Here is a 72,089-nt window from a genome sequence, read left to right on the forward strand (position 1 = left end):
TTACAAACAGCTGGTCGAAATTGCAGAGTTTTAGAATGAGCCTCAGCGACCGCCCAAATGCACGGTAACGTTAGATGGTCAAGCGAGATAGAGAGTGACTGAAGAACATTAGAAGAAAGCTGTGAATCAGAGAAATAGTCTTCGCCGAATCACCACTAGAAATGTAACTATAGCAAGCATCTCAATATCACTAACGTTATCCACATTCATATTTAGACGAAACAAACGATATATCCAGCTCCAAGTCGAAAGTTAGAACGGAAGTACAAAGAGTCGTTGCTATGCAGATGATACTCTGTTTCATCTCGTCTCATTGGTGTGAACTGCCAGGTAGCGAGTAGTTGCAAGTTTCAAGTCGTCTTGTTGCAAATCTTTGGTCTGAACTGGGCTTAAAGGATGTTAGGCACTAACATTTTAAGAAGATTTTCACCAAACATTTTTAGAATATTTTTATAGAATGTTATCCTACCTTTTAAAAAAAAAAAATCCTGGGAACCAAAAGAAAACTTCCCACTAAAAACATTACGAGAACAGTGCATGATAACATTCTCAGAACATTCTTGGAACAAAAAAATTCTAGCTGGCCATTTAACTATTGTTAAATAACGATAAGTATTATTTTATTTGCACAGATCATTTAGAGTTAATAGTGAGACTCTTCATGAGACATCATCTTTATTCATCACCACCTTATTGATAAACCTAGACAGCCCTATTTATCAGCTGTCCATCTCACACATGTCTGACTGAACCAATATGGTTGTTATTTAGCTGGATACCCAGGCGGGATCATGGGCTCATGTTCACTTGTGTTTCATGTGTGGAACTGCAACCAGAAGTCTTTTTTAGGCTTAAAGTCCATTTTTTTCTGCACATAACTACAGTTATTGTTTACCGGGCTCTGAGCACTGTGCCAAACCACTGCTGACCCCACAAGAGCACTGATAAACAGGTTCAATGCATCCAACGTAGACGCTGATGGAGGACTAAAGGGCCTAACAGGGCTAACAACAAACCCTAGCCGGCCGGGAGCCAGTCTTCATAACTAGGGTTGGGTACCGAAACTCGGTGCCAATAGGGAACCGGTGCCGACGTAAACGGTAGTAACAAGACCGAATAAGAACGAAAATTTCGGTGCCTCATTTCGGTGCTTGACTTTACACTACACCTGACAGCATGTAACGTTAGCCTACCTTTAGCTAGCAGCTGGATTAAACACCGGTAAAATGTTGACAGCTAACGTTAAACAGTGTAAAGTGTGACTGTATTTCACTGTGGAGGACTTCAACAGCGGGATGTAACAGTCTGCTCTGCAGCGCAGCAGCTGCCGTTGTTGCAATTCATAGATATACAGTATGTTTATATGGTCGGAATGAAACAACACAGACGGTGCGTTCACTTGCAGCTGCCGTTGTCGGAATTAAACAACACAGACGGTGCATTCACTTAAAACAGGTAGCCTCGTGGTGCATTCACAGTAATTGTAAAATACCCTTTTCCCATCTGGGGTTCAACAGCAATTTACTGGTGAAATAACTTATTGTTATTGTTATAGTTATTACATTATTATTAAATCTTTAATTTTGACCATGTCCTTAGCAATAAACAAGTCACTGACTGTTGTTTACTACCCTTATTTTTTTTCTTATTTTTTTTTTTACTTTATTGAAAAGTACCGATTCAGGCACCGTTTAGGCACCGGAACCGTTTTAAAAGTATCGATTTAGCACCGGAACCGAAAAAAAACCAAACGATACCCAACCCTATTCATAACTATCTGAGCCAATGAGACAATACCTTCACAGTATTTATTCAAGAGAGTTATTTTTAGCATTGACTCCCGACAGCTGACACCTGATATGTGTTCTGATGTTGGCTGTCCAGTTATAATGTTGGTTATTAGAAAGTTGGTATGAAATTCTTTTTTAATGAAGGGACATTTTATAAGGGATTTTTCATTTAATTTGGATTTTCAAGGAAATACCATTAAAAAGATGGGAAAATACTAAAGTACATATATACATACACATTTTGGAATTTACATTTGGCATTTTTGGTATTTATTTATTTATTAGGCAGAAAAGCATTGGTGTGTTGAGTAAATGGATGCAGAGTTATAAAATACATAAAGCCAGGGAGGACATGCTGATATACAACTCAAACACTTCTATACAGATACTGCTGTCTAAAATTATATTTTAACCTAAAGCCTGTCTCCTATTCCCTGAAGCAGAAATTAACAGGCTAAAATATTTGATCTTATATCACATATTTTAATTGGCTGTTTGTCCATGCCTTCAGCTCCTCTTGCCCTGGATATTGTAATTCAGCAGCCATGCTTCTGCCAAACACCAAACGCAGAGATATCTCTCCATGCCCCGGGCTGGACAACACCAGCTCCCCCTCATTGGCTATGAAATCAAATGTGTGATAATTTAACCCCAAGGCCCATCAGCTCTGACAACCACACGCTGTTTAAAGTTCCACATCCAGCCATTTTTTTTATCATTGAGGATATTTCTTTCATTGTTTTATGTTGTAATTTATTTTGTTTTAACTCTTAGTGCTTTGGTTGGATTGATAATTGATGGCTCTAAATAAACCATTGTTGAAATTGCCTTGCTTCGATTATTTTCAGGTTAGACACATTTTGGATGTATTTAGTATATGACACAAAATCCTCGCTGCCCATGTCACACCATATTCTGATATTCTACAAGACAGCGGCTGCGTATGGACTAAAAAGTACTAAAGTAAAAGTACTCTATATGCAGAATAATATATATTATATGACTGAATGATAATTAGTGATGCATTCATGTGTTAATCACATTAATGTTGCAGCTGGTAAAGCTGGGGCTTAATCATGTTATACTGCTGGGTAGTTTAATCTATAATAATACAATATTATTTATAAGTGGATTATATTTAATTAAGTTTTAATAATCTAAATCTGCAAAGTAACTAGAGCTGACAAAGTGCAGTAAAGAGTACAATATTTGCCTCTGAGATGTAGAGGAGTGGAAGTATAAAGTATCAGAAAATAGAAATTCTAAGTAAAGTACTCTGCAACTATGCAGTCTGCATGGAGTGCTGTTCGGGTGTCGCTATGGGCGGGCCATAGGGGGCTGGGCCTGCATACTGTAGGCTAATAATAATTGTGCCCTCCCATGCTTTTCATATGCCCCCCTTAAGACTGAGGTCTGGCGACGGGTCTGTGTGTAGAGTGTCCCTCTGGAGCTCTCCAGTTTGTGGATGCTGGTGTACAAAGGTTGGTCTTGAGCACCTCCAACCTTTAAAGTACAAGTACCTCAGAAGCGTATAGTGCAGTACTTGAGTAAATGTACTTAGTTACATTCCACCCTGTGTCAGAATGTTTGCGGGCGGGAGTAGAACACACCCACAGATGAAGAAAGCGAGACCGGAGATGTTACATTTTAGCAAGCTCAAACATTTAATTTCATCGGTGATGGACCTTTCACAATGAACCCTTTTGTTCCAGGAAATAGCCTGGTCCCAAATAGCCAGCTGTTAGAACATTGATGTGTATAGTCTAGCATTGCTAGGGGACACAGCTATGTGATGTCCAACTTCTCAGGACCAGAGGAAGCACAGTATGAAGTTGTTCGAGAAGAAAGCTGCACGCAGCAACACCACAGGCTCAACAATCCGCCGTTCCCAACAGGCACGTTTCAACAGGCACATTTTCAATTTTAGTGTGTATACAATTGTGAAAGACTGCATAGTCACACAGAAGTGGTGGTTTGAACTTTGTGCCCACACTTCTTCATTTTCAGAAGACGTTGACCATGGTGCACCTATAATGGTTTGGGTTAGGGTTGGTATACATTAACTGCTGTACCTGGTCTTGGCATATGATAAACCTTCACACTCAAACTGTATTTCCAACCCGTTCTCACCCCCAACTGGTAAAATACTGACACTTGGTCAGTGTCTCTCAGCGTCAGATACCGATGCAAAAATCCCCCTTCAGCGTCTGTATGGAACGCACCGGGCAGAGCAGCAGCTCGACCGTGGCGCTGTAAGATGACGTAGTATTGTGAGAGAGACAACGGTAGAGAATAGTATGAAAGACCGAAAACCTGCGCAAGGAGGTTGGTGGATGGGTCAATCAACATAGGACGTTCACCCAGGAGACCGGGGTTCGTGTCCCGTTCTTGTCCCGCGTGTCACTGAAACGTACCTTTTGTAACACCACCAACAATCTTTTCCTAAACCTAACTGTCCCGTTCTTCTTGCCGCATGTCAGTTAAACGTAAGTCCCAAGCCAGAGCGTCAAAAAGTGAGGCCAAGAGTCCCGACCAAGCGCGTCTAAATATGACGCTAAAGGAGACTTTTTGCGTCGATAACAAGTGCCGAAGGCACCTGACCAAGCTTTGCTTTTTGACGCAATGGGAGTGAGAATGTATTAATATTTCATGTATCACTGGTACCCGAAGTGAACCCCCCACCATCACCACCACTGTCTACCTCCAGGCCATCAGTACTTTGATGCTGCTTTCATGCTGTGAATTCATCATTATCCCAACTTTTAAACTTGTATTAGTCTTACTATAACTGTGCTATTGGTGTCATATCTAATGACTGACTGATGATGCATTTCAGAGTTTGGGTCCTGACCCCTGATTTATGATGTAACAAGTCATGTCTTTCCAGAAACCAAACTTAGCAAGGTGGCATTGCATTTAATTCTTCAGCTATAAAGCAAGGCAAGCTTTTTTAATTCAACTTCCGTGACCGTCACAGTTTGGGCCGGGGCATGTCTGTGGCCAGAGCCTGTCCACTGCTCTGGGAGCTGAGGAAGGTGTGCTCCTGATTCAAGTAGGTGGTGATGAACTCTGGGAAATCTCTCTTCAGAACCACCTCCATGAACATGTCTGCTGCCGTGAGTAGCCTCTGTTTATCCCTGAAGAAGATAGAGAAACAGAAGACATCCAGTGAGACAAAGAACCACAGAAACCCACTCCCAACTGGAAAAGACGAAACGTTTCGGAAAGATTAATGTCATGTTAAGTCAGAGTTATGATTTACCAACATTTGTCTTTCTCACTATCAGAATTTTGACTTACTGTGTCGCACCGCTGCGGCGAAAAGAGAGCTGAGCCAGAAGGCAAAGCTCTCGATCTACCGGTCAGTTTTCCTTCCTACCCTCACCCTATGGTCATGAACCGAAAGAACGAGATCCAGGATACTCTAACCCGAAATGGGTTTCCTCAGGAGGGTGGCTGGTGTCTCCCTTAGAGATAGGGTGAGAAGCTCAGTCATCCGTGAGGAGCTCGGAGTAGGGCCGCTGCTCCTTTGCGTCGAATGGAGCCAGTTGAGTTGGTTCAGCATCTGGTAAGGATGCCCCCTGGGCGCCTCCCTAGGGAAAGGTTCTATGCACGTCCAGCTGGGAGGAGGCCTCGGGGAAGACCCAGGACTATGTGGAGTGATTATATTTCCACCTTGGCCTGAGAACGCCTCAGGATCCCCCAGTCAGAGCTGGCTAATGTGGCTCGGGAAAGGGAAGTTTGGGGTCCCCTGCTGGAGCTGCTGCCCCCGTGACCCGACCCCAGATAAACGGAAAAAGATGGATGGATGGATGTCATCATGCTAATGTTGACCTGTTTTTTTTTTTTTTTTTTAATCCCTAACATTTTAACAGTTCTTTTTTTTTTTTCTCAGTGTCAAAGTCAGCTTATGATACAACTGTGATGGTTACTTTGCAAACCGGTTGAAAGTGACACTAGTTGATATAGCGATAGCTAAAGAACAGCAGCAGTCTGACTAGTGTCTGCGCAGATAAAAATATGAAATACTTATGTCTCAAAAGAGAGCATGGGCCGTATAGTTTACAGAGCAGGGTTATAAACAATTTAAAGTTAATGGAGCCCATGATTACAATGGACATGCAGTATGTCCTCATCTTACCTCCCAGAGGGACAGAGAGCCCTGAGCTCCACCAGGAGCTGCTCGGTGAGCTCCGTCACCAGCCGCCGGCTCACCACCCGGCCGTCGTCCTCCAGCCGAGTCTGATGACAGATCCACTGCCACACCTGACACACACAAACACACACAAAAATGTTTTTTTTTACTTTATACGTCTATTGCATACACAAAAAACTATATAACACACTAAAAGATGGGGAAAAAAACAACAAAAAGCATAATAGGGGGTCTTTAAACATTTTCTGATTGTAAAATTATCTATTTATAGGATTTAGGAGGCCTTCACTCTGTGCTTTCTACTCTGTCTTTGGCTAAGGGGTGGGTCGTGTGATCCGAAACCCACCTGTGATCTAGAAATCTCGGCTGTGGCTGAATCTTCCACCTGGTCTCTGTAGAAAAAGTGGCCTTCGCCTGGGAAGCCGAGCATGCTAACTGTTAACAGTCCACACAGTAATGATGAGCAGAACCAGAATGTTTGCATGTACATACCTGAGAGCCAAGCATTAATAAAGAGGACACCAACTGCAATGTTGTACTTCAAACCATAAAGAGTGACTCCTCCCTGAGGAAAAACAAAATACACCTGATTATTAGAGGCTAATAGAGGATATGCGCTCGTTTACATAGCGCTATGAAGGTCAGTATTACATCATACATACTGTATTCATCTATCTGAGTTCATTCATATTTTTTCCTCGCCGCTGTGGCACCAAATGTTTGCTGTTGGGGGAATTGTAAATTATAGAGTGAGGTCTAGACCTACTCTATCTGTAATGTGTCCTATGATAACTTCTTTTAATATTTGACACTATATATAAAATTGAATTAAATGCAGTAAAAAGGAACACCTAAAGGGAGATTTTGGACTGTGCTCTTATAGTGATGTCCAAATGAAGCTTTCATGAATTGCATTGCATGTTCTTTATTTACTGAGCCCACTAGATGGTGCTCTCTGTTAAACAAAGGCTTGAAAAGCACACTGAATTGATATTGAATTGTTCTTGGGGTTACATATTATGTCTAGTTTAGATGGGTTATTATTTGGGTTGATTTAACTGACAAGTGAAACACGGATACCAGTTGTTGAAAGAAAAAAGAAAAAAATGTGTGTGTGTATGCATGTGTATATGTGCCTGTAAGTAGGAATATATGCACGTATGTGTACATAGATAAACAAGTGAAGAATTAAATTGTTTGTATATAACTAAAGTAGAAAGGTAGAAAAAGTGGGTAGGTCCAGAAAAGTTTCTTTTAAGTTCTTCTTACTCCTTTAGGAACATGGAAATCCTTATTTCAATCATTTACAATAATAATGAATATTGAATTTGCTGAGTATTTTGTTTTTGTTGGTTTTCTTGCTTGTACCGAAATGTACATGTTCAAAATTAACTTAAACTTAACCATTGTGTTGTCTTCCCGTCGACCATGCAACCTTTTGATTTTCTGGGTCAAAATAAAATTTTACGATTTTTTTGTCATTTTTTACAATGTTTTTTAGATTTTTGCTGCGATTCCTTCGACGTTTTTGTTGTTCTTTTTGACATTCTTCATTTAGGGAAGGGAAGGGAAGGGAAGGGACTGTGTCAAGTCCTCCCAATAATTTGTGCAGTTAGTAAAGCAGCACCCTATTCGTGTACGGGGCTCTAAGTTGTGTAGAGTGCAGCGACTGACCGAAGGCATGGACAGTAGGTCATCAGGAGTCACGGTGACGTCATGGCGAAGCTGGTTAAGCTGGTTATCGCCTTCAGTGTTGAGCCGGAAGAGCTGGAAGAGGTGAAGAATTACAAGTCATTATTCTCCTTCTCTGTGTTGGTAGAAAGTTCAGTGTGGCTCACGATCCAGTGCTTACTTTCTGCATGGGCTCGATCAAGCTCAGATCATACACCATGAAGCCGTCCACACCTGCCTGGATCTCCAGCAGCTTCAGTCTGACGGGTGGGAGAAGACAGCCATATTTCAGTTTCAAAATGCCGGCACTGTGAATATAGTCTACATCTGCAACTTTACACTTCCGGGATTGTTCAGCTGCTGCCGGAAATACCGCCGGATGTCCGTCACCTTCCTCTTTCTTTGTGTTGGCATTCTAAACTATGGTTAACTGCTCCTCAGATCTCTGCAGGGTGAATCCAGACAGCTAGCTAGACTATCTGTCCAATCTGAGTTTACGACAAAAACAACTTTTGAACGTACACATGTACCACCAAAACAAGTTCCTTCCCGAGGCTATTTTGCAGAGGCACCGTTGCTCCATCCGGCGCTTTGCACCGCCCAAGACAATTGCGATTGGTTTAAAGAAATGCCAATAAACCAGAGGAAGGTCTGGCAATGCGAGACTAGCCTGGATAACCAGAGAGACTGTCGATGAGCATGATGGCTATGCTTCTGCACTGCAATGCTTTGCTCACTCAGTCTCATGAACATGTGTGTGTGTCTGTGATGTTCCTACCTGCTGACAGCAGCCAGCACTCTCCTATGGGAGTCACTGAGTGGGTCCGGAGGCAGCAGCGGGGCAGCCATGCCTCCTGTGGCCAGCGCTCCCCTCCGATGACACGTCTGAACCAGCAGCTCCATGTAGCTGCGCAGGAAACGCTTCTCCATGTTGACATATTTACTGCGGTCGGGCAGCAGGAAGGCCTGGCGGTGGCCTGGAGCACAAATACATGACCTCTGGACTTCAATGAGACAAGGACTGCCTTTTTTTTTTTTTACCGTTTGTGTACAAATTGCTTTTTGTAAAAAGTTATTCATAATAATAAAAACACTCCATTATACATATTCTATGAACCCTAATTGTGACTGGCCCTGGACCTTCCGTGAAATATCAATCAATCAGACTTTATTTACTGTATATAGCACTTTTCATAAATGTAGCACAAAGTGCTTCATACAATTACCCCCCAAAACACACACACACACACAGATATACACACATAACACAATACCCCCCCGCCATCAACAAAAATGAATTAATTACAGGAACCAAGCTGAGGAAACGTCATCATAAGTGAGGAAACACCAGAGGAAAGACACTTAAAAGCCAAAAGATACTTAAATATATAAATACAATAAATAAAAGTTCTAAACAGTGGCTAATAAGTACATTAAGTACAATAAAAAATTATAAAACACACTACATATAAATAAAGAAATAGAGCATAACACAAGCAGAAAAATAATAAATAAGTTGTTTTGATTTTAAGTTTGCCTTTAAAAACACCAACACTCTCTGCAACCCTGACTCTAACCCTAACCCAATGACTGGCTCAGCGTCAAACATGGGGGTTTGGCTCACCAAACTTGTTGACAAAGGAGGCTGAGTAATCCCAGATGCCACAGTTGAGTCCTGCTGAATGCTCTCGCAGCTCGTAGAGAATCTCCTCCATCTCAAACGCTGCTAACACGTTTTCAATCAGCACTGTCGCCTTGATGCTACCCAGTGGAAGGCCCAGCTACACACACACACACACACACACACACACACACACACGCACGCACACACACACACACACACACACACACATACACACACACACACACAAACGCACACATGCACATACACACGCACGCACGCGCGCGCGCGCACACACACACATGCACACACACAGGCACACATGCACACGCACACATGCACACCCACGCACACACACAAACGCACACATGCACACGCATGCACACACACACATGCATACACACACAAATGCACACATGCACATGCATGCACACACACACACACACACACACACACGCATACACACACACACACACACACACACACACAGGCACACGTGCACACGCACGCACACATGAACACACGCAGGCACACGTGCACACACATGCACATTCACTAAGACACAACTACACACATAGGAGGCATTGTTTCTGTACTACTCACAATAATCAGGGCATTCATAAATGTTCAAAAATGCCAATTGGATTTCATGAAATAGCCATTTGAAATTGGAAAGTCAAATTGCTGCAGTAAACAAAGCTTAAGCAGAAGTGCTCGAAGTGAAACTTTAAGAAAAACTAAGAAAATCTCTTATAGAACAGGAACATCTTGGCTTCTCTGTCAGGGTGTAATGAGCCGGTGTAGCATACAGGGTGTCTGATGGGCTCGAAATAATTTGGTGTGCAAAAAATAAGCTTATGAACAGCAGGGGAGTGTGCTTGCTGAGTGTAAACTGTGACTAAGGCCGGCTGCACACTGGCTGCGTGGCGTGAGCGTGTCAGCTGCGTCTCAGGCGCGGCTCGAAAAACGCGCACACGCTAGAAATAGGACCGGCGCCTATTTTTCACACGACACGCAAGCGGTTGGAAGCGTTTCCATTCAAAATAGAATATGAAAAGATGTTTATATTTCATTTTGACAAGAATACGTTTAATAAATGACATTTTGATGTTTGAAAGTCTCTAGGTTTTGACATAAATGCAGATATAAATGTAATTTAAAAAGATTATAATAATATAATAATTATCGATTTTCAAATATTGCACCTGTCAATACAGAACGAAATATTCTGTAACCTATTTTGCCGTCAATACTGCCGACGTTGTCTTTGCTGTAATCAAATCAGTATATATTTATGTTTAACATGAAGTCTACTACTGCTTGAGTGCAGTTTATCAATGGGAAACATACATGTGTCCAGACAAGGCTAGCAGCAGCAGCAGCGTGGCATCAGACACGTTTCTGATGTGCAAAGACATAGAAAACGCCACGCAGCCGTCACGCAACTGACACGCAACAGAAACGCCACGCTCACGCCACGCAGGCAGTGTGTAGCCGGCCTAAGTTCAGGTATCAGGGATACAACATTTGATGTGAGAATCTGAGAATACAGCTGTAATTTCACAGAACAACATGGTGCACGTTATGATTGGATTGGGATTACATGTGTTTTTATCTTTTCACAGTTGCTCGGTTACATGCATGCATAAGGCCGGTGTTTGTGTGTATACTTGTGATGTCCAAATGAAGCCTTAATGACGCTTCATGAAGCCTTTACTTTATTTTCTGAGCCAACTAGATGGCAACAAATACATCAAAAAAAGCGACAAAAACATAGACAAACAGCAACAAAAACATTGAAAAAACTGACAAAAACGTCAAAAGGGACAAAACGTCAAACAAAGTGACAAAAACGGCAGAAAAAGCAACAAAAACATCATAAAATGTGACAAAAACATCATAAAATGTGACAAAAACATCAAGGGCCCTATTTTAACGACCTAAGCGTGAGGCGTGAGGTGCATGGCGCAGGTGTGTTTAGGGCGTGTCAAAATACACTTTTGCTATTTTGAATTCACCTGAACACACCTCCCTGTAAGACCAGCACACCCATGGGTGCAAAAATGGGCGCAGGTGCATTTGCTATTTAAACGCCGTGGGCGCTGGATGGGAAATTGACAACTGCGTCGGTCTTATACTAGCAAAGACACTTGCGTTGCCATATAGTCGGCTCAGAAAATAAAGAAAAGGCTTCACGAAACTATCACTAGTGTATACAGCCACATTCTGTATTACACCTATGTGTCCCCCTATTCCCTAGAGCCTTTGGGGTCCATTTGGATCTGTCCAACACTCCCAAACAGGGCTATGTGTTTGTTTCTATGAGTTACTGACATTCACTCAATGCCATTACAACAGTTACAGTAACTCTAGGTCTATATCCACGACGTTCCACTTCCGAGATTGCTCTGGTGCCGGCGGAAAATTCCACCGGATGTCACTCTTTTCGGCCGCAAGTCCGTTACCTTCCTCTTTCTTTGTGTTGGCGTTCTAAACTCCGGTGGATTTCTGAGGACTATGGTTAACTGCTCCTCAGATCTCTGCAGGGTAAATCCAGACAGCTAGCTAGACTATCGGTCCAATCTGAGTTTTCTGTTGCACGACTAAAAAAAACTTTTGAACCTACACACGTTCCACCAAAACAAGTTCCTTCCCGAGGCTATTTTGCAGAGGCACCGTGGCACCGTGGCACCGTGGCTCCGTGCGGAGCTTAGCGCCGCCCGAGACGATTGCGATTGGTTTAAAGAAATACCAATAAACCAGAGCACGGTTTTCTCCCATCCAGGAATGCTGTGTGGACTAGCCAGACCCTCCTGCGCACCGCCGTGGAAGAAGGTCTGGCTATGCAAGACTAGAGTAACTCATTTCATTTCCAGAGTCAAAACATTTTCAAAAATGTTCTCATGCCATGAAGTTGTATTGCGCTCTCAGTCCCCGCTGTGCAGCAGCCACTGCCTCAGAGCACCTCTCAATATGGGACTCATACTTCATGTAATTGCATTCATTTCATTTCCCTATCCCAAACTCTCTGATAATAAGGTGCTTATTGTTACAGTAAAAATGTTAACTTCAGCTGGCAGAACGCCCTGTTTACTACTTCTTCACGTTTTCTTCTCCTAGTAGTAAGATTTGATTCTCAAAATATTGTGACTTTTTCTTCTCCTCAAAATCTCCGATATTGTTTTTCTTCTGAACAGTGGCCCATTGAACGTACAACACATACAGATAACAATCAGCAAGGAACTGACTTGTTGTGTTTTCTCTGTCTGCCTGTCCTCACAGCTACAGAAGCAGTTTACCGGTCTACTGGCAGCCCTACTGTAGTTTCATCTGCTCACTTCAAACAAAAGATTTAGCTGAGAACTGTTTAAAATGAGAATGATCAGGTTCAAACATCATCAGAAAAAGATATGATTGATATGTGCATAAACAGTCACAGACGTGCACACCTTCTGTTGACACCAGACAAATATCTTGTTCCATAGTCTGGCCTCCATGAAGCTCTCCACCTGGAACACAAGAGAAACCTATTATCATCTGGGGGTGTGTGTGTGTGTGTGTGTGTGTGTGTTTGTGTGTGTGTGTGTGTGTGTGGTGTGTGTGTGTGTGTGTGTGTGTGTGCTCGCATGTGTGTGTATGTGTATATGCATACATGCACGCATGCGTGTGTGTGTGCGTGGTGTGTGTGTGTGTGTGTGCTCGCATGTGTGTGTATGTGTGTGCATGCGTGCGTGCGTGTGTGTGTGTGTGTGTGCGTGTGCTTGCATGTGTGTGTATGTGTGCGTGCGCATGCATGTCTGCGTGCGCGTGTGCGTGCGTGTGATTGTGTGCTCGTGTATGTGCGTGTGTGTTGGCATGTGTGTTGGCATGTGTGTATTTGTGTGTATGTGTGCGTGTGTGTGTGTGTGTGTGTGTACTTGTGTGTGCGTGCATGCATGTGTGTGTGTGTGTGTGTGTGTGTGTGTGTGTGCGTGCATGCGTGCGTGCTTGTGTGTGTGTGTGTTACTTTTGAGAGGTAGAAAAAGGGTCCACTCTGGTTTGCAGAAAGTGTCTGTCCACAGTGAAACATGAGGAGTCCAAAGTCAAAGAGAGGACCAGGAACCTCCCTCCCCTCTACCTGCCAAACACAAATAAAGTCTTTATTTATTTTCTTTTTGATAATTCATATACTAATGTAGCCAATAACACATCAAAACTAATGACAAAAAATACCCATAACGTGTTATCACAGCCCCAAGTTGATTTTGTGAAACTGCTATGTTTTGACTGACGCTATAGAAAAAATGTCAGCGGTTAGAACCATTATATATTTGCTATTTTTACTGAAAAAAAACAACTTCATCATAAGAAAACATATCAGTTCCCATAAATTATACAAACATTTCTTGGACCAGCAAACCAGTGTGAATATTCTGTTGGAAGTTCAGCTGAAAGCCAAGACTTTATATACTCTGAGATCAACAACTAATCTCCCACCAACATCTAACGCCAACCAAAACAGGCTTTTACATTTTGTTAATGATGTTTGTTATTAAATATTCTATTTACTCGGGTAATCATTACATTAAATGTTCTGTAAAAAATTTAGAGTCAGCCGTCTCCACACTGCCACAGATGAAACAATTGCTGAAGCCTTTTGCTTATTAAAGAGCTGTCAAATCGTAGCCTAACTCTCGCCAAAATGCAACCTAGGGCTGGAAACAACAAGAGCTACGGTGAGTTGTTCAAAACCTTTCTTTTTAGTAAACTCTGGGTACACAAACAATGTTGTCCATGCTTTCGTTAAGGTGTAGAGCCCCTGGTGCTACTTGGTGGCAAAGTTTCATGTTGTGTTGAGCCTTCTTAGTATTTTAAAAATAGGCTGCCTCTCAGTGAAGCTTCCCTGAATAACTAAAGGTTAAATAAATAAAAAAAAATATATAAATATTCTGAGAGCAGACGTTTTGTGAGACAGTTAGTTTTCCGACACAGTGTCTCCTTCGATACTACCACCAGGAGTCGCCAAAGTCACATTACCAAATCACATCCCAGCTCTACAGTTGTTCTTAGTGTAGCTTTATTTCAAGATGATCTTATGGGAAGTAGCCCATGCCAATCTCTAGGTATGGTGAAGGGTATGTGATGATGTGGGGCTATTTAAAATAAAAATCTGCCTGCCATGTATGGGAATTTAACATAGGGGTGCACTGACTTATGCCCCCTGTATTTTAAGGAAGAACATTTATTTATTTACGATACATTATTCATTCAAAAAGAAAAATGGTGTCCTTAAAGGTTGGATTTTTCCTATTTTTTTTCAATTAAGGCATTGAGATCAATTTCCAAAAGATGTTTTTTTATTCCTCTTTTTAGTCAACTTTAGCATGGGTGTATTCACTTATGCTGAGCACTGTAGATGATGTGTAGTAAGATAGAAAAAGAGTCAAGATTGGCAGAAGGATTGTCCCAAAGTTTGTTCACACAGATAGGAAAACAGCGTTGCCTTTTAGGAAATAATTCAAACGGATGAGAATGACTTTCTTCAGCGTTGTCACAGAATGGGATGTGGAATGTAACATTATTCACAACACCTACCATCATGTTGTGCTCCATCATGTTCCAGGCGCGAGGACGAAGCATCAGCACCGGAGCCTGAGATATGGGCGGAACATCTGCCAACACATTAGATTAGATAGACTTTCATGATCCCAAATTGGGAAATTTCAGTGCTACAGCCGCAAAATATCAGACACACGTACAGAATATACAAGAAATAATAAATAGGATAGAATATAAGAACAAAAATTTAAAAAAATACAAAGCAAAGAATGTACAAACGTATACAAGTTGGAAATAAAAATGTACAGCTACTTAACCCTCCTGTTGTCTTCCTGTCGACCATGAACTTGTTTTCCTTCCGGGTCAAAATAGATTTTTTTTGGGTGCTTTTTCTAATGCCTTTGATGCTTTCTTTTTAAACGTTTTTGTCACTTATTTCAACGCTTTTTTTTATTCTTGGTAAATAAACCTAAATGATATGACATTATCCCTATTTTTGGAGTTAAAACAAAGCAGAAATTATGAATTAATTTGACTAATAGTTAAGATCAGAGGATGTTGAGTGGATCACACAGACTGGTTTATGTCAAAGTTTAGTCTACACTGTTTTGAAACCATTTAAACATTTATTCTTTTTAATGCTATAAAATGGGTTCCATACAACGTGCATCCATGCATGCATGTTATTTTCGGTCAATTTAGTTGAAAGAAACCCATATTTCTGATGTTTTCAAGGGTCAAATACTGTAGTATTTATGAAGACCTAAGTAAAACCTACGTTTGTGCAAGTTGCTCTTTGTGCAGTATTGTGATGTACGGTATATGAATCTTATCTAACACTCAGTCATGAAGTGTTAAAAAGTTTTAATGGGACAGGACAGGACGGTGACCTGCCTGACATATATGTGCAGCCACACACATATTCCTGTAATGATCCAATATAAAGTAAAGTAAAGCACTTACTGGGGAACTGGTTGTAAACCGCCTTCAAAACGTTATGAATGCCTTTGATCTGGTTGTGATATGTCGGGCAGTTCCCGTCGTCAAAGTCAACCTGAAAGCAAAGAGAGGACACAATGGCTCTTTGAGGCTGTGCTAAATGCTAAGCTTGTTAGCTTGGTAACACGCTCACAGTTGATATTTAACATTACCAGTAATACATTCACCATCTTGGTCCAGGATGTTAGCATGCTAACATTCCCTGTTATTTCTTTACTTGTATGGACAATGTATGGGTTAGACCAGTTTCCTTGGCGCCCCCCCCTACTTATGTCTAAGAAAAGCTTGTTGAGGTAACTCTCGAGATAGAGCCTTACTTTCTTTTTTGATACAGAGCAGTTATCAGGACTTTTACATTTCATTCATAAAATAATGATGCCGTGGCGGCAGGAAAGACGAGGATGATAGCAGCTACCAGATGACCTGATGACAGCAAGGGTCCCAGGTTAAGGGGTCCCGGAGGTTTGGCCTACTAAGTAGCCTGCCTCCAATTTTAAGCGAGAACAAAAATATATAGTTTTTATACCGACTTTTGTATACATTATATATTCTAGTGTATTATCATAATTTGTTTAAAAAGTTTTTTTACCTCATCCTCAAACCAAATAAAGATTTGCGCACCCCCTGTGATCTTTGCCGACCCCCCTAAGGGGTACCCGGACCCCAGGTTGGGAACCACTGGGTTAGACTATTGTGTTGTGGCTGCTGTAATATGTTTCCTTTATCCTTTATTTTGTGCAGAGTAGAGTATGTTGTGTGTGGACATTGGGACCGGAAGCTGTGGATGAAATTACTTTTGTATTGGTGTCATGGAATTCCGTGTGGGATGGGCCACTTAGTGGCATGACAGGTAAATAAAACATCATTCATTCATTCATGGACACAAACTACAGCATTTTGTGTGTAAGTTCATACTCATGTTCATGAAGCTTGTTCTGCTGTCCCCAAGTGACGAAAACAGAATCATAAATAAAATCAAAATGAATGCAGCTTTTGTATTTTCTTCACGTTACAATGTTTTCCTCCTCAAAACACTTTGCAAAGGTGTTAAGCACCAAACAGTGACAGCTCAGCTTAAACTACGTATTTGAAGAAAGGCTCAGTCTTTGTCTCTAGCCTGCTTCTGGTAGCTATTACCCAAAATGTTTAAAATAATATTAATTTTAAATAAAAAAATATTGATAATCCCTGGATCCCGCAGTCATTTCAATTAGCTAAAGACCTTCATGGATGTCTGAGTATTTCTGGACTATCCCTCCCCTCATGTCCGGTTTGGATGAACCTCTTATACTGCTGGAGAGAAACCTATTCGCCACAAAGTGAGACAGTCCTTCATCAGCCTGCCACAGTGGTTCTTAGCAAATGTTATCCAAACGCATAACATTTTGTTGGGCACTATTTTCAGCAGCGGATTTACCCTCATTAGTGAGTATTTCTGGCTGCAGGATGGTGTGTGTGCAAGTTTTGAGTCAAAATCAAAACTGCAGTGTTATTGTTTTGTTATGTAGAGGTTTGTGATGTCACTCAGTATGTATATCTCAATATTATATTGATATGTTCAGATTCATCAAGATCATATGATAACAATCATGCTATGTAATTCTGACAACGCCACATGCTCACTGGAATCAAAGGACATCAGATTGAAGTTTCCCACTGCATTTGAGTGTTCTCTTGATGGAAATGATTAGTAATTATAATAAGGCATTACATGGGGTGCCTGGATAGCTCACATGGTAGAGCGTGCGCACGCAAAAGCATCTCATGCTCACAAGAAACCAATCTAAGGCTAGCAAAATGATGCTAACAAAGTACTGCTGACATTATTTGGCTAACTTAATATTTCACATTCACAGCATGAAATCAGTTACCAGTTGCCTTATCATCTTTAAGTGTGTTCGTGACACTATCAGGTACATTCCATTGCGTTTCCATGAAGATAAATATCTCCTCCTCTGCAGCCATTCTGACTGCTACTCAGATTGGTGTCTCGTTCACACCAGAAAGTATCTTGTGCACATCAGAAAAAATTAATTCCCATTTACACTAACCGACATCCGGTTTCATATTTGTCAGTCAACTTTTCAAAATAAATTCAGGCTACACTCAAAACATTTGGGGGTGAAGCCCTGGCAAAATGTTTGGTGCTGAAGGAGGCGGAGCTGCACTCCGGTGCACTCTGGCCCAATTTAACCTCTGCCCATGTCCCTTTAGGGGCTCCGTACCAAACAGTAGAGCAAACAGGTACAGTTGTTGTGTTGGTCTGGTGTGGTGTGAGTAACAGAGGCAGTACCTGTATGCCTTGTGCTGGTGACTGGAGAGCTTTAATAAAGCGCTGCGTATCGCAGGGAGCCAAGTCCCCAATGTCCACGTGTCTTCTCTGGAGCCTCGGGGGGACAGGGAGCACCCTCCAGGCCGGGTCTGTCCTGATATGGCTGGTATTTTCCAGAAAGCTCGGCAGGTCACCTGAAAGGTCCAAATGGGCCTTTCTGGACACTCGTAACCGCAGGACCTGAAGAGAGTGTCACAGATTTCTCATCCTGAGTTCAACACGTCCCCCATGCACTGAATAGAAAAAAAGAGCTTTTTCTGCTGTCTCACCTGATCCACCTCCTCATTAAATGTGGAGACCAGCTCGTGGAGGAAGAGGAGGGATTCTGCGGTGAAAAGTCTCTCATATTCTGCTTCTAGACCTGAGGGAGGGGGGGACAGCTCCATGCTGACTGGACCCTGTGGACGAGAAGAGTCTATGATGCGGGTTTATTAAGGTCAACATCCATACTGCAGAAAGGGGGTTCTTTGCAGCTGCTGCAGTGGTCCTGCTCCACGCCCGCTACGTCCTGCACTGCTACTACAATATTTTATAATAGTCAAAGTTCTATTATCTTTATTGTTACTATAATTGCCACTGTACATCATACGGACAGCTATAATTAATATGAATCATATTTCTCTATATCTGTATGAGTGTCTCTGGGTCCCAACCAGCCAACACATTCTCACACCCAACTCGTAAAATAAGGACGTTCGGTCAGGAGCCTTTCTCGTTCTTATTTGACGTTAAAAGTCTCCTTTAGCGTCTCATGTAAACGTGCTTGGTCGCCACTATTGCCGTCCCTTTTTCCTCCTTTTTGACGCGCTTGGTCGGGACGGGTGAACGGAATCGCGGAGGTTGGGTTTAGGAGAAAAACAACGGGGAAAGGACGCCTCAAAAGCCGGGAAACACACGCCGAAGATGGGGAAACAAAACGCCACACGCAGGGCGCGAACCCGAGTCTCCCCTTACGAAACCAAAATATATTGCAGTACATTGGAAAATATCATGTGATATATTGGGCACTATATTCCCATATATGTGATTTGATATTTATATTTTCCAATATATTGCCATATATGCATATATCATATATGTTTATATATTGATAGCCTACATATCAAAAAATATATTGCAATCAAGACCTTGCAATATATTTTTTTATATGTAGGCTATCAATATATAAATTTTGTCATGTTTCTTAATACTATAATATGTATTATATACAAACTTGATTTCAAGGAGTCGGTGGAGCGGGTGGGGGGGGTGGGATAAGGGAGAGCTCTAGCGAGTGTGAATGTATAAGTGCTGTATTGTATTGTATTGTCCTTGTCTTATTGTCCGTTGTCTCGAGGACCCCCTCGAAAACGAGATGCTTCATCTCAAGGGGTTATCCTCTTAAATAAACAATTTCAATTTCAATAGTTATGCCAAAAGTGTAGCTAGCTAGCCGCTATATTTTCCCATTGTATTGAATGGAACACATAGTTGGCTAGCTTCTTCTCCTAACAAGAACCCTCACATTCATAAAAATGTCTTAAATTCAAATCGGACTGTTAGCTTTTGTTAGCTTTGTAAGACCTTGGGGTAGCTGTGATATAAGTGTCGTGTTGAAATTCAAACTGTAATTAAAGCTGCGAGCAGCGATGGACGGGCCCTCGCGCCTCTGCGTGCGTCAGGGTTACCGGCAGACACTGCTCCTTGCGACCGTGCATTTGGGTGGCACTCAGACGCCGTAAATCCTCACTAATGAAAAGGGAACACCCCGCTGAGTTCAACGATACCTCACACAAGACTCTACGTCATACAGTTCATTAGCTATGAAAGGGGGTGTGGCCAAAATATAGGGGGCAGGCCAAACCTTTACAATAAAAATGTAAGTCTGCTGAGTTCATTGATACCTCACATAAGACTCTACCATAAACGGGTCATCATTTATAAAAAAGGGTGTGGCTAAGCACAAAGGGGCGGGCCAAACAATCACCAATGAAGAAGGAAGTCTCTGCTGAGTTTAATGATACCTCACACAAGGGTCTACCTTAGATGGGTCAATATTCATGAAAGGGGGCGTGGCTTAAACATTGGGGTCGGGCCAAACCATCACCAATGAAGAAGGAAGTCTGCTGAGTTCAATGATACTTCACACAAGGGTCTACGTCAAACAGGTCATTAGTTTTAAAAGGGGGCGTGACGTAAGCATAGGGGGCAGGCCAAACCATCATCAATGAAGAAGGAACTTTCTGCTGAATTCAATGACACCTCACACAAGACTCTACCTTAAACGGTTCAAATGTTATGAAAGGGGCGTGGCCTGATTAAGTGGGCATGGTTAAAATATAGGGTGCGGCTCAGTATCACATGTTGACCACACATTATAAGTTTTATGTAAATCGGATGATGTTTGTCATATAAGGCAGATTTCCTGATGCCAGCGGGGGGCGCTATGACCAAAAGTCAATGTTGGCCTGTAGGTGTCTTCAGGCCTGGACCCTTGTGATTCGGTGAGAAATTCGGGCAGATACGACAACGCATTACACTCAAGTTACAACAACTTCTTTTTCATCGCTAAACACTCAAAATGGCCGCCCCACCACGGCCACGCCCTATGACGAAGTTTTTCTTTTAACAACTTTTCATCTTTAAGGTGTTGAGATGATACAGACATACAAGTTTGAAGTTGATCGGATGAAATCTCTAGGAGGAGTTCGTTAAAGTGGCCAAAATCGTACTAATTTTGAACTTGGCAAAAAATGGCAGACTTCCTGTTGGGTTTAGGGTATGGCTCCAATTACGGTTTTTGTACATCTTGACATGTGACATATTTCTACCAAGTTTCGTGAGTCTACGCCAAATGCACTGCAGGGGCTCAATTTCTTTAACTTTGTAGGGGGCGCTAGCGAGCCATTTTTGCGCACGTATTCCCGAAACCCTTAAAATACATACATTTTCACCAGACTTGTTGTTGAATATGTTAAGCCCCCCAAAAAGCCAATTCATTTGCAGAAAAAAATAATAATTCCTTCAGTTTCAATAGGGCCTTCGCCGCTGTCGGCGCTCGGGCCCTAAATATATTATAGTTATGCCGGCAGCCGGCCGCGGAGCCCCGGTAGTGCAGTAATCCACAAAGCGTGACTTTGCCCTGGGTATGGAGCCCAGCAGGCTGCCGCTTTCTCGTCAGACTGTGTGGAGGTCCTAAAGTCCGACACATCTTTCCAAATTTGCAATTAGCCATCAATTTTCGTAACCGGCCCATATTTGAGCTTTATATAGTTGATTCTGTCGTCTCAAATGTGCATGTATGGGGATTCGCTCAACTAATCAGCGCGCGTCTCTAATGTGTGTGTATGGGGATTTGCTCAACCAATCAGTGCGCAGCTCATGAGCATACAATATTTGGAAGAAAAGCTCTTGAAAATAGGGCCAAAACACATGGATGCATAAGGGCCAATAAAATATCAACCAGGCCATTTTCAGTCCAACCAATGTTACATACCCCATTAGGAGACCATAAAGACCAGTGTGAAATACCCTATATAATCATTCTATCACCCCTTTAATGTATGTCCCTAAGTATTGTTTTTGTACTGTGGGTTTTGTCTCCTTGTCATTGAGTGATTTTCGGTCTTGTTTTGTATTATGTTCTGTTTCCTGTTTTATTGTGATAGTCCATTTTCTTTCTTGTCATATCTAGTTCTGCTTCCTGTGTTTTCCCGCCTGTGTGATTGTCTAATGTGCTCCACCTGATCCCCTGCCCTGGTGTCACCTGTCCTGTGTTTGCTCGTTACCTAGTTAATTTAGCCTCTGTGTTTCCCTTTGTGTCTTGTCAGATTGTTTTGTGTCCGTTGTCTTGCCTGCGTGAGTTTGTGTTCCTCGCCCTGCTAGTTTGTGTCCTGGTCCTGTCTATTGAGTTAGTTTCTATCCTGTCAGTTTGTTTCAGCCTTGTGCTTTTTTGTATTTTTCCCTGGGTTTTTACCAGCCTTAGTGCTGCCGTGTTTTTGTTAATAAATCCCCTTCCTCAAACCTTCTCCTGCCTACCTTCCTGGATTGGGTCCTTTATTCCCTGCCTCCACGTTTTACATTTACTTTTAAAAATCTTCTTCCTGAATAGGGTTGGGTACTGAAATCCGGTGCTAATACGACACAGGTGCCTTCACAACCTGTATCTACCGGACCGAATAGCAACGCAGATTTCGGCGCCTCCTTTCGGTGGTACTGATATGTCTGCTCTGCTCTCTGGTGCTCTGAAACAGACGTTAAGACACCGGGCAAAAATTATGTATGCCATATATTAAAAATATATTCTACCATATATTAAACACATATCTGTACATATATGTTTCCATATAAGTTTACATATATTTAGTATATATTCTACCATATATTGAACATGTATCTGTACATTTATTTTTCCATATAGGTTTACATATATTTAAAATATATTCTACCATATATTAAACACATATCTGTACATATGTTTCCATATAATTTTACATATATTTAGAATATATTCTACCATATATTAAACATATCTGTACATATATGTTTCCATATAATTTTACATATATTTAAAATGTATTCTTCCATATATTTAACATATATTCTACCATATATTAAACAAAGATGTGAAACTATATCTTTACATATATTACCAATACGTTTTCCCATATAAATGGGAATACATTATGGTGGATATTTATAAATATAAATATATAAATATATATTTTGGAATATATGAAAGTGGCAATAATTTGTATATTTTGCAATATATTGCAATATATAATATATTGTATAATATATGTATCATCAATATATTATTCCATGTTTTTTCAATATATAATATATTGTAAAATGTAATGGAAAATAATATATTGTAATATATTACAATATATTTCAAGTAATATATTGGTAAATATATTTTCCTTTCGTAAGGGTCCTGAGTGAAAGTCCGATGTTTTACCCATTCGCCACCCCAACCACCGTCCTTACGCAGCAATTTCCCATTACATACCACTCGCTAAATCTCATCCAACTGTGGCTCTCCCCAGTACGTTACACAAATACGCCGAAGGGTGCCTTTTTCGTCGCATCAGACGCTGAAGGACACTGCCCAAACGTACTTATTTTACGAGTTCGGAATGAGAACGGGTTGAACCGGCAGAGGCAGATGGCCGCCCACCAAGAGCCTGGGCCTTACCGAGGTTTCTGTCTGTTTAAGGATGTTTTTTCTTGCCACTGTCACACCAAATGCTTGCTCTTGGGGAAATAGTTGTGTCTCTGTAAATGACAGAGTGTGGTCTAGAACTACTCTATCTGTAAAGGCCCTGACACACCAACCCGATTATCAGCCGTCGGACAATCTGGCAAGTCGGACTCAATGACCAATCTGATTGGTAGAGTGCTAACCCAGAAATGACGAGCGGGATGAGCGTGACTACAGTCTCTCAAAATCTGACGAACATCTTTTAAACTGACTTTTGTCGATCTGAAATGAAGACAGATTCAGCAACTGCACGGCCTATTTCTCGCTTAAAATGTTTTCAGAAACACGTTGGTCTGGCTTTGAAATTCTGGAGAAACCAGACCCACGTGACGCGTTCGTCCAATCAGCTGCCGGTTTGATTTTTTTGGGCGACAATACAGATTAGCGCCGCCTGCTGTTATGGAGATGTATTACGTCTCGCGCATGCGCAGAACGTACGCTCATGTCGGCGTCGCTTCGGTGTGTTCCGAGGCACTTTTTTGACGAACTTGGGGAGGCAGTCAGTCCGAGTGCCTTTTAAAAGGCAGGACCCTTAAAAGTTCCAAAAGGTGTATCACTGAGACGTATGGACTTGTTGTGACTACAACTTTAACAGAAACGCCTGTGCTGGATACCAACACTCAAAGAATAAGCGGTACGAGATGGAGCAGTTGAAAAAGTGAAAAAGTTATGCAAATGTACTCTGATAGAGAGTGATGGTAATCAGGGCTGTTCCCTACCCCACTCTACGACATAAACCTGCATTTATGAATTGAATGGTCATTTTGAGGCAGCGCAACCGGCTGTAAACACAACATCGACATATTAAAGCTATTATGGAAAACAGCTTTCTTATTATGCATTCAAGTGAAAGGGAGCAACTGGATCATACGGAGTCCTGTTTGTGTCCACCTGATGAATGTTAGTTCTCTCCTTTTAGCTTGATTTTCAGTTTCATCCAACTGCTGGGGGAAATATCGTTCTCTTTAGCTGCTGAATGCTCCACTGTGTTCAACAGCTGCACACAGAAAAAGTACTGGTTTTTAAATGGTTCTTCAAAGGACTCAGAGTTACTGCAGGGGAGCCGCCAAATTATGGTATAATGTATAATAATTTACATAATGTTTTGTCAAAAATGTAAATGTCTTAACACAAATCCAACAAATTATTAGCAAATATAAATCAGCCTATTTGTAGAAAAAAAAACAGTGATGATAGGCGTACTAGCCTATAGGTAAGGTAGTCACTAAGGTAGACACCCACAGATGCCACATGTATGTTTAAACATTAAAACTTGATCATGCCAACAATTATTATTTTGATATCTTAGTATTCTATGTACTATGTATGTAAACAGAATATACACGTTATTGTAGGCCCAGTTTAATATGCAAATTTTATACAATATATGTAGTAGGGGGTCCCTGCTCCGTCTCTCTCAGTTAAGGGGTCCTTGGCTTGAAAAACGTTGAAGACCCCTGGTCTAGCCTAAAACATCAGAAAGCAGTGAGAAATGCCCATCAGTTTCCTAAATCCTGGTTGGTACTCTGCAGTGGTGAGGCACTTCTACTTCTACTCCGCTACATTTCAGAGAGAAATATTGTACTTTTTACTCCACTACATTAATCAGACAGCTATAGTTATTAGTTACTTTACACATTAAGATTTCTGCACACAAAACACATGTAGTTTATAAAATCTGATGTTTTATTATAAATTAAACTAGCCAACAACATAACAGCCGACAAGTCCAGCTGAAATGATTAGACCATTAAACACTCAACTGTTTGGATCCTTTACACTTTCTAAAATGGGAGGATTTTTCTGCATTAAGTACTTTTACTTTTAATACTTTAAGAAAATGTTCCTGATTAATATTCTTTTACTTAAGTAACATTTCCAATGCAGGACTTTTACTTGTAACAGAGTATTTTTACACTGTGGTATTAGTACTTTTACTTCAGTAAAGGATCTGAATACTTCTTCCACCACTTCAATGTTGATTCAAGCACCAAAACATGTTGTACACCATTTCATTTCATTATTTAAATTCCTAAGGCCTGTCAAAGCACCAACACGTCTGAAACAGAACTTACTATCTAACTATCACTACCCTTAAACTAAGTCTCATGAAACTGCTCTGAAGTTCAAAGTCCATCATGCCACACACACCCTAACGCCTCCTCACATAGTTGTTCCTTTCCATCACCCATAATGTGGCCGTCTCTACTGTCCTTAATGTCGATTTTTGCTGCACAATAAAGAAATACGCTGATACTCACAGGCATGCTGATGGCAGGGCTCTGTTCCCTCTGCAGTGGACTTTGGTTATGGTCTTCCTTTGCTCACTGTTTAAACAGGAAGGTGTTTGTGTGTATGCATAGTTTAAAGTCCTAAACTGTCTGCGTAGATTCTGTACATCGACATGTGAGGCTATTTAAACACTATGTGCCTTATAATAGCAGTCATGGTCAAAATAGTGATTTATTTGTCATTTTGTTTTATTGGAAATTACTAGATGTAATTTGAAATGACCTAAACTGAACTGACTAAAACTTGGATCCACCATTCCTCAATATGCTTTTTCCGTTCCACAACGGTCCAGTTCTAACCGTTGTTAGCCTGAGCAAACCCCCTGCTTTAATCTTATAGCAAAGGCAACCTAGAAACTAAATGTGCCTTCTCTAAGTGTTCTCAGCAATGTTCAAATGTATGTTGGCACTCCTTCCGTCTCTTTGGATATCCGAATAGCTGTCTCTGTAGCCTACTGTAAATGCTTTAAATCAGAAATGCACTGCCTAAAGATACGCTACGATTTTGTTTTGGCAGTTTCTTTGTTTGGCAGTTATCATTGCTCTAAGTAACAGGTGCAAGCCTTTTGCTGCTCCTGCAGTATCTTAGAGTGGAGGCTCCCAGCCTGTAAACCTAACCCTAAGTGGTCATAGGTTGTAAGATTTTTCCGTATCAAATTAGTCTATGTTTAGTGGCCGAAGTGATAGTTCCCAGAATTTTACAAGAAAATATAAAAATTTGAGAAATGTAAACGAAACAATAATAATTGTTTGTTGACAATGCCAATGAATGTAGTAAGGATCTAATTTTTACAGTCTATGGTAAGGATACACTGCTGTGTACATGTTTTCATCATAGACTGTTACAGTCTATGGTCTTCATCATGTTCACTAGAAACATTGCATGTAACCTTTATTTAGAAAATATTAACCGGATGTCGTACGTGTTTCCGTATCCGCTTTAGGCCACCACACCACAGCTACAGCGTTGCCGCCGGTGTGATTAACGGAATATACATTAATGAAAAGCCATGGAAGACAAGGCACAGATACAAGAGGCGATTAAAATCCAAGGTGAAGTCGTTCGGAAGTTAAAGTCAGAGAAGGCGAGCAAAGAGCAGGTCAGTACTCTCTTTAATGGTAATGTTAAGTTCTTCACATGCGGGCAACAGCATGTCCATTTGGCATTTAACAGAACGGGGTTGCTAGCTAGCCATACTGCATAGATAGCTAGCTAACGTACCAAACCCTGTTTAACTTTCCGTCAAAGTAGTGTGGCCTTTAGTACACAATGTTGTCCACAGCTGAATCACTGCTGTCTGATCTACTATGGGTCACTTATTTATTCGGCACACATTATGTCCGCTAACGCTTACGATTTAAAATGAAACTCCCATTATAAAATATAAACTTCTTCCTCTTCCATTTATAAGCCGAATGAATTGGGAGATGACAATGATTTAGAAAACACGACTCGTTGAATTGTACGGTGCATATGTACAGTGATAAGTGAGTGAACATTAAAATAGATCTAAATTGTGGTAACTTAGCTAGGTATAACAGCCTACTAGCTCTACGCACTGGGGCCGCTAGCTAGCCATTTGGCCTGCTACCACATCATGCATCAGGTACAAAAGACTGCATGTCACCAAAGATACGGCTGTAACAAACGGCTCAAAACCACATTTAGCGTTAGTACATTTTATCTGTTTTATTATTTTTTTATCGGTTTTAGACGACTCCGTCCCGATGCGTCTAAACATTAACTTTTAAATGTGTAAAGATATAACGTTAGCTGATGCAATAACTTGCCTTATTAAGACACGCAGATGCTATCAAACGTGAAACAGCCTGTGACAATTTAAAGTATGTAACGCTAGCCGACGTCTTCAGGTGCCAGGTTAATGTCTGTGGTCTGAAACACATAGCTATATGACAGGCTAATGTTGTCTCCATCGTTAGCCAGCACACAGATTATGACTTTGTGCCAGTCAGCTGTTCTGGACTACTGGATGATGGTCATTGTCCTCTTCCTCTGTCGTGCACCGTAGAGGATGTTGCAGCAGGTGGAGGGTTTTGAAGTCTTGTGTGAGACCTTTTTCACGGCAGACATGTTGACATGTCATAGTAAGAAAAGCGCAGACAGGTGTATTCAAAACCATTACTGATGGCTGCATTCCACTTAGGAGAGGCCCTGGTATTGTGCATGCTGACTCACTGAAATAGCTTACTGGGACACTTGATGGAATTGAGCCATCGTTAAGGTTATCAATTTCAGCTGTGCTTTTCCTACTATGACAAGTCAAAAATGTCTGCTGTGAAAAAGGTCCATTCAATGAGCGCTAGAGTGCCAGCTGTTTGTCAGTAAACATGTCTAGCTGAAGAGTCTATATATATGTATATATGTATGTATGCTTTGTCTCCTTCTTTATTTGTCTTGTTTGAATTCTCTGCTGTTATGTCAGGGACTGTTGAGACCCGCCTTTTACCACCATGACATCACCAGGGGCCGCGTCTATACAGTCACACATGGTGCAGTAGTTATTGGAAATGACAGTAGGTCTTTTTCACACGAGACCTCATCATAGTAGGAAAAGCACACAGGTGTTATTAATAAGATCAACGATGGCTCTGTTCTATTCAAGTGAGCGGTGACAGTGAGCCAGCATGCATAATAGCAGGGCGCTAAAGCAGCTCATTCAGTCGCTAGTGCTAAACCCACCAGACTCCATTTTAAAAAAGCAATACTTTTAGCGCGTATAGAACCAACATATTAGATATATAGAGTTGTTATGGTTGGAAAAGTGGCGAGACGACCCAAAACGGCTTTTCATAGTTTTATTTTGTTTCTGTCGACTTTGATTTAAGTGTATTTTACGATGCTAAAATTACTGTTTATTTACATGGAGTCTGGTGGCTTTAGCGAACGCAATTTCCCGGATGTTTTTGTTTAAAAAAAGGATCTTAGTCTTTAACAGAAAGGTCGACCTCCTTTTAGAAATCCTTTCCACAATGTTGTCAGACACTTAGAACATTAATCTGAGCCTGTCAGCGCCAAAACGAGCACTTTTGTGAAGGTAATACAAGCTGCACAATTGCCCTATTAACTTAAATTGTAGCTTGTTTCTCCGCTGCCGACTGCAGCGATCTCGCTTAATGCTGGACCAATGTCAACGACTGTTGTTCCCATTGGTCACTTAGACACAGAAACATAGGAAAATCAGGTTGAAATATTTTTTTAAATGTTTTAAAATGCTGGAAACACCAAATGCACTCGACACAGATGTGATACTTGGGTCTAGAGCAGGACTGTGCGTGATTGTGTGTGCTGCGTTGGGCTGGTGTCTTTGATTGACTTTGGTCTTATGTGATCTCATGTCCTGCCCTCCACCCTGTGATGATTGATACGTCATGCCCCCCCCTCCCCTAGTGACAGGGTTGCTTACCACTTTTCTCCTGTTCTTCCTGCCTGGCCCTGGATGACCCTTCATCATCTACCTCAACTGTCTCGTGGACATCTTTTGCTCAACTCACTTCCTGGTTCTGCTGCTACTCGCCGTTGTGATTGGCTGCCGTGGCTGGCCCCATACAACTCCACTGGACGTCTCTGTACCCGTGATGCACTCCTGAACTGTAATCGGTTGGATTTCTGGACGTACTGTTCTTCTTTTTTTTCTTTTTTGTCCGTGCTGTGGGACCAACATGCTGGCCGTGTTCTGTGTTCGTGCGTGCTCTGGTCTGGCGGGCTTTCGGACTGCAACACGGGTCCAATCTGTGCATTCTCTACCTGGGATCACTGCTGCGCAGGTAGGCCTCTGGGTGTGGGTGTGTGGCTGTGGCAAAAGCTCCTGTCACTACTAGGGATGCGACAATTATAGATTTTGTTGGTACGATTATAGTCTGAAAAATAATCACGGCTTCACGATTATTATGCGTTAATTAATTTCACTGCTAAAGTATGAAATCACAAACACTCTAGATTGGAATGTGTTATGTATTGCTGCCTTTTGAAACAGAAATAACACAGTAACAGTTTTGAAAACGATTACATGATCAATGTTAATCAACATCAACCTTTTATCATTTAAATTCATCTGAATAGATTAGAGACTAGAAGTGAAATCAGTCACACCACAAACAAAGGCCCATTCGGAGACCACAGTGCTGTCCTTGAAGTTGGCCCTTTTGGGGCTAGAAACGGCCCTACTAGCTGGTGTGTCTAAAAGTTGGAGGAGCTGCTAGACAAGATGCGCCTGTCACAGGGAGATGCGCAGCATGTTGCCAAGGAATAAATGCGATGGAGAGATCTCCTTTGCAGCCTTACCTCCCACAGGGGATGGAAGAGGAGGAAGTCAGTAACGTTTAGCGGTAACGTCAGTGACATGTTTGAGCAGTTGCAGAGTTTAGCCTCGTACAAACGTAACGCTATGGACCTTTTTCACAGCAGACATTTTGACTTGTCGTAGTAGGAAAAGCACAGCTGAAACTGATAACCTCAACGATGGCTCCATTCCATCAAGTGTCCCAGTAAGCTGTTTCAGTGAGTCAGCATGTACAGTACCAGGGCCTCTCCTAAGTGGTATGCAGCCATCAGTAATGGTTTTGAATACACCTGTGCTTGTCCTACAGTGACCTGTCAACATGTCTGCTGTGAAAAAGGTCTATTGCCAGCTCGCTCGCTGTAAATGCAGATGTCGGCTCCTGACTCCTTAACTGTAACGTGACCGTTAATATTAAACCAACTAACTTTAGCTAACTGGTGGCGTTAATAAGCTAACAAACACTTAACAACAGCGTTAATAATAAAGTCGCTAGCAAGCTCACCAACTTGGGTTGAATTCCCCCGCTGCAGCTGCAGCTGCCCTGAGGTCAGGGGCCGGCTCTGCTCGGTGTTTTCCTGGTGTTTGCTAACTTTTATGCAACGTTAAAACACTGCAGCATTAAGCTATCCCAGCACGGGGACGCCGTCGTACGTCGCTCTGACAGTCAATGCTCGCAGTGACCGGACCCGGCAAATTTGTATTTCCTGCTATGGCCACACCAAGAGCCGGCCTTCAATAGCTACTATTGGCCAGGCGTCCATGCTTACGCAAGGTAACGTAACCTGATTTGTTCAGGTCCTATCCCCTGACCAGGGTTAGGCTATCCTAACCCTTAACCACTCGAGGTCAAATGCCTAACCCCAACCAATCGAGCTGCTACTGAAGGGCGGGTCTTGGCGTGGCCATAGTAGGAACAAAATGTTTGCGCCCCGGCATCTGATGTGCGCAAACGCAAACTTTTAAGTTGTCGAGGTTTCATAAGAACTGCACACACTGCTACACATAACTTGCAGTCAGTTAACACTCAGTGTAGCGGAGCCTTAATCGTTACGATTAATTAACCGTGACGTTTTAAAGTGCGGTTAATAGTGAAATCAGGTAACCGCTGCATCCCTAGTCACTACATGTCATCTGTAGTTTTTCAAGTTTGACGTGTGTGGGTGTGTGTGTGTTGTGTGTTGCAGATTGATGAAGAGGTAGCCAAACTGCTGCAGCTCAAGGCTCGGATAGGAGGAGACGATGGCAAACATCAGTTTGTCCTCAAGACGGCAAAGGTAAGACCCTCGTGCTCCTGTATTCAAACACATGCATTTAATTTGGAATAGGAAATAAGAAATGATTTCTGCTGGGCTAACCTGGTGTGAAAATACGATCTGTATCTTGGATGCAATCCAATGCAGATAGAATCTGGCTCTCACTGTGATGATGACATCCATTCAGTTTGAACACATTCATAACAAAATACACGCTAACGTCACGCCTTCTGCTGTCCCAGCCTGCCTGTCCCACAGCTGTAGACGGCAGGGACGAGGTGGCCTTGTGGTTAAAGGAACACGCCACCGTTTATTGAAATAGGGTTATTCACCGTCTCCTCTATATTTTATATAGGTGAGCAAACGCATTTTTATCTCAGTGCGTGCATTGTCTTAGTCCGGCAGCGCCGCTGCTAGCTTAGTTTAGCATAGTGAATGGAATCCTATGTTGCCAATTAGCAAGTCGTGAGTAAAAGTGACCCAACAAAACCTAATTACTTCTTGTGGCCTGCGTATTCACAATGAGTACAAATAGCAATGCAGATTAAGACTAGGCAATTTCCTAGGCAGATATTGACTTGGATAGAGGAGACGGTGAATATCCCTATTTCAACAAAGGGTGGCATGTTCCTTTTTAAGGTGCACACCATACACTGTGTTTCTTTCAGCAGCACATCATCCGTGTAATTCAAATGTAATTAATGCAGAAACAAGCGGACTTCTAGATTCCAATCTCCCTCCCAAACGTGATATGCCTCATTGAATATTCATGCAAGCATGACATCTGGTTGATCACATAAAAAGAATCCTGTAAAATATATGTCACTAACCGTCTATCACAGCTGAACTTTCCCCACCAGTGTGTGCAGTGCCTATCAAAAGACATCATCTGCCGTGTTAAGAATGTCTGAAGACACGGACTCACTGCAGTAACTGTACTGCAATGTTTCAGACTTCTTTTCTTTCAGCTTACAACTCACATTTTCAAATTCATCATTGTTCAACAGTGGTACACGGTAAAACGGTACAGAAACAAACTCAGGAAATAATTCTGAAAATATGTGTGTGTGTATATATATATATATATATATATATATATATATATATATATATATATATAAAAAAAAAAAAAAATATATATATATATATATATATATATATATATATATATATTTTTATTTACATACACACACACAACACACACACACACACACACACACACACACACACACACACACACACACACACACACACACACACACACACACAGATTATAATAATAACGGTGGTCATCTGACAGTAAGACATGCTGGGTAGCTTAGCCTGCTAGTGCCAGCGTGGCAGGCCTGGTAGCTTTCCAGACTGTGACCCTTGCAGATCCTAGTGCCCCGCACCTGGAATGCAACACGTTTGTCGACAAGTTGACCAGCTCTGCCCATCCGATCACAAAGCGGCCAAATCAATCAAAATGTCCGTTAATACGGGTTGTTAACGATGTCATTATTCAGATAATGTATCCAGATACAGATCACATCACACAGTGTTGAGCTGTTCCTGTTGTATCTCCCTGTGGATCTTCTATGACCATAACTCGGGGACATCAGGATACTTCCAAAATACATTTTCCTTTTTCAGTTAACATGACCCATGAGAAACCGTAACTGACTGCAAGCGACAGATTTGTTTTGCAGAACACCACATTCTTAAAACTCATTTTTCACTAGTGCAAGAATCTGGCGATACGATACGTATCACGATACATGCGTCACGATTCAATATATTGCAATATATTTCGATACTGTGCGTAAGGCGATATATTGGGATTTTGGGAAGTATAATTTAAAAAAAACTAATATTTAAAAAAAGACATGATGTTCATAGAAGTCAAAGAAGTTTACTTTAGGTAAACAATTCAATACACAGAAAGTCAAACTGCCAGTTTGGGATTGTGGTTCACAGGTTCTTAGTGAGCTAATGTTTACATGCCAAAGTTCAGCCATAGCTACATTGTTAGCTTCTAGCATAAAGTCAGGCACTGCTACGCAGGTTTTTTTTATTGAAAGACAGCACTTTTTCTTGAAGAAAGACCCTTTGACCCCTCGGCCAAATTTGCGCACCCAAGTCTTCGATGAACCCAGAGAAAACGCTGTATTCCTCTGAAAGCTTTCACCCGACGGTCCGACTCTCTCTCTCTCTCTCTCTCTCTCTCTCTCCCTCTCCCGTTCCCAGGGAACGAGGGACTACAACCCCAAGCAGATGGCCATCAGAGAGCGAGTCTTCAACACCATCATCGGCTGCTTCAAACGCCACGGAGCAGAGACCATCGACACGCCCGTTTTCGAACTCAAGGTAGATTTGCACGCAACACAATTGAACACCTTCACCGCTGAGTGCTAGGGCTGCACGATAATGAGGAAAACGTGCAATATCGTTGTTGAATATTGCGATAACTAAATGGACACGTCTGTTTCGTAGCATCAGAGAGCAGAGCAGACATTTAGGTGGCACCGAAATCCGCGTTGCTATTCCGTCCGGTAGATACCGGGCACCCACGACCGTTACTGTCGAGCCCTGATTAAGGTGTTCTCAGTTCTGCATTTCTGCTGCCTCAGTGTCCTGCTAAAATTCAACAAATGGCTTGTTGAATTTAAAACAAATGAAAGGAAATCATTTCCGACATTCTTTTATTGAACATTGAATTGAATATTAAAGGTTTAAAGTGCAAGTTTTCTGCTGATATTTTCTTTCAACTAACACAAAAAAATATCGGAGTGTCTTTCGCGATACGTCGCAGCCTTTCGCGACGCGTTTATTTGCAGCAGTTGATACCGCGATGACGATAAAAAAAAAAAAAAAAAAAAAATGTGTATTGTGCAGCCCTACTCTGTGCATGTGTGCCGGGCGTCTCCCATTCACCGGTGTGTCCTCTGTGCGGTGTGCAGGAGACGCTGACGGGGAAATACGGAGAAGATTCCAAGCTCATCTACGACCTCAAAGACCAGGGAGGAGAGCTGCTGTCCCTCAGATACGACCTCACTGTATCCTTCCAACACACAGCAGGGCTTTTCCTGACTGGAAATGGGCCTTTGGGGGAACAGCTGGCATGATCGTTTTGCGGGCAGTGAAAGCAATGAGTCTGTTTCCTTATTTAACAGAAATCTGTTTGTCCACCACTGCCGGCCATTGAAAAAAAACAAACAAACATTTTTAACAATAATTTTTTCTTTGTCATTGAAGAAATACAGAATCACGTTTCGTCATACTTCTTCTCTCTTCTTTGTTTTGGAAAGGTTATCGTTTGTTCATTTGAGTCTGGTTTTCGTGGTGAAAAGAAATATTGTCGACGAATATTTTTCTCATCAAATTTTTTGTCTGTAAAAATCAAAGGACATTGAGCATCATTAAGCATCAGAAGCTGTGTGTGTGTGTGTGTGTGTGTGTGTGTGTGTGTGTGTGTGTGTGTGTGTGTGTGTGTGTGTGTGTGTGTGTGTGTGTGTGTGTGTGTGTGGGGGGGGGGTGTTTTCCTTGACCTGCCCTCTCTCAGGTGCCCTTTGCCCGCTACCTGGCCATGAACAAGATAACCAACATCAAGCGCTACCACATCGCTAAGGTGTACCGCCGCGACAACCCGGCCATGACCCGCGGACGCTACCGAGAGTTCTACCAATGTGTGAGACTTCCTCCGATACGTTTTCACTCCTGCCGGGCACACAGAGCCACGGTCCGGCTGAATGGTTAGATCTTTTGGAAACGGACCGGGTTTAATTTGTGTGTGTCTGTGTCTGTGTGTGTGTGTCTCTGTCTGTGTGTGTGTGTCTCGGTCTGTGTGTGTGTGTGTCTCGGTCTGTGTGTGTGTGTGTCTCGGTCTGTGTGTGTGTGCGTCTCGGTCTGTGTGTGTGTGCGTCTCGGTCTGTGTGTGTGTGTGTGTGTGTGTCTCCGGTCTGTGTGTGTGTCTCGGTCTGTGTGTGTGTCTCGGTCTGTGTGTGTGTGTGTGTGTGTGTGTCTCGGTCTGTGTGTGTGTGTTTCAGGATTTTGACATCGCAGGGCAGTACGACGGCATGATTCCAGATGCGGAGTGTCTGAAGATTGTCCACGAAATCCTCAGTGAGCTGGACCTCGGAGACTTCCGTATCAAGGTTTGTCACGTTTGTCCGGTGTGATTTCACCTCAGTAACCGAAAAGGGTGAAAAGTCCGCCTTTGATCAGTGGTGTGATCTCTGTGACCACGTCCTCCGTGTCCAGGTCAACGACAGACGCATCCTCGACGGGATGTTTGCCGTGTGCGGCGTCCCGGATGACAAGTTCCGCTCCATCTGTTCAACAGTGGATAAACTGGACAAGGTGAGTGTGCGTGTGCACTGAGCTGTTTTTTTTAATTTATTTATTTTTTATTCTGCAAACCTGATTCCCTGTTCGTTTACAGAAGGGTTAAACGTGACTCGTAGGCAGTGCTCTACAATGTCAACTGTTGTTCTGAAAGGAGCCCACAGACGCTCAGTCTGATGTAGTCTATATCGACGACATTTCCTTTTTTCGGGATTGTTCAGGTGCCGCCTGAAATTCTGCCCGCATGTCCCTCTTTTTGTTAACTGCTCCTCAGATCTCTGCAGGGTAAACCCAGACAGCTAGCTAGACTGTCTGTCCAATCAGAGTTTTCTGTTGCACGACTAAAACAACTTTTGAACGTACACACGTTCTACCAAAACAAGTTCCTTCCCGAGGCTATTTAGCAGAGGCTCCGCCCGGCGCTTAGCTCCGCCCAAGACGATTGTGATTGGTTTAAAGAAATGCCAATAAACTCGAGCATGTTTTTCTCCCATCCCGAAATGCTGTGTGGACTAGCCAGACCTTCCTCCGCGTCGCTGTGGAGGAAGGTCCGGCAATGCGAGACTAGTCTGATGTGAACGGAGTTCAGTCCTTGAATTCTGTTGAAAAAAAAATCATCCGAAAATTGTATCGTGAATCGTATGGAATCATGAGTTGAGTATACGTTACATCCCTAGTATCTATCTTTGAGTCGTGTCCTTGTGTGTCCCCCCCCCCCAGATGCCCTGGGAGGACGTGAAGAAGGAAATGGTGAATGAGAAGGGCTTATCGGAGGAGGCTGCCGACCGGATTGGAGAGTACGTCAGTTTGCAGGGTGAGACGTCCCCCAAACTCACACAAGCAGAGACATCTGTCCTCAGAAAGGCTGTCCAATCAGCTGGCAGCTGGTCCAAGCTCCTCCAAGGGGATCAGCTGCTGGTTTTGTTAGTCTTCTACATCAGGGGTCTTCAGTGTTTTTTAAGCCAAGGACCCTTTAACAGAGAGCAGGGACCCCCGACTACTACAGATATTGTATAAAATGAACTTGCATATTAAACTGGGCCTACAATAACGTGTGGCCTAAAGCCTTTATACATACCTTAATGTTACACCTACATGTGGAACAGTATAATATTAATATTTACAGTCTATGGGATGAACTGTATCTGTGGATGGCTACCTACCGGCCAGTAAGCCTGTCATCAGTGTTTATTTTTGTTTTTTTCACAAATAGGTTTATTTTATATTTGCTAATAATATGTTGTATTCATGTTAAGACAATTTCATTTTTGAAAAAAAATCAATAACAATAATTTGGTGGCCCCACCGCAGTAACTCTAAGGCCCCCTTAAGGGTCCCAGACCACCTGTTGAAGATCTCTGGTCTGGCTTGGTTTAGGGGAAAAACAGTTTGAAATTGTGAACGCCATACTTCTAGAGCTGCAGATTTTAAGGTTATTCTTTGGGCATGTCAGGCCTTTTATGAGGCAGGACCGCTGAAGATATGAAAAGGGGGGGGGGGGCGAGCGAGGCGGAATGACACGCAGCTTCGGCCACAGGTTGGACTCGAACCCGCGGCCGAAGCTGCAATCGCAATATCAGTCATAATAATGGCAATTCGATATTTTCCTCCATATTGTACATTGGTGCAGGGGGAGGGGAGAAGACACATAATCAGGGGTCAAGCTAATGTTCCCGGTGCGGGCGGGACCCAACGCGCCATCCTGCGGGAGCGGGCGGTAATGGTCAGAAATCCACGGGGAGCGAGCAGGAGCGGGATCAATAAAAACGGTCCCGCGCAGGGCTCTCCTCCGCCGCCTGTGTCCGCTCCCGTGGCTCAGTGTGCGCTGCTTGTGAAACCGCTGTTGGCGTTGCAGGTGGCATGGACTTGGCCGAGCGCCTCCTGCAGGACCAGCGGATGTCTCAGAGTAAGCAGGCGTGCGCCGGCCTGTCGGACATCAAGCTGCTCTTCAGCTACCTGCAGCTCTTCCAGGTCACGGACAAGGTACTGCCGTTTTTACTTCAATCAGCAGAATATTAGTTATTCTTCACTTTATTCTTTCTTTCTCTTTGTTTGTTCACACCTTGTCCCTCCCCGAGGTGGTGTTTGATCTGAGTCTGGCCCGCGGCCTGGACTACTACACAGGAATCATTTACGAGGCGGTGCTGACTCAGGCCGGGGTGGCCCCGGCGCCCGCCGAGGCCCAGAACGGGGCGCCTGCAGAGGAGAGCGTCAGCGTGGGCAGCGTGGCGGGCGGCGGGCGCTACGACGGCCTGGTGGGCATGTTTGATCCCAAAGGCAGGAAGGTGCCGTGTGTCGGGGTCAGCATCGGCATCGAGAGGATCTTCTCCATCATGGAGCACAAGGCTGAGGTGGGTGGGTGGGGGTGGGTGGGGGTGTGGGGTTGGGTACCGAAACCTGGTTCCACGATGGAACCGGTAGTGTTCGGACCGGAATAGAACGCAAATTTCGGTTCTGACTGAAATATTTTCCCTCTGTTGCTCCGGACAGCGGCAGACTCGTTTTTAGGAATTGTTTTAGGAATCAGAATCGTTTTAAAAGTACCGGTTCGGAATCGTAAAAATCCAAACAGTACCCGTGTGTGTGTGTGTGTGTGTGTGTGTGTGTGTGTGTGTGTGTGTGTGTGTGTGTGTGTGTGTGTGTGTGTTATTTAGAAATTATGGTCTGGTTCAGGTCGGGCTCGGTCACATCAGCGCAATAAGGCATTGTTGTAAAATGGTGCTGCGGCTCCTTTTTAAGAGAGCTCAGTGTGTGTGGAAAGTGGGCAGAAGACAGGGGTGTAAGAAAAAATCGATATACTTGAATATCGCGATATTTTATTTTGCAATACTGTATCGATTTCCAAAAAGGAAATATCGAACGTTCAAAAATGTGTTTAAACCCCCTCCTGCTAGATGGCTATGCTGAGACGCACCACTAGTGTCCTTGCCTAACAGTGCCTAGCAGTGCCTGACTTTAAGCTAGAAGCCAACAACGTAGCTATGGCTGAACTTTAGCATGTAAACATTAGCTCACTAAGAACCTGTGATCCACAATCCCAAACTGGCAGTTTGATTTTCTGTGTACTGAATTGTTTACCTAAAGTAAACTTCTTTGACTTTTATGCACATCATGTCTTTTTTTTTTTTTTTTAAATGAGTTTTTCTAAAATTATACCAAATATATCGCCTCACGCACAGTATCGAAATATATTGCAATATATTGAATCGTGACCCATGTATCGTGATACGTATCGTATGGCCAGATTCTTGCCGATACACAGCCCTAGCAGAAGAGAGAAAGAGGAAGCAGACGTGTTGTATGCAACCGGAGCAGAGTTGGTGGAATACGTTTGAAGTTTTGTACACCGTGTGTGTCCCCGAGTCTCCCCTGGTTTTCTGATCACGGTCGGAAGCGAAACAAGCAGGAAAGGTTTAACACATTGTCCATTTCAACAGCTTATTAACGCGCGCTTGTTGCCCCGTGTGCGCTGATGCGCTCATCTGTTGACGTTTCCGAATCCCTTCCTACAGTTGCTTAATAAAAGCGGGCTTTCCACACAAAAATGTAGCCTACATGTGCCATTAGTAGTGTTCATTTTGTCACCTATTTTTAATTTAGTCTTAGTCTTGTGCCAAAAATTTTTGTTAGTCAAGTTTTAGTCGACTAAAAGTCTCGTCATTTTAGTCTAGTTTTAGTCAAAAGAGAACTCAAGGTATCTTAGTCAAGTTTTAGTCGACTAAAAGTCTCGTCATTTTAGTCAAGTTTTAGTCAAAAGAGAACTCAAGGTATCTTAGTCAAGTTTTAGTCGACTAAAAGTCTCGTCATTTTAGTCTAGTTTTAGTCAAAAGAGAACTCAAGGTATCTTAGTCAAGTTTTAGTCGACTAAAAGTCTCGCCATTTTAGTCAAGTTTTAGTCAAAACATTTTAGTCTTTTTTTTAAATAAATTATTTCTATAATTTCTATAAAACTATAAAGTTATAAAAATAAATGCTATAAAGTTATATAAATATTGAGCCTCTACCTTATTTCACCAGTAAACGACAAAAACAACCACTGCATGGGGAAAGGATATTTTAAAGTGCCCATATTATGAAAAAATCACTTTTTCTGGGATTTGGGGTGTTCTTTTGTGTCTCTGGTGCTTCCACACACATACAAACTTTGAAAAAAATCCATCCATGCTGTTTTGAGTGAGATACGGTTTCTGAATGTGTCCTGCCTTCAGTCTCCTGGTGAGCTGTTCAAAATCGGCTCGGACTGTGACGTCACAGTCCGAAATGAGCTGGCTAACCACAACTGTTAGCTCGTAGCGTGCTACTTATCTCTCAATCAAAGAACTACTTACATGTGCACCCTCATTTAGAAGTCTCCCTGCTAATCCTGCCTTGTAACTGACCAAAGTTGGAGAAACAGGCTTTCTTTTACTGTCTCTAGAGGTAGCTAGCTGACATGCTCTACATCTGAGCTACTGAGCATGTGCGAGTGCAATCAAAGATAGTACAGAAGAAGAAGATGAAAAGAGGTCTCACTCTGTAGCTAAAACAGAAACCAGGTGAAAAGAGGATCTGCAGCAGTGAGAGAGCTGTGCAGTACAACTAAAATATGGTGTTTTTTGAAAATTAAACCATGTAAACCTATTCTGGTACAACCTTAAAATACAGGTATGAACCTGAAAATGAGCATAATATGGGCGCTTTAAAATAAATGCAGCACAAAACTGGCGAGGCGTATTTCAAGTGAACACAACATGTGTTTTTCAAACAACGGCAGCTGCAGACTGTCGTACGTCTCGTGTTGGAAATAGAGACAAACCTTTACAGCGTTTAGCTGTCAGCATTTTAACTGTGTTAAATCCAACTGCTAGCTAACGGTGGGCTAACGTTACCTGCTGCCAAGTGTAGTGTTAACTAGCGCCCCGTGCAGCGATGTTTCGGTTGACTCTAACGTCCGTTTAGGAGCATCAGAGAGAAGCGCAGGCTATTCGGTCCGGTAGATAACGGTCGTTAGGGCACCTGTCGGTGCCGTAGCACCGGGTCTCAGTAACAGCCGAATATTCTATCTCATGATGAAAAAGTAGAGACGATTTTATCTTAGTTTTTATTTTATGCAAAACATTTTAGTCTCGTCTTTTTTCGTCAACAATAATGCATGTTAATTTAGTCTTAGTCAGCGTTTTTGAACATTGGCGCAGTCTCGTCACCGTCTCGTCTTAGTCATGGAAAAAAAGGTCGTTGACGAACATATTTAGTCTCGTCTGACGAAATTAACACTAGTCATTAGTATGAGGGAAAATGAGATTTTAACTGTCGGTCTCGGACATACATATCTTAATGCCTGTCGGACGTGGGCCGGGCTCGGACAGCAAAATTTGGTGTGTGTGTGTGCAGACTGTAACTGTGTGTGTTGTTCAGACTGAAACTGTGTGTGTTGTTCAGACTGAAACTGTGTGTGTTGTTCAGACTGAAACTGTGTGTGTTGTTCAGACTGAAACTGTGTGTGTTGTTCAGACTGAAACTGTGTGTGTTGTTCAGACTGAAACTGTGTGTGTTGTTCAGACTGAAACTGTGTGTGTTGTTCAGACTGAAACTGTGTGTGTTGTTCAGACTGTAACTGTGTGTGTTGTTCAGACTGTAACTGTGTGTGTTGTTCAGACTGTAACTGTGTGTGTTGTTCAGACTGTAACTGTGTGTGTGTTCAGACTGTAACTGTGTGTGTTGTTCAGACTGAAACTGTGTGTGTTGTTCAGACTGAAACTATGTGTGTTGTTCAGACTGTAACTGTGTGTGTTGTTCAGGCTGTAACTGTGTGTGTTGTTCAGACTGAAACTGTGTGTGTTGTTCAGACTGAAACTGTGTGTGTTGTTCAGACTGAAACGGTGTGTGTTGTTCAGACTGAAACGGTGTGTGTTGTTCAGACTGAAACTGTGTGTGTGTTGTTCAGACTGAAACGGTGTGTGTTGTTCAGACTGAAACTGTGTGTGTTGTTCAGACTGAAACGGTGTGTGTTGTTCAGACTGAAACTGTGTGTGTTGTTCAGACTGAAACGGTGTGTGTTGTTCAGACTGAAACGTGTGTGTTTGTTCAGACTGAAACTGTGTGTGTTGTTCAGACTGTAACTGTGTGTGTTGTTCAGACTGAAACTGTGTGTGTTGTTCAGACTGAAACTGTGTGTGTTGTTCAGACTGAAACTGTGTGTGTTGTTCAGACTGTAACTGTGTGTGTTGTTCAGACTGTAACTGTGTGTGTTGTTCAGACTGTAACTGTGTGTGTTGTTCAGACTGTAACTGTGTGTGTTGTTCAGACTGTAACTGTGTGTGTTGTTCAGGCATCGGCAGAGAAGGTCCGGACCACGGAGGTTCAGGTGATGGTGGCGTCGGCGCAGAAGAACCTGCTGGAGGAGAAACTGCGACTCATCACGGAGCTCTGGGACGCTGGCATTAAGGTGTGTGTGTGTGTGTGTGTGTGTGTGTGTGTGTGTGTGTGTTAGAGTGACGTGATTATCTTCAGAGTGAGTAGTGACTCTAGAGTCAAACGGTGTACCTGCCAACGGGTACCTTTTTTTTAGTACCACCTCCGTCGAGGTTCCAAGCGAGCTGAGGCGATACCAAAAGGTGACGTGAAAACCTGCAGACTACTGATTGGTCGGAGAGAATCGTCACTAATCCCCGCGTCGTCATTGCTAGCGGCAGACGGGGGTGTCCTGAACAAACCCACCATTTTGAAATAGTTTAGTCAGAGGTGTTTTTTTTGCTGCCTCCAGCAACGGCTGAGGGGTGACGTCGGGCTACAGCGTAGGGTCGCTATCTCCACGTACCTACGTATGTAGCCACGGCGTCGATTTAACGCAGAAGCAGAAATCACGCTTTAAGGGAGGTACAGGACCTTTTGTGACTGCCGTATTTCTATTCTTTTTTTTTTTATAAACTTCACACAGAATTTGGTTTGGATGGGTTTTGTCTTTATTTTGGACTGAATGCTGTGCGTGTGTGGTTCCAGGCAGAGGTGATGTACAAGAAGAACCCCAAACTGCTGAGTCAGCTGCAGCACTGCGAGGAGTCGGGGATCCCGCTGGTGGCCATCCTGGGAGAACAGGAGCTGAAAGATGGAGTGGTCAAACTCCGCGTCGTGGCCACCAGAGAGGAGGTGCCACGGACACACACACACACACACACGCACACACACGCACGCACACGCACGCACACACATGCACACACACGCACACACAGATATACACACGCACACACAGATATATACACACGCACACACAGATGTATACACACACACATACACAGGTATACACACATACAGATATACACGCACACAGATATGCACACACACAGATATGCACACACACAGATATGCACACACACAGATATATACACACACAGATATATACACACAGACAGACAGACAGAGATATATACACACAGACAGACAGACAGAGAGATATATACACACAGACAGACAGACAGAGATATATACACACAGACAGACAGACATATATACACACACACAGACAGACAGACCCACAGCTATACACACACACACAGACAGACAGAGATATATACACACACACAGACAGACAGACCCACAGCTATACACACACACACAGACAGACAGACCCACAGCTATACACACACACACAGACAGACAGACCCACAGCTATACACACACACAGACAGACAGACCCACAGCTATACACACACACACACAGACAGACAGACAGACAGACCCACAGCTATACACACACACAGACAGACCTTTAGCAGTCTTCTAAAAGTGTGCTGAGTTTACATGGTATAAGACAGAAACCTAAAACCTCCCAGTGAAAGGTAAACAGCAGAGACAACACAACTCAGAAACCAGTCAGGAACATGATGGTAACAAGAGTAAACTGGTGGAGGATGATCTAGCTTCCAAATGTGCTGTTATGATATGAATGACATGCACTAAACAAAGTGAATATAGCATGATAGAGGATTATTCATCATTATCACCCTCCCAGCCAGCCTTGATACAGATGTGCACACACTCTTTCTGCCTGAGTGAGCCGCTGTTAGACTGACACGGTGGTTAGAAGCTGGTTGCAGGACTAACGTCCCCGTCCTGTTTCCTCTCCTCAGGTTGACATTTCCAGAGCAGATCTTATAGCTGAGATCAGGAAGAGGACCTCGGAGGCCTAGCCAACCGCCAACGCCCCCATCACTTCAAAACACAGACGCTCTGCCCAATGACAAGTCACGTCGCACGCTGCAACACAGCACGCCAAAAGCAATGACGCTAACTGGCGGTGTGACTGGAGAACACCACCTAGACTCTAAAAGTTGCAGCCGACACGGAATGTTATGTGTTTTGGATTGTGTGTTATCGTTGTTTAATAATGTGCTCTGAGGGAAAAAAAAAATCATTGATGTTAACTATTCAAGCCCAAGAAGTCAGTTTCTTCTCCTCCATGAAGCTGCTGGAGATCAGTTTGGTCTTCATCACATTAATGAGCTACATCGGTCTTCAGAAACCCGTCATCTGTCCAGGACCAAGGCCGGCCGCTGTCCTACCTGAACCCACCTCATGATTTACTGCAGCGCGACTTCTACCTTCATCAAACATGGCTGTACCGTCAAGTGTATGAAATAAAGGCATTCATCATTCTGCTCAATACTATAAACAGCTGCTGTGTTGACTGTGTTGACTGTGTTGACTGTGTTGACTGTGTTGACTGTGTTGACTGTGTTGACTGTGTTGACTGTGGTGTGTGTGTTTTAACAGTGAAAAGGCTGTTGCCCCTTTTTTCCCCTAGCGGGTGCGTCTGCGCTACATTTCCAGAGGCGCCGTGGCCCCCGCGTCCATTCAAATCTGTGCTTGATATTCCACCAGCCGCACGTGATGCGGCTCTTCGTTCCGCTCCAGATTACGCCCCCCAGGTCTATTTTAACGTGAGCCGCGGGGCGTTGGGACAGCAAACGGTGAGACTATCCAGTCAATAGATACTAGCTTAATAAACACAGGATTGTTCTGTAAAGTACTTTTTAAAAACAACCTAATCTGCGAGTTGGGCAGCAAAATGCTCCGCTGCTGAGACGCTGATACCGGTGGTATGGATGACGGAATAGAACCTGAACGCAGCACAGCGCCCAGTGGAAAACCTGGGTGTGATGAAACCCAGCTAAAGAGGTTTCTCACTTCCCTTTAGTAGCACGAAGCCATGTGGACGGCTGTAGTTTGATATCAGAGATCAACGACGTGATATCATGACTTCGCGTAAACATACACGCCGCTTTCCTAAAGCCAGGTGGCGTGTCATGTGTACGCATTTTGAGCTATCCGCGTGTTATGTCTACGCTGTATACAGCGGACGGCAGTCTGCGACGTCACAGCGTAAACTTACACGCCCCTTTCTAAAGCCACGTGGTGTGTTATCGCGAGGCTACGGTTGGGTTTAGGAAACGTCACACGCGGGTTGGGTTTAGGAGAAGGAAAGGAAATGTCACACACGGGACACGATCCCCGCTCCCCTGTGTGAAAGTCCTGTGTTTTCACCCATCCTCCACCCCGACCAACTTCCCTACGCGGATTTTCGCCCTTTCGTACTACTCGCTACGGCGTACATTCACACGCAATCGCAAGGTAATGTAAGTCAATTGGAGGCCGAACAGCGTTGATAAACACGCTAAAAAGCGAGTATGCGTCTTGATAACACGCCAACAATTGCGTACAAATTGGCGTGCCATACATACGCCACTTCATGAGATCAGTCTGCAGAGATGGAGGTGTTAAAACCTTTGGTAACTGGGTAGATGAATGATTTTAGGACAATCATATTTAGAATGTATGCTTGCAGGGAGGGACATCCTTGACTGGATTTCCTTTAATGGCCGCAGTCCAAATTATACTGGGTATGACAATTAACTTTTGAGTACAGTGGGCCTGTTGCACTATGGGAAACTAATAATGATCAGGGTGGGAAATAACTTAACTTTTTTTTAATGCCAGGCCACATGTATTACTACACATACTCACCAACAAAAGCAGGCGTGATGATCACTAAAAAGTACGTTAATCTTTCATTCTATACTTATATTACTTATATACTCTATACAAATCAACACCACCATCCCACTTTCTTTTCAAAACTCATTTAATTAAAATGAGGAACCAATCCAACACAATAAAAAACAATGAAAAAACATGCAGAAAACAAGCCACAGAAGATTAAACCAGACAAACTACAAACTACTCTCATAAAAACAAGACAAACTACTCTCATAAAAGCATGCAGAAATCATTTAAACTACATAGAAGATTAAACGTCTTTTTTTTTTTAAGGATATAACATAACTGTGCTGTATATATTTATACATGTGGGTGGATCTGCTGAGCGGGTCAGTGGGCCAACTCATTACTGTACATCCTGTGCAGAACCTGCTGGGCCGCGGCCCGCTGGGCCTCCTCCCACATGCTGGAGGCCGTGGGTCCCGGCAAGATGGGGACCAGCCCCCTGAAGGGCGCGCTCGTCCCGGGGACGCACACCTCGTAGGTAAAGTAGAGGAATCCATCCGGCCCAGCGTGGCTGTAGTAAATCTCATAGAACGGCTGGCCGACGCCGTTCGCCTCGCACAGCGTGCTCAGGAGCATCGCAGGGGACGGGGCGGGCGCCGGAGACGCCGGGGCCCCCTGGAAGGTGGAGCTGGGAGCGGGGGGGGCCTTGGGTCCACCCACGGCTCTGCAGAAACCCAGCGGGGTGGACTGAGGGCGGGCCAGGCGAGGAGGCGGGCCCGAGGGCTGAGAGGGCAGGATGTGGCGCGGCGGCTTCACGGGGGACGGCGCGAGGCTCTTGGGAAGTTTGTGTTGCTCGTCCGCGCTCGGCTTCGCGGCCGACTGCCACTTGACCGAGACGTTGATCGCAAACTTCTTCTTGAACGCTGGAGACAAAAAGAAGATACAGCCGACCAATCAGAGGTTTGATAAGTCGCGGCAGAAGAACTGCCAGGTGCAGGTCGTCACAAGTCCACAGATTTACGTATCTATCACTGTGATGAATCTCTTGGTTTAAAAAAAAAAAGTATTCTGCATTATATCTAGGGCTGAATGATTTTGGGGAAAAAAAAAAAAAATCGGATTGCCATTTTTTTCAGCCATATGATGGGATTATGATTCGATTTGGGAATCTTTTTAGCTACATATTGCTTCTTCTACGATCATGTTAAATAAATAAAGTAATAAATACATGAAAGATCCACTGAAGATAGGATGTGTAACATTATTTCAGCGTGTATCTCATGAACAAAGAGTAAAGATAATCATGAAAAGAGGAATACTTTTTTTTTTTTTTTTAAATCAAATTCTACACCAAACTATATTAAATATATAAAATATTTCACATGCCTTCACGATTAGCTAATCACATTCTTTCAAATCTCGATTTGAAAGCGATTAACTAAGCCCCAATTAAGGCTGGGCGATATGGAGAAAATCAAATATCACGATATTTTTGACCAAATACCTCGATAGCAATACCGCAACGATATCGTATGGTTGACTATTGGTGCTTTCACAAAATATTTACACAATGAGATTTTTGATAAAAAATCATCAGTAATGTGGATTTAATGTCTGAGTGGGTAAAGGCAAATAATAGAACAGTTACAACAGTCTGGTACAACGCTTATGTCATATCACAATATTACGATATCCAAAATCTAAGACGATATCTAGTCTCATATCACGATAGATATAATGCAGCCTTTAAAACCAGGAAAACAACGCTTATGTCATATCACAATATTACGATATCCAAAATCTAAGACGATATCTAGTCTCATATCACGATAGATATAATATCGATACATTGCCCAGCTCTAGCCCCAATTATATCAAAGTTTAACATCATGTTTACACACACACACACACAAACACAAACACAAAAACAACACACACACACACACACACACACACACACACACACACACACACACACACACACACACACACACACACACACACACACACACACACACACACACACAACACACAAAAACACACACACACACACGTCCCGTGTATCAGTCTGTCCCTCACATACCTTCCACCAGCCCCTTCTTGGCCATGGAGGCAGCGTGGTGGGACGAGAAGACGACTATGGCAGACACGCCCTCTATGCCAGGCCCCGCCTTCAGGGACAGCCTCTCCACCCCCTCCACCAGAACACGCAGCACCTGGGAGAAAAACAGTAGGTACAAAACCCCCAAAAATGACTTTAGCACATTTTCAAAAAAAAAAAAAGGGCCACGCTGAAGAAGAGAATCACATCGAGGGCCAGACACGCGTAGGCGCCGATACCGTGGGGGCTGGAGCTCCGGAGCACCCACGTGTGCCAGACTGCCAGTGGGCTGCAATCCTTTCAAATTAAACATTGCAGTTGGTGCTAAGTGGAGCGTATGTCATAATGCGATTGGTTATGTCGCTGGGCAATCTATCGATATTATATCGATATCGTGATATGAGACTAGATATTGTCTTAGATTTTGGATATCGTAATATCGTGATATGAGACAAGTGGTGTGTTTTCCTGGTTTTAAAAGGCTGCATTACAGTAAAGTGATGTTATTTTCTGAACTCCCCAGACTGTTCTAGCTGTTCTATTATTTGCCTTTACCCACGTAGTCATTATATCCACATTACTGGTGATTAGTTATCAAAAATCTCATTGTGTAAATATTTTGTGAAAGCACCAATAGTCAACCCTACAATATCGTTGCGGTATCGATAGAGGTATTTGGTCAAAAATATCGTTATATTTCATACTGTCAGTCACCTGCTCCATATCCTCTCCACCAATCACAGCGTCTCTCGGAAGAAAACGCCTCTTTATGCAGTGCGTGCATGTGCATTAGGGTAGTCAGAGTGAGACTAAAATGGACAGATTTTTTATTTAAAAAAAAGCTAGACCTAATGACGCAAGTGCATCGACATCCACCGCCAGTGCAGACAGGTGGCATCGATCGCGGTTACGTGTCAGTTAAACTTCTCATCTCCAGTCCCATCTGTGTTTGTGAGAAGTGGCGCTGAACTGAGTTGAAAGATAGCCTACTTTACGACTTTATTATCGAGTTAATAGGCGTGCGCGTTCGTGTCGGCCGCTGTCCATTTCCTAAGGTTCTGAAATGACTACTTGACTACTTTTTTTTATTTTTTATTTTTTAAAAAGGCTGTGCGCCCGTGAGCACCCACAGAGGTAAACATAAATCTGCGCCTATGCAGACATGTACAGTTTATTGACACATCGCACACATCAAAAAAAGAGAAATATCTTTGACTGTGTACTGCATGTCACATTTTTGGTAATTTTTGTCGCCTATCATGACTTTTTTGTGGCTTTCTCAGACGTTTTTTTTTTTTTTTTTTAAGATTGTAGGTTTTACTGAGGTGTATCTCTCCGATAAAAGCTTAGAAACATGGTGTCTGAGCCAGGCGAGCGGCGCCAGAGCTGCGGTACCTGCAGCAGTTCCTCTTGCTGGGTGGCGGCCGGCAGGTTTCCCATACAGAGGTGTCTCTTCTCGGTGCTGCGGCGGACGCTGAGACGGAAGCCGGGCTCCACCACGTACCCGTGCAGCAGATTGATGGCTTCGGTGGCGACGGCCGGCGAGCCGTATTTGCCGTAGGCAAAGCCGCGGTTCTGGCCGCTGAAGTTCATCATGAGGCGGAACTCCCAGAGGGGCCCCACGGAGCCGAACAGGGGGATCAGCACATCCTCGTAGGTGTCCCGCGGGATCTGGCTGACGAAGACCTCGCAGCGGGCTCCTGGGGCCGGCCCGTCCCACCCTGACGGAACAACGCAGAGGAGACGGGAGTTCAAATGGGAAATCTTAACAATTTACAACCACTGGCTGCTTTTGACTGCAGTTAATCAGTTCCAGACTCCAAAGAAATACTATTTTAAAGTTGCTTTTTCCCAAAAAGCATAGCAGAAAATAATGAAAACACCTGGATTCATTTGAGTTTAAGATACATTTCTCTGTTTGTTCATCTCACTTCAATTTTATGCTGCAAAATGGGATTGTCAGCAGACAAACTGACCAACGCCTACAGTATATAATAATAGATTGATATTTGCCGTCTGTGTATCGATACAGTGTTGCCAGAGAAAATATCGCCCTACTATGCTGTATTGATTATATCGATGCATCTGTCCAATCTGAGTTTTCTGTTGCACGACTAAAACTACTTTTGAACGTTCACGTGTTCCACCAAAACAAGTTCCTTCACAAGACTATTTTGCAGAGGCACCGTGGCTCCGTCCGGCGCTTAGAGCTGCCCAAGACGACTGTGATTGGTTTAAAGAAATGCCAATAAACCAGAACATGTTTTTCTCCCATCCAGGACGCGTATTTACGTATCCTGCTATGGCCACGCCGAGACCTGCCATTCAATAGCATTCACACACTACTATTGGCCAGGCGGCCATGCTTACGCAAGGTAACGTAACCTGATTTGTTCAAGTCCTATCCCCTGACCAATCGGCTATCCTAACCTTAACCACTCGAGGTCAATGCCTAACCCCAACCAATCGAGCTGCTTCATAGAGCGTGGCCATAGTAGGATTCGTAAACAAGCATCCAGGAAGGGAGTGTGGACTAGCCAGACCTTCCTTTGCAGCGCTGTGGAGGAAGGTCTGGCAATGCGAGACTAGTTTGATTGCGGTCTGGAGTGTAAATGCAGAGTGGCTGAGCCGAGCAGCCTCTCTCACCCTCCGGCGGTCCTCCATACTTCCTCTGGCCGTTGACTTGGGTCAGCTTGGTGCCGGTCGTTCTCAGCCAGGTTTCCAGCGCCTGCACCCGCTCCGCGTTCAGCACCTGACGGGGGAAACAGAGTGGGAACAGCTCCTCGTCAACCTGTCGCTGTGCCTCAGCCCATTTATTTTAAATCAAGTACACCTCAGTAGATTATGGCTAACAACTGGTTTTTGGCTAACAACCCCTCGCCCCACCCCAAAGAGGTTTTAGCCAACCCCAAAGGAAAATCACCACCAAGTATTGAGAATCCAATTAACTCAAATCCTCTCTAAATGTGTTTAAGAGCAATTTAACATACAACTGTAAAACGAGCAGAACATGAACTTGAATATGAGAGATAATCTCATTTTACCCATTTTAAATATGATTATTATTATTTTTTAACCAGTTTTGTTAACTGGGGTTTTACTAACGCAAGCATACTATACGTGTTTGTTTATCAAATTGTCAGAAATAACAGGGATATAGATTTCTGTCAAATAAGGAAACTCGGACTCATTGCCTTTACTGTACGCGGACTGATCATGTTTACTGCCCTGCATAGTCCCCCAAAGGCCCATTCTAAGTCAGGACAAACCCTGAATATCAGATTGATGTCATTATTAAAGAAGAAGCACCCAGGTTTTTGGTCATATTATATTGCGAGTATGGCTGCACGATATTAACCTGACTCCGCCAGATGGATTGGGGCGAAAATACTAGTTAGCTGATTGGATAAACCATCTGTCTATCACCACCTATGTTGGTGATAGATGGGCCAAATCAACCAATCAGATCAAACACTTGCCGAAACCAGTCGGGAGAAGAGCAAAAACATCTTTTCCTCTGAGAAAAGCCTCCAGTGCCGGTTTTTGCTCTTCTTTCAATGAAGGAATACTTTCTAATTCGGATAAAACTTGCGCGCTCGTTGCGTCACACCTAAACCCGCCTCAAAACCAACGCTGATTGGTCGGTCGTTTGAGGAACGGCTCGAAATCTTCCTCTATCTCAAGATGCCAGACTGATCTGAGAGTAGAAAACTGGAGCTGGCGAGATCAGGACGGTCTCACGAGGCTAGCGCGATATATCACTTTCTTACCGTCATCGCGATATCAACTGGCGCAATAAACACATCGCGAAAGGCTGCTACACATTGCATAGACCCTCAGAGATTTGATTTGTCACTTGAAAGAAAATATCAGCAGAAAATGACACTTTAGAATGAATCAGAATGTCAATTTGTTCATTAAAAGAATGTTGGAAATTATTTCCTTTCATTTGTTTTAAATTCAACAAGCAGTTTGTTGTATTTCAGAATGAATGCTGAAAGCAGCGGAACCGAGAACACTTCAATTTCTGTTTATTTATCGCAAGTAATATCGTTATTATCGCCATATTCAACAACGTTATCGCATATTTTCCTCATATCCTCATTTCATTGGATTTATTATACAGGAAAAAATTTTAAAGCAACAATTAAGTTACAATCAACGGGCCTGGCTCAGTTTAAAAACTGGTTTCCAGCAGGTTCCTGTTCTGCAGCAACATAGAACGTTGAACACAATTTTGGCACATTTATACAGGACATTATCATGGACTAGACGGATACAAATAAATAAAACATTAAATACGGACAAACAAAACTAAAAACAATACATGAACAATCAATGTGTGCATGTATGACTACCAAGAAGAAACTGTTTATATGACTTTTTAAAATGTGTGATGGATGATAATGGTCGAATGGGATTTCTGACCGTAGTTGTTTTTGTATGGGGGAACTGGAATGAATGCCTGCGAGACTGAATTAGTGAAGCATACTGGTCTCATATTGTGTGTCGGGAGAAGTGCAGCGAGTGTTGGTGAAGTGCTATTTTGAATCTGAAAATAAAATGTAATAGCGGTGGCTGTTTATGTAGTTCTGGTAAGTCAGAGCGTTTGAGCGTGTGAGGGCAATGCAATGGTGAGACCGCTTTGGAAGACTACTGTGGATCTTGAGAGCTCGATTGTATAGTCGTGCTATTGGTTCAGTAATGTCCTTAGTGGTAAGAGACCAGATTGGAAGACGGTAGGACATTGTTGAAAGCACAATTGCATTTAGGTAGGTTTCAGAAACCGAAAAGGAAAGATATGATCTAATCTTGTTATACACATAGAGTTTCTGATTCAGCTTTTTTGTTAAGTTAGAAATGTGTTCCCGATATGCAAGGTGTGAATCAAGTAGCACACCAAGGTAGTTGTAGGTCTTTGTGACGACAAGATCTTGTTTTGCAAAAGTAATAAAATCAGTAAAAGCCCTAATTGTGATACAGCCTAAATGTAGTCTTTTCCAGGTCAACAGGTTTCACAAAAGCAGAATATATAAATCCAGGATAACTGATAAAGCGAGGCTTGACCTAGTCTAATCTGTGCATCCTGGCTTGGTGCGTTTCACGAAGGCCAAGCCCGGCTGATGAGGAGCGACTAAGTCGAGTCAGGCTGAAGTCATTCAGATAGATGCGCGTCCACAGCTTTCCTCAAAAGACCGCGAGGTCGATCACAGATTTACTGATGCCAAAATAGAGAATACGCATTGTACATACTTTATACAGAGTGAGCAGCAGCTTCTTGTGGAAGTATGAAGACGTGAAACACATTATTTGTATAAAAAGAACAGAAACACGGCCGCTGTAATGAAACAGCAAGAGGAAGCGAGGCAGACGATCACGGACCGATTGAATGCGTAAGCAGCCTAAAAATATACATTAACTGACCACGGCTCTGAATTGAAACCGTCATAATCATACCATTCAAGGATTAGGCTGCTAATCATTTACACAAATTAACAGTTGTACTCTTTGCCTTAAAAGTGAGCAGAAGATGTTACTCAGGAAATTTACCATGAAGATCAATGTTCTACAATGCTAGAATATGACGCATAAATATCTCTTTTACGCTGTTCCTCCCTCTCTCTCACGGGCTAAAATATAACTTTCCTAAGTCATATTACCTTCCACTGCTCGCTTTTAATGCAAAGTGTACAACTGTTTGTTTTTGCAAATGACAGTGACTCATTGAATGGTTTCAGTTAAGAGCAGTAGTTCATAAATGTATATTTTTAGACTATCATTCAATTTTTTTTTTTTTGTATAGAGGCCGAGTTTCCTTCTCTACATATTATATGCCTTGCTCCCTCATATATATGGACATAGAAAATAAAGACACTGAAGAAATTGGACTCTAAAATCTAGAAACTATAAAGATAATTAAGTGATAAATTCCATGCACACTGTAAACATGAATGGAACAGAGTATATTCATCAGTTATTTCCCCCCAGCAAAATATAAGGTCAAAAACCATTGAGGTGTCCTCTCCCTGTTGTCACATGAATGTACAGTAGCCTACATCACTGGATAGTTACTGGTCCAGTGAACTAAGACTATAATTTGGGGAGGATTGTACAATTAGGATATGTTCTTAAAATTGTACAATCCTCCCAAATTATAGTCCCAGTTTACTGGACAACACAAATTGTGTGCCAAGAATGCCAAATACAACGCACATGGAAGCGGAACAAACATGATCCTTATTGTTAAAGAATAATAAAAAAAAATTAATCAACAAAAATAATTCAAGGTGCATTGGTCAACTATAGAAATGTACAGCATTGAATGTATTGCCCTTAGTAACAGACTTCATTTAAAAACACATTCGAAATTTGATCAGCCTTTTCTAATTATCTCAACAACTGCCATAATATATTAATTAAACTTCTAACAACAATATGAACAGCAGTCTTCATACAGCAATATAACAGTAACAATGACTGTGCCATGAATAATTATAAAAAAATATATAATGGTCACAACTTTAAATAAAAACAATAGTACTTAAATGAACAGTAATATGCACCTGTTGTATTTTAATCCAGGCTGATAACAATAGGTAAAACCACTGCTGGATGATTAGAAAAGGCTAGCTGCATAGAATAAATCTCCATGGTGATTTATGTGCCTCCGCTTTCGTGAAACCGAGTCAAGACTAAATTCATCCAGGATAACGGGGAAATCCCAGCTTAATTCCTTATCTTGGTTTTGTGAAACAGGCCCCTGAACTTATAACACGGTTGTCCCTGAGTGACATAGAGCAAATCGATGCCATTAGGTCTAGACCACACTCTATAATTTAAAAAAGACCCAACAATTCCACTCAATTTACCAATCACAATCAATCCCAGACCGCATCCACACTGAAACTGGCTTCTGTCCCGACATAATGATTGCACTGATTATATCTTGTGACAATATTTATCCAAAAGACCCAAAATCATGTTATGTTGAGTCTTTTTCTTTGTTCTGATAGTTTTTTTTCTTTGTTTGTTAGTGTTTCTAAAAAGGTATAACAATATCGAGAGGACAGAGGAGCTAATGAGGGGATGGGCGGCAGCTGGGCCCCGACCGGCCGCACGAGTACACACACACACACACACACAGCACACAGGGTCCCCCACAGCACGAGCCCCGCGCGTGTGTTTACCAACAAGTCCAAACGAGTCGAATGGCGCGCGACGTCACTGAACGCACGGTTTCCGGCCACACTTTGTAAACCGCCGCATTTCGAAGAAGAAGACGAACTAAGTCAAGTGGACAAGTTTACCTGGCTCTGCTTGCTCTCCATCATCTCCAACTTGCTTGTTGTTTTCGCGCGGGCAGTGACGTCACCGCAGCTCCTGGTCGCACCTGGCTGGGGGCCCCAATTGGCCAGCAAATTGCACCTGACACCACGCCACCTTCACGGTCGGCGTGGGATGCATTCAGGGCAAGTCTGCAACAAGAGTAGCAGTAAGTAAGGAGACTCATCCGTGGCCCTTGTTTTACCAACATATTTATTTAACACTGCTGTAATCAACAACCATCACAGAAACATGGTAACTTATTTCTTCTAAAAACACAAGTTATCATGTCATCTGAAAAAGCACATATTAGCCTATTATTTTAGGAAAGTAATCTTTAATTTGCATATGTTAAACGAAAATACGAAGCCTACTTTTTTTAAAAGTTAGAGTGCGAATGTCCGTTACATTAGGCTACATGCTAAACGAGTTCAGCCTATCACGGCCAAGGAAAGCTCTCTGTGTTTCTCAGTCCTATCTGTGCTAAGAGGATGCCCATACCGCTCATTTGTGCTCAAAACATTGGCGATTTTAGACCCTTTTTAGGGGGGCTCAAGACCCCCCTAAATTTCACCTCAGCCCCCCTAAAAATTATAATAATAAAAACGTTTTCTTTTTTTTAATAAAAAAAAAATTTGCACTTCAAGTTAGAGTGTGCGAACTTGTCTGTTAGTGACAGAGGAGAAACAGTTACAGGTTCAAAGGGCTTGACGCAGGTTTAATATCCTGTGTGTCCGTCGCCAATGCTATGCACCTGTAACCCCGTCAAGGAAAGGGTCAACAGAAACGTAGTGTTGGCTGAGGCCGTGTTTACAAGAGAACGCTCGTGGGTGAAAACATAAAAATATTTTGATCAGATGTGCCTTTCATTTAGACGGCGACGACGTTTTTGGGGCTTAAAAACGCAAAAAAAGTGAAACCGCCCTCCAGCGTGGAAATCTTAAAAGTTCCCGTCTAAAGGGTAAAAACGCAAAAGTCTGCAACCTCTATTGTTGTGTTGGCTGGTGACCCACCCCATATTTCATTACATAAATCAAAATATAGAGTGATTACTCGCCCACGGCCACTCCGCCGTTGGGTATCCACAGCCTGCCTATACTTGGTCCGAATGGCTATCTTTCAGCCAGGCAGCGCGGCACTGGTTATGTTTAGCAGTCCCTCCAGAAAAACGCAATTATGCGATCGCATAATTCAATGCATAATCAGCCAAAGTCTACATATTCATGCGGGGGCCGCATTTCTTCAAATATGCCGCACTTTCGCCGCATAAATTGCCGATTTCCGCACAAAATATGCGGTGCTTGCATGTTTTCATAATCCCCGCATTTTCGTTTCAAAAAAGTCACATATATCTAATATATATATATATATATATATATATATATATATATATATATATATATATATATATATATATATATAAATGTTGCGTTTACTTCACACATGAGCAACCATTTTCCCCTGTTGCCATGGGAACGTTATGAAGTGACGTAATTACGCGACGTGACCATCATCGAAAAGCAGGTGTTGGAGGTTGACCGTGCGTTCGTGGACATCGGGAAAACGTTTTTCCGAGTGAAAACGTCACCATTCACGTAACGTCCTGTGGGAATCAGTTGGTGACGCGTTGTTGACAACTGACGTTTGATGGAGGCGACTTTGGTTCACTGAACATATTTTAATGACAATAAACTGTTTATTGTGGACAAATGCCTCTGCCAAGAAACATACACAAACATAATATGTTTCAAATTATTCATAAATAGGCCCATGTATAAAAAAAAACAACACATTATCCGTGTCTTTTCCCGTTCGTTGTCCTGCAGATAACACAAACAAACACCTGTCCATGTGCTGTTTGGATGCTCGCATAAGAAAACAGCAGAAAATCTTTTGTTATTGTGGCCTCCATGTTTTCACATACCTGATGCTCTCGGCTACGGCCAACAGTTGGTGGCAGTCATGCAAAAAGTTGTTATGCCAAACGCCAATATAACAGAAGAAGAAGAACACGCATCCCGACCATGTGAACGCTGTCGGAAAAACAACATAACCAGGGGGCGGTGCCTGTTATTCCGAGGTGGCATGAACGCAGGGTGATACTTTGAGTCTCTTAAGTTGGTATCCAATAAGAAAGCTATCTTAATATCTGATGTCTACTCAAATTTCTTTGTTTAAGTGCTCCTGATGTCTATATTATTAACGATTTTTGAAAGTGTCTCTTTTGTATCTTTTATTTCCCTCTGTTTAGACTATTACTTTTATTTTTACTTTAATATTATATTATTTGTATATATTTTTGTATCTTATTTGTTTACTTATTGCAATGACTGAATATCTGTAAACTACACTCATTATCAATAAAATCCCAAACAACACTTTATGCATACAGCACCTTTCACGCAAGATTCCAAAGAAAATCATCCAAAATACCAGAGGAAACTTAAGAAAACGCTTTTGCTGCACACAAATCCCTGATACTGTATTTGACTTTAAACCATCTGATGTATTATATGTGTAATTCCACATGGTGTCAGTGTTGCATCATGTCTGTTTTTCCTGCAGTGGGGAAACTGCTGAGAGACACCACAATGTGTTTTGTAATAGCATTGGGAAATTGGAATTTCCTTTGTAAGCTAATGTAACACAAAGAGTGTGAGATGTGGTTAAAAGCGCTGGAAAAATATAGTAAGTGTACCTTGATTTCAGATTATTTTAAAATATCCTAGCATGCAACAATGGGTCTGGTCCTCGAAGCATCAGAATTGTAGCAGTAATATAACAGAGGTTAACCTGGACATTTTAATTTTAGAAAGAAAGCTTGACTTCAAAGTCAGTAGAAATGGAAGTCACCATCTCTACGGTTTCTACGGTTTCCAATCATGAACACAAATATTGTTTCTACATTTAAGTCACAAGAACTGAAGAGCACAGAGCCTTGCTTTACACATGAGGAGACTTTGTTACGTATGGAAATCCATTATATTATCCATTATATAGTAAGCAGCCTATCACTAACTGGCTATTAAACAGGGTCTCCAACCAAACACCACATCATATATATATATATATATATATATATATATAGTGTGCGTGTGTGTTTGTGTGTGGGGTGGTTTTGAAGTGTCAGTAATTCACAAATTTACATTTGCATCAATTACGCTAAAATATTTTCTCATGATTCCTCTTAGTTTGGACATGAATAGACTGTGCTCATTTATTCACATGAGGCAGCTTTGTGAACAAAAAATGTTTAGATATAATATAAAAATAAAATGTACACTGTGTGTACTCTACAGTTCAGCCCCCCAGTAAACTGTTACAACATTGAATCCTTCTACATCAACTTGCTGTTATTTCCAGGTCATGCTCGGGCAAGGTTTGAGGCCAATGGGCCAAGTGTGAGTACGCCTTAAGGCTGTCCTTTTCTTCTGTCAACCTGCCTGCCTGGTCTCTTGCATTTGATTCCTCTTATGAACTGTAGACAGAAGTTTTCTTTTTTATATTTATGTCATAAAAATTCTTTAACGGTACAGTCCCTCCAGAAATTTGCGATGTCGTGAGCGCAACAATTCAGGAAGATTCAACCAATTGTTGTGAATTCAGACCAACTCCAAAAAATTGTCTCAGGAAGGAACTTGTACAGTAAGGTGAGCTATTTAAAGGGGAAATTTCACCGTTGGAAAGATGACTATATCTTTTAAAATGGGTCACTTATGTAGTAGAAATGTGAATTTTTTTTTAAAATTAGTGCCATAATTGGTTGCCAAAATGATGCCAGAAAATATGTTTTTGGCTCATGTGGATGAAAGACACCAAATCCCAGAATGCACTTGCTTTGCTGCTTTATGAGTCCACTCCCAAGCCACGCCTACCGTTTACAGACATAGACAGACAGTGAGGCATTCAACTCAACTCAAGCGTGTTTTATAGTCATTTCAACCATATACACCAAACAACGTTTCACCGTGACTCAAGTGGTGTTACACATTTAAAATATATAAATATAACATTATATAAAAACGACATATGAAACAGGCTGCATTTCGTGCACACACGTTATAGGCTCCATAAAGTTCAGCTAACGCCTACTAGCATTAGCACTTGGTGGGCTGTAAACACAGAGTATAAACACAGCTGTAAATTTGCGCGGAATGTAGAATGGTCGGCATTTAACAGTCACAAACTCCACCAGCAGTTAGCAGTTAGTTGGATACAAGCATCAGTCCGTGTTAACACAGCCCACCTCCACTAGTCTCACCCGGCGAAAGAGCAGCAGGCCTGGTAGCTGGATAGTCCGGTACACTGTTGTTCAGCCATGTTTCCACAACAACAAAAACACAGCAGTCTCTGAACTCGCGTTGGGAGTTTCGTTGAAGTTGGCTGTAGTCCAGTTTGTTGTCTAATGAACGGACACTTGCAAGCAGGATTGATGGGACAGGTGGCCGACTAGCGTTAGCTTTCCACCTAGCTTGCTCGTACTCCTGTCCTGTTTCACCGCTGAGGATGTCCCCTTACCGGCTATCAGCATCGAGCGACACCGCAGGCTGAGGTGCTGGTCTCCGTAGCGGGCGAAGCTCGCGTAGTGTGTCGAGTATTCCGTCTGTAATAAAGTGTCCTGCATATTCTCCGATCTGTACCAATGTGTCCCGGTGGTACACGTGCGGTAGTTTGAATGCACGTAATTGTTGTAAAAGTTTGCTGCTGAAAAGAGAGAGACTGTTCAGCGAAGCTTCAAGATGGCTGACACTCGGTTTACTCCGGCAAGCTTCGTGTAAAGACGACAGTCCAACCCCCTATGGGTGGGTTAATTTCCAGACCCACAATACAGAGAAAGCCAGTCCCAGGGGGACATGAGGGAGGGAAGCACAGCCATTCGAAAATACTACCGGGTTTCTACTGATACAAAGCTTAATGCTAATCGGTGAAGTATCCCTTTAAATTACTTGGATAAATGGTTAAACCTCATTTAGTCTTACCATTGTATCGCTGTGTGTACTTTGTCCACAGCAATCCCATGTTAAAATCAGTTGTATGTTCACGTGAACGGAGCATGTTAAAAGCAGCTGATAGAAACGTTCATGGCTACAGGAGGAGCGGAAGAACTCCTAAAGCCGTGACACCGACTACAGAGCTCCGTCGTATCAGCAGCATTTGGTACTTCAGTTACCCGAGAATAGGGGGCTTTGAGTCGGGGAAAGGGCACCGCGAGCCCACGGTCGTTTCGGCGGACATTACAGTTAAGTTTAAGCGACAAAAAAACACTTGCAAGGATTACGCATGTCCGGGGTGAAAGTCCTTTGTTGTCCCCGGGAAAGTGACCGACTCTACCCGGCTTGAACGCGCTTTGTTTTATGACAGTTCTTGAAGTAATAAATGGAAAGCATTTAAAATGAAATATCGCCCTACCTTTTTTGCGCTTATCCGACAACTGACATGATCCATTACTGAAAACCTTGATCCGAACCATGAGTTTGTGAATTGCACACCTAGTTTTATTCTTCTAATAATGCAATTTAATTATTACTTTCTTATAATTAAGGTACAATGTCTAATGGCTTACGAATATACATCCTTTCTCTCTTGTTCAATCAGATACGATTAGTTATACTAAATTGTTTCAAAAATAAGATTTTTATTGCCAGGTAAGTAACACTTACACTGGTTGGTGCATACATAAACATATTACACATTTATATGAAACAAACTATAAATACAGAAACAAAAATATACAAAATGGCTGTTTTAAATGTAAGTTTAAACAGCATATTAATATGCAAACCAAAATGTTGAAAGTTCTTCAACTATTGCCAAAATAAAAGAATAAAACATTCATACAGTTAACAAAACTAAATAGTGGTGATCCTGTAGAGGTGGGGGACATGTGTGCTGCCAGTCTGAATTGCTCACCTCCATGTTCGTTCCCATGCGCAGGGGCTGGTGGTGTTGGTGGTGTTGGTGGATGCTCTTCCTCAGCCGGCTCCAGGATGTCCCCATCAGTCAGACACATGTTGGGGAGTGCTGCGCACACTGCGAGAACATTTGGGACAAAGGTGTCATCTACTTCCAGGGCTTTGAAGAAGTTTTCTCACCACCTCGACCCTGTCGTCATCATGTCAATGACCAATTCTATGATGATCGGGCATTGGGCTGGTGAGCGTTGTAGCACACCTCCACTCTTCTCTTCCCTGGTTCCCAGTATGGTGTATCTGGTGCTGTAAGGCATGGGTATCCCCCATTTCCCATGATGAAGTGGCCAGCTGATGGCTAACAGCCCCAGAAAAAAACTGGACTGTTTCTAAGCACCCAGGTGTTGTGGACCGAAACAAAAGGGTATTGCATGAACATGTCCCGATATTTGCCAGTGCTTTTACAGATGGCTAGCCTGGGGAAAACCCGGAAGAACTTCCGGCAAATTTGAGATTTGCTCTGCAAGTCAGTCTGGAGACTGGCCCATTCAAACCCATTTCCAATTTTTCCAAATCGAGGCACCAATCACAACCGTTGAGGCGGGCTTAACACGATGACGATAGCGCAGCGACAGCGAGCAGCTTTTTGTTTACATTCAACATGACGGCTACCGAAGTGCAGCAACCCATTGATGCCGCTGTCGCTGCTACGTCACTCGGATCCTTGGTCTGATTGGTTGAAGGAATATCCAATTGTGCCCAGAGGCATTTGAGCTGCGTCCGTTGATGACGCCCCTTTGGAAATGGGCTGCGAATGAACCTTGCCCAGACCCACTCTCAGTTACAACTGAGAAGGGTCTGGTGTCAACCAGGCTAACAGATGGCCTGAAGAGTAAAAGAGTGTCCCGTTATTGGTCTTGTGCGTGTGGCCCATGGGGAGCCTTGACGGCGACGTGCACATCCGTCATTGGCTACCACCCAGTGGCTGAAGGCTGGGCTGTTGGTCAGGGTCTGGAAGCTGTGTTCCATTTCAGCCCACTGTGCCAGTGTGGGGAAGTGGACCACTTTGTCAGGGAGGAACATGTTTGTGTCACACATGAAATGCACAATGTCCAACACCCGGGAGACAACAGTGTACAACAGACCATGTGGCAGCCAGAAGACCACCAGGAGCTCCTCCATATGTTGCACCCAGCCGTGGGTCTTCTCCCTCCTGAGAAGGGCCATTAGGGCCTTAATATATGGCAGGTGTTCAAACTGCATGTCTGTGGATGGATCTGCATAGATCTGCACAAGGGGGAGATGCATGTCAATGTAATAACTATTTAATGCAATCATAGTAGTCATAGCCTATAGTAGTATATATAGTATAGTAATCATAGTAAAGAGCGGACAGGAGGGTGAGCGTGAGAAACTTTTCTCATTTTGTTTCACTTTTGTGACGTTTTTTTTCATTTCCATTCCGAACTTAGTAATTAACTAATATTTTCCAGCATTTTTCCAAGTTTATAGCCTGCATAAAACAACACGGTCAGAACCCACTGGGCAACGTATCCAGAGAGTGTGGACGCTTTTTGTAGTCCATCTCCATAACATTGTAGTTTCACCATGGCTGACCCACATCAATAACATCCACCGTCGCATGATTACATCACCGAGTGGAAGGTCAGTCAGATTCTGTCTGTCCATCTGTCCTTGACCTCATGACATTTTCATCAGGGTTAAGGAAAAGTGGTAAGTAGAGGACATAGGAGGTAATTCTTATGATTGTTTGGAACGCAGCCCTTGTACTTTACATTGCATCATAATGTTTTGTTACCTTAAACAGTTTAATGTGCGGACAACTTCTCCTTTTCTCTGTACAGCGTCCTGCTTTTTTAATGCGTCTTTATCCAGCTGGGGTTGCACGTGCGCTGTCCATTCTCTGCAGCAAACTTTGTGAGACCAACATTAGGTAAAACATTCACAAACAGCAGTTGCTTGAAGGATTGAAAGGTTGAGGACGACTTCGCCACAAAGAGGAATTTTGTCACTGTGTGTTGAGCTGCCTGTCCCACGATAAAGTACAGGTGTCTGGCACGGATGGAGGACTGCTGCTTTGTCAGCGCCACAAACAATATTTTCAGACAGCTGAAATGCTGCATTATACAGAAGCTTATAGGGAAAGCAAAATGCTGCCGCCATACCGCTGACTTTGATATTCAGCCGAGCAATTTGTTTTAGTTACAGGCCGTAACTAAACTGTACACACACACACACACACACCTGATAGAAGCCGGAACTGAGAAATAGAAAGTGAGCCTTTACTTTCAATATGTTGAGAAAATCATTTTGGAAGATATTTTTAATCTTGTATCCAAAACATTACATCCGTAATTAGATTGTATGGTTAGGCTTATATGATCATAAGCATTAGCGTAGCACAAAGACCTAGAGCCAGCTCTGTCAAAGTGAATAAATACAGCTTCAAACAACTTCAATGCTGTCTTATTTACAGTACATGTTGTATTTAACATGTAGAAAATATATATGTAAAACCCTTTTCAGAGCAGTTAGCCAGCCAGTTCGAACAGGATTTTAAAAGCGCTGTCTGCATCGTGGTTTTCAGATTTGAATGCTGTCAAATGAGACTTGGATGCATTGGTCAGTAACTTCTTAGATAGCAATGTAACATAAGTTGTCAGGCAGTGTATTTTTGGTGTCATTATGTTATGTGATCAGTTTTCCTCCCAGCTGCATCTAGTCTCTGTGCTATGCTAGGTTAAACACATCTTCACATCTTACTGAACACACAGATAAAATTAATATTAGAGTTGTCAACTCTGACTTTCACCTTCAGTCTCACGCTCTCACGCTGCCCAAACAATGCTCATGCCAAAACCCTGCGACAGCAACAGAGACAGGCGAACGTATTATGATCACAGTCATTCTGGTATAGTACTGGTCAAACCAAGCAAACGTATTATGGTTACGTACCGTAACCCCTGATTTATGTTGTACTGTTAGGATGCCTTGCCCTGCGTATTCAAGCAATATCCTTAAATCTTAGACCTAAGCTCCTGCCTAATGTGTAAGCTGCATACTTTTTTTATAAACCCTGATGGTGAATTAAGTCAAAAACTGTGTATGTGATTAAGTGCATGTGATTTAGCCCATCGCATTAAAAACTCCAGCCAGGTATCCAAAGTTGGCAACCCTGTTAATGTTGATCCTCTGATCTAGCTTTTTGAGTTCAAACGCAAAGTAAAGTTTTGCAAGCATGTGGTACGCAGCTGGATGCCGGCGACTAATACCACTTTCACACCAACAAAACCTGGAACTCAAGTCCAGTCCTGTTTCATTAAAATCTGGTGAGAATAACAACAAATAAATTGATAGACAGAATAAAAACCAATGTTATTCCTTAATTAAAGCATTATTTTGAAAAAGGTACGTTGCAAATATGCGGTGGTGAGTAGAGACTGTTGAGTGAGTGTATTGCAGCCAACACATTCTCACTCCCATCGCGTTTGCTATTCACTATAAAAGTCTCCTTTAGCGTCGGGACTCTTGACGTCACTTATTGACGTCACTTATTGACGTCACTTTTTGACGTCACTTTTTGACACTCTGGGTCGGGACGTACGTTTAACTGACATGCAGCACAAGAACGGGTCAGTTATGTTTTGTAAAGATGGTGGGTGGGGTTACAAAATGTACGTTTCAGTTACACGCGGGACAAGAACGGGACATGAACCCCGGTCTCCTGGGTCAACCAACCTCCTTATGCATCATTTCAGTCTTTCATACTACTCTCTAGTTGTCTCTCTTAATACTACGTCATCTTACGGCGCCATGGTCGAGCTGCTGCTCTGCCCGGAGCGTTCCATACAGACGCTGAAGGGTGATTTTTGCGTCGGTATCTGAACGCTGAGAGACACTGACCAAGCGTCAGGATTTTACAAGTTGGGAGTGAGAACGGGTTGTTGCAGCAGGCGTCTATCCAAACCTGGAGGTAATTTGCTCCTTAATTGAAAAATGATCATCTTACCTCACGAACTGTGATTTTTAGAATCCTTCAGCCTTTAGTAAAGATTCTTCTCAGTCAGTTCAGAAAAACAAAAAAGAAAAGAAAATCATCTTACCTTACAAACCTTGAAGAGTGAAATATTTTCACAATCTTTCATCCATTTCTAAATATTCTTGGTTGAAAATCTGGAACTCAGCCCAGTTTCATTGTTAAGAATAGAAAAAAATTGTGACAAATATAGATAGTAAAGATTCTTCACTGAAGCCGTTATCACATTTGACCTCTGGACAATGTCTGACAAATCAGGTCTCTATCTTCTCCGGGATTTGCCTTTCACAGCTGTAGCGCACAACAGGAGATTGTGGGTGGATCCCAAGTCTCTTATTTGCTATCTCCTCGCTTGAAATGGAAGTTGTACGGTCTCAAAGCTCTTATTCCTGCCCTGAGGAGCAAGGATGGAGGAGGGATCTCTGAGGAGCTATGGGTTAGGATGGATCTCTGAGGAGCTATGAGCGAGGATACAGAGAGTAGCCTTTCTTGAAGCCGTGCAGCTGAAAGCCGTTGATAACTCCGCCCATAATGCTGACGAATTAATGTGACGCTTCAGAGGAAAGGACGTTCTCATCCCTCTTAACACACATTTCCTTGTTTCCTCTCTCCTCACAGGATTTCCTTGTGTCCTTTCCATGCTTCCTCGGTGGGACGGAATAAGACGAGGAAGCGAAGGGAAGCAAGTGAAGGAAACGTAGATGAAATTTAAAGACCTGGGACGTACCCTGTGTCAGACGCGTTTTCAATTCCTGGATGTCCTCCATTGGTTTAGGCGAGGGGGTGGCGCCTGGGTAGAGCGTGCAGGAGGCAGCACATGACTCAGCAGATTACACGGCGGTCCCGGAGCAGCTCCTCATTTTGTCACAAACAACTCTCGCCGTTCCTTGAATCTGTCTGAAGATTTCAGCGTTGGCCCTTACCGACATTTTCGTTGTCGTCTTCGTGTAAATCACCCGTCTTCTTCACCGTCGGAAGTTTGTTATCTTCTACTTTTGCGCGAGCCGCCTGATAGAAACGTCATCAACACGCCCACTCGCTGGCTGTGAACTCTCAGTCGGACATTACGCAGACTTTGTACTCCGGAGCTCCGTACTTTTTGCTTGTTGAGTTGACTGTAAAGGCAGGACTACCGTCTTAATTTTTGTTTCAGAGCTGTAAGTAACTTTTGCAGTAATATAAGAGAGTACAACATAAGCTAGGCTTGTAGTTCCTGACTATGAAATGGGGGTCAGTGGGCTGAGGTTTAAGAGTCGCGGTTCGTTACTGAGATATAGTCCGTACCAGCGTTACAGTAACGTAACTACTTTTTCGGGTAAAAAGTAGTGTAACGCGCTACTTGGTAACGAAACGTAGTTCCTTTTTCAATTCGGCGCAACGTTGCTTTTCCCGGGGACAGATTTGACAGCGACACTGCCTTCTCAGCTGCACGCACACAAGCTCCACACGGGACGTGACAGAGGTTGGTAGCAGAGTAATCATGGCAAACGAGAAGCAGCCAAAGCTAACTTTTCAGAGCTTTTTAAGCTTCGTGACTTTTTGCTGGACGGCGCTCTGAGCCAGGCAGACACAAAATCTGACAACCTCACAGATGGCTGCGGTGGAGATGGCCTCATACATACACGCAGCGGACCGCTGTGGACTTGTGTCGGTTGCACGGACACGCAAGGATTTCCAGAAAAGAGGCTGCATGTGTCTACGACAATGCACGGACCCCGGTACAAGTCGATACATTCATTACATAGTATACACTAACACTGTGTAACGCCGATGACCTGCTGATGTGCATTCAACCCGCGCTGGACTCATTCATAATGAATCAGCCGTCACTCTGTGAGTAGAGAATCCAGTCTGCAGTGTAGTTCAGACACTTCACTGATAAACCATAGACTGGCTTTATGGTCAAAGATAGTTTTTGTATGATTAACTTCAGTCTCTGCCAGAGACCTGCCTGCTTTTAAAAGTAACGTAAAAGTTACGAGTAATGTAAAAAGTTACTTTCCATAGGGGGGTAACTAAGTAAAGTAACAGATTACTTTTTTAAGAAGTAACGAGTAACAAGCAAACACTACTTTTTAAAAGTAACTTCCCCAACACCGGTCAGTACACAAAATCTCCATGAATGCATTCATCATCGCAGCTCACCACTGAGTCAGTGTAACATGTGTGGTGTGAACTGGAAGGTGGACTTCTGTTCACTCAACTCCCCGTCACATCTGCACATCAAGGCTCACAGCGCTCCCAACCGCCCGGCTTCATCTGGTAAAAAAGTCAGCTTACTCATGTTTCAAATGTTTTATTCAGTACCGTCTGTGCTTGACAGTTGTGTGTGTTCCAGTTTCAAAACACTCCTTACTTCTTAAAGGTTTTAGTTCAACATTGAGATATAGCGTTAGGATTGGGGGACGAATCTAATAATTTAATTATTGTGTGTTAAATTAACTAGTAGGGTGAAAAAGTCAGAGAGAGATAGATAAAGATGGAAAAAGAAAAGCCAGGTATAAAAATACTTAATTTTCTTTATAAAATACAAAATACACACAAAAAACATACTTCTTGATTAAAATAGTTTAACTGTTGCACAATGTAAACATCAGAGCAAAAATCATACAATAACAAACTAGATGGATATGTGCAAGGCAACAAGGAAGTTGTGGAGGGCTTATACAAGAAGCTTCTCAATATGAAAGCTATTTCAAAAACCATCCAGTATAATGATTGTTTTAGTGCCCGGCAGAGCCTCCACATCCCAACATTTCTGAAACTCAGCACAGTTCACTGGCTGCCTGGAAGGTAGGAGATCAATCCACAAACATATGGTATGGTTTGTCGAATGGTTGGTGGTAAATAGGCCATTTAAAGTTTATGAGCACAAAATATGTGAAAACACAAGCATGGTCCTTCAACACATTGCAGATGGTGGCGTGTCCAGCCAGTGCAGGACTTTGTTACAGGGACGCTTTACTTCTGTAAAGACCAACAGAGCAGTAGGGAGCCTATCATGCAGCCGTATTGAGTATGCACAATAAACCACAATAGCAATGCAGGATAAAGACTTTAGAGTTGTCCAGCAATTAAGCATTGTGCCCATAAAGTTAAGGAACTTTCAAGAGACAGATTAACATAATAAAGCTGCAGAGTTGATGCAGCAGAGGGAAATCCTGCCTTTTCAGACCCTGGTATGACTGAAGCTTTAAAAAACAGGATCCTACACTTCCCATAATGCAACTCTATTGCATCTTTGGTTAGACTTAACCTGACTCTGCCAGATGGACTCGGCATCTCCATCTGGGAACTTTCCGTTGGAGAACTTTTGGGAAGGGGCGAAAATACTGGTTAGCCGATTGGATAAACCATAGACGGGCCAAATCAACCAACCAATCAGATCAAACACTTGCCGAAACCAGTCGGGGGAAGAGCAAAAACATCTTTTCCTCCGAGATAAACCTCCAGTGCCGTTTTTTTGCTCTTCTTTCAATGAAGGAATACTTTATAATTCAGATAAAACTTGCGCGATAGATACACTCATCTCATCCGTGGAAGCTGCCATGTTGTTTAGACTGAACAGTCCATTCTGTTTTTAGCGAACGGCTCCAAATTTTCTCTCTCTCAAGATGCCAGACTGATCTGCGAGTGGAAAACTGGAGCTCGCGAGATCAGGACGGTCTCACAAGGCTAGGTTAGACTGCCCCTGAATGACAAACACTTGTGTGTGCTATATTGTGTTAACTTTTTGATGTGTAGTTTTGTCATGCTCTGTCATGTGACTTTACCTGTTTACAGTAGTCATGTGACTACTTACTTACCCAAACTCACCATGTGACTACTTGCCAAAACATAAAAGAGACGTAGCTAGGCAAGTTCGTGATCAGCTCCAACATGTTCTCACTCCCAAGTTGTGGTTTGTTACATAACTTAAGTTACATACTTCAGTTAAGATATTCAAGGTTGACTTTTGGTTTCCCATGAACAGCAGTCCCCTGGGTGCAAGTCCTGTTTGTTTGACCCATCCGTCCACCCCAACCTCGTCCTCATGCAGACTTTGTTATGCTACATCCACTGATATCCTCATGAGAGGCAGCCCTGCATGTTGAAAACTGATGCTAAAGGGGAACAAAGTGCGTTACAAAGGGGCACCAAGGAGTCCTGAGCGTTGGAAGTGAGAAAGTGTTGACTGCTCCCACAATGCAACTCAATAGCCTCTTTCATTAAACCCTCCTTGGTATTAGTATTCCTAAAGTGTCACTTGCTTAAATGCATATTGTTTTGGAATTGAAATGGCATTAAGAAACACTTTACTAGACTGACACACTGTTAAGTGAAGCAGATATAGACAGGTTTTAAATAGTGCTTTCACACCCTGATAGTTGCCTATTGGCGCAGATCTGCATTTTTCAGTTAAGCCTTTTTTCATTAGCAGTCGCAACAGAGAAGGTGGTAAATGTCTTTTGATTTTATGAAGAGCATGAACACATTCATGTGGCCTTGAAAAGCCTGCAGAGTGGAAACACCGTGACAAAACAGCCCCCAAGGGACCACTTCAGGTGAGCCGTGTAAGTGATGCAAGTGTATAGATAGTGTGTGTGTGTGTGTGTGTGTGTGTGTGTGTGTGTGTGTGTGTGCGTGTGTGTGTGTGTGTGTGTGTGTGTGTGTAACTGTTGGTTTTCCTGTTTGTCTATGTGTTGGAGAGGTCTTCAGTGTATTCTATCAACAGCTATTCACATAAATGTTTGCCATAGGATTAGGAATTAATTAGTAACCGTGCTGCTGGAAAGTACATTTCCTCTAGAACTGTACTTTAAGCTGCTATAGTTGATTTTTCAAATAACAATGGACCAAACGACAATATGAAAACAATGTGAAACGGGCCACTTGAGTGATGAAAAGTACAGACAACTTCCAGCTGAATCCGCAGCTCCCCTCGCCTCTACGGAATTTTAGTAAAAGATTCAGCCATAGCCTGTTAAAATAATGGATGAAGCTTCCGGGCCTGAACATTGAAGTCAAAGCTGAAACTCCTTAAAGCTGCATTCTATCTAATTTCCAGCAGGGGGTATAAAAAAATAGAGGATAAATCAGGGGATGCTTTAGGACCTGTCAATCAGGACAGAGGCTTAGCAATGCTAACCATGCTTACGCTGGGGACATTAAAATAGCTGTGAACTTGTTTTTGGCTGTTGTCCGTGATTTCATCTTAAACTTTAACCCTCTCACTGTGTTTTCACTTCAGCAAAGTTGATTGGAATTGTTTAAGAATTTGGTAGCACCTTGCCAACCAAAGCTAGCTAGCATTAGCCGATAACTTCGGGTAAAGTCTGCCAATTTTCTGTACTGCTGTACATGCAGATGAATGGCTCCAGTACCCGGAGGTCTGTGCTTATCCACCAGTAATTCTCTGCTAAACGACTTGTGTCAGAAGGGTTACAAATCTGCAGCTTTCCCTCTCTAGCATTTAGCGTAGCTTAGCGCAATTGCAACCATAAGCAACATTGGCTTAGCTTTGTATCCTCGCCAGCTTCACCCTCTCGTCAAAAATCATCACAGCCTGTTGCAAAAACAACAAAATGCTCAAGGCTTCAAAACAACAGTCGGAAAAACCAATGGGTGATGTCACGGATGCTACGTACATTATTTTTTTTACAGTCAACGGTTTCAGTTTAGTGTTAATCTGTGTGGCTGCAACTTTACTGTTCTGGTTCACTCTCAAAGCTCTCATAGAGTTGCTGTTGCCGCAGCAGGCAGCTGTAAAAAGCCACTGTACACTACCTGCTCAGACACAGTCAGAGACTAGCTGGTCAACACAGTGGAGCATTTAGCAGCTACAGGAGTTCGTAAAGCCCAAAAACCAAGCTAAAAGAGCTGAGCTACTGCCGCACAGAGAGGTATGTTGTAGCAGACACGTGAGTGATGTAAAAAATTGTGTTCGGACTTATTACATGTTATTAAATAACAAGATATATATATATATATATATATATATATATATATATATATACGCCTATGTGAAGTTTGAATATATTGAATGAATCTTATTCTGAATATGTTGAATGAAAGTCTGAATATATTGAATGAACCTCGAATATATTGAATGAAAGTGAATATATTGAATGAACATCTGAATATATTGAATGAAAGTGTGAATATATTGAATGAACGTCTGAATATATTGAATGAAATACTCTTTATGTGTTGAATGAACCTCGAATATATTGAACCTTGAATATATTGAATGAAAGTCTGAATATACTGAATGAAAGGCGTGTTGACGTTAGCCTGATGAAAGGGACCTGCCTGACCGAAGAGGTTCCTTTCATTCTCAGTCTCAGTCTTCCACGATGAAAAACTGAACAAACTTCTTCATTGAGAGAACAGTACTGGATACGGTTATCGTTACCAGAGTTTTGGCCCGTACATGCATTCGACAGTGTGTTAATAATCTCTTCATTGCTCAAAATTGCTGACACTAGAATTCTTGCTGATTCGCTCATGTGTCACACTTAGGTTAGGATTAATCACAACGAAAACACAAGATGGTGGCAGACAATGGCGTCTGATTCCATTTCAACTTTCATTCAGTATATTCAAGGTTCATTCAATATATTCAGACTTTCATTCAATATATTCAAACTTTACATATATATATATTCTGTGTCAATCAAATGCAACTGTCAATCAAATCTAATCGAACCACTCCCACACAGTCCTGATGAGTTATTACTGCATTTTGACTCTTGATAAATAATAAGGATTTTTTAAAGGAATTTCAAATATTGTGGCTTATATTTACTGTTACAGAGAAATGCTTGACATCACAGTTTTTACTTTCTCCTAAAGTAGCTCCACCTTGACCAGCTACAACAGTATAATGTTGCTGATCCACCAGTATTAACAATCTAATAATGTCATATCATAATAATAAGCAGAACAAGTACTTTTACTTTGATACTTTAAGCACATTTAGCTGATAATACTGTACTTTTACATAAGTAGGATTTTGAACAAAGGACTTTGACTTATAACCAAGTATATTCATATTGGTACTTTTACTTAAATAAAGAGTACTTCTTCCACCACTGAAGTCCTCACAAATACAGTGAGTGAAATGTGTGCTGAGCAGCAAACTGCTGTTAATTAGGACAGAATTAAAAGCAAGCTGTGCGAAACCTGAGTCCCTGACTGTACTGAGATCCAAGAGCGTGTG

General features: G+C 42.6%; 3 protein-coding genes across 5 annotated transcripts; 1 reads left to right on the forward strand and 2 right to left on the reverse strand.

Moving 5' to 3' along the window:
- Positions 1–4,328: 4,328 nt before the first annotated feature.
- Positions 4,329–25,655, reverse strand: mlsl (malate synthase-like). Of its 2 annotated transcripts, XM_039813658.1 has the most exons (15): positions 25,611–25,655; positions 18,377–18,505; positions 18,069–18,287; positions 15,740–15,830; positions 14,813–14,889; positions 13,245–13,355; positions 12,688–12,747; positions 9,242–9,398; positions 8,396–8,594; positions 7,799–7,877; positions 7,621–7,713; positions 6,439–6,511; positions 6,293–6,360; positions 5,932–6,056; positions 4,329–4,927 (listed from the first exon to the last, which is right to left on the reverse strand). In XM_039813658.1, the coding sequence occupies exons 1-15, from the start codon at positions 25,614–25,616 to the stop codon at positions 4,762–4,764; spliced, it is 1,653 nt and encodes a 550-aa protein (XP_039669592.1). In that variant the 5' UTR covers positions 25,617–25,655; the 3' UTR covers positions 4,329–4,761. The 2 variants fall into 2 exon arrangements, with proteins under 2 accessions (XP_039669592.1, XP_039669594.1); XM_039813660.1 differs by lacking the exon at positions 6,293–6,360 and having other exon boundaries at positions 4,791–4,927.
- Positions 25,656–26,571: 916 nt separating this feature from the next.
- hars (histidyl-tRNA synthetase) lies at positions 26,572–44,167 on the forward strand. 2 transcript variants are annotated; one of them, XM_039813661.1, is made up of 14 exons: positions 26,615–26,740; positions 29,050–29,426; positions 31,126–31,215; positions 33,424–33,543; positions 34,137–34,232; positions 34,739–34,864; positions 35,223–35,330; positions 35,437–35,535; positions 36,241–36,334; positions 37,376–37,503; positions 37,599–37,871; positions 41,828–41,944; positions 42,499–42,645; positions 43,626–44,167. In XM_039813661.1, the coding sequence occupies exons 2-14, from the start codon at positions 29,322–29,324 to the stop codon at positions 43,683–43,685; spliced, it is 1,563 nt and encodes a 520-aa protein (XP_039669595.1). In that variant the 5' UTR covers positions 26,615–26,740; positions 29,050–29,321; the 3' UTR covers positions 43,686–44,167. The 2 variants fall into 2 exon arrangements, with proteins under 2 accessions (XP_039669596.1, XP_039669595.1); XM_039813662.1 differs by lacking the exon at positions 29,050–29,426 and having other exon boundaries at positions 26,572–26,740.
- A 1,452-nt stretch (positions 44,168–45,619) lies between these two features.
- Positions 45,620–55,086, reverse strand: dnd1 (DND microRNA-mediated repression inhibitor 1). Its single transcript, XM_039812721.1, has 5 exons — positions 54,907–55,086; positions 50,246–50,351; positions 48,995–49,320; positions 47,582–47,714; positions 45,620–46,421 (listed from the first exon to the last, which is right to left on the reverse strand). The coding sequence occupies exons 1-5, from the start codon at positions 54,928–54,930 to the stop codon at positions 45,883–45,885; spliced, it is 1,128 nt and encodes a 375-aa protein (XP_039668655.1). The 5' UTR covers positions 54,931–55,086; the 3' UTR covers positions 45,620–45,882.
- Between the last annotated feature and the right edge of the window lie 17,003 nt (positions 55,087–72,089).

Source organism: Perca fluviatilis, chromosome 10 (genome assembly GCF_010015445.1).
Source record: "Perca fluviatilis chromosome 10, GENO_Pfluv_1.0, whole genome shotgun sequence".
In the NCBI taxonomy this organism is placed as follows: Eukaryota; Metazoa; Chordata; class Actinopteri; order Perciformes; family Percidae; genus Perca; species Perca fluviatilis.

Coding starts and splice junctions, on each gene's coding strand:
- mlsl (XM_039813658.1), bottom strand. Junction 18,288..18,376: donor TTAATGAGGAGGTGGATCAG/GTGAGACAGCAG, acceptor CACTCTCTTCAG/GTCCTGCGGTTACGAGTGTC. Junction 8,595..9,241: donor CTCCTTTGTCAACAAGTTTG/GTGAGCCAAACC, acceptor TTTGTGCTCCAG/GCCACCGCCAGGCCTTCCTG.
- hars (XM_039813661.1), top strand. CDS start 29,322: ATGCTGGCCGTGTTCTGTGTTCGTGCGTGCTCTGGTCTGGCGGGCTTT. Junction 34,865..35,222: donor ACCGAGAGTTCTACCAATGT/GTGAGACTTCCT, acceptor TGTGTGTTTCAG/GATTTTGACATCGCAGGGCA. Junction 42,646..43,625: donor TCGTGGCCACCAGAGAGGAG/GTGCCACGGACA, acceptor TCCTCTCCTCAG/GTTGACATTTCCAGAGCAGA.
- dnd1 (XM_039812721.1), bottom strand. CDS start 54,930: ATGATGGAGAGCAAGCAGAGCCAG. Junction 49,321..50,245: donor GTATGGAGGACCGCCGGAGG/GTGAGAGAGGCT, acceptor TTGTTCCGTCAG/GGTGGGACGGGCCGGCCCCA. Junction 47,715..48,994: donor AGCAAGAGGAACTGCTGCAG/GTACCGCAGCTC, acceptor TTTTTCTCCCAG/GTGCTGCGTGTTCTGGTGGA.